The sequence below is a fragment of the Leptinotarsa decemlineata genome, unplaced genomic scaffold, assembly GCF_025532065.1.
Source record: "Leptinotarsa decemlineata unplaced genomic scaffold, Ldec_3_MD MMD2_tig00001393_RagTag_RagTag, whole genome shotgun sequence".
In the NCBI taxonomy this organism is placed as follows: Eukaryota; Metazoa; Arthropoda; class Insecta; order Coleoptera; family Chrysomelidae; genus Leptinotarsa; species Leptinotarsa decemlineata.
The window spans coordinates 8,375,134-8,447,222 of record NW_027412562.1 but is presented as its reverse complement, the minus strand read 5'-3'; positions in this window follow the sequence as shown (position 1 = coordinate 8,447,222).

Genomic DNA, 72,089 nt, shown 5'->3' with positions numbered 1-72,089 from the left:
TACAATACATATCTAAGGACCACAAGACTGCAAAACACATTCTCGATAAACTTGATGTAACAAACAATGAAGGTTGGATGGTGAACAGAAACAGAAACACTATGGATACTTCGAAACTGGTCGTTTGGGGAAGTCGTGAAGAACTTTATGAACTGACGATAGAATGTCACAGGCAAGAAAATGAGTGTAATATACAAGAATCATCCAATGTATATTCAGGTCCTGAACCAGCTGTGGAATAACAAAGTCTTTCGTATGGAATCGGATCGTGAACTGAGTGCCTTAACAAAATAGAGTTCGACTCAGAATAATCACAGTGAAACGAAAAAGTTAGGCATCTCCCAAGTAAATGGTCCAAGAAAAAATGTAGCTGGGGACCCTGAAAAACCGTTATGGACTCGGAATATAACTGAAAAACTGGTATGATTGCAATTGACGGGCTATTACCGGGTCACTGTTCATTTAGAGATGAATATCGGGCTATAGAATGCAGATTTGGGCTGCAGACAATGCAGCACAGGATCAGGGACAGCTCGTTTCACGCAAATGTGAAGTACTGGATCACAAGAGGCAAGCAATTCATGAACTGTTAATTATGTGAAGAATATATCCCTCTTCACCAAATAATGAGAGAACAAGAATGTTAGAATGGTTGCCTTGAATATAAGAGGGAAAAACGCATTGAACACTTGGGTATGCAGAGTTTTTCGGAGGTTTGCAACAAATGGTCGAGTCAGATGACTTCAAGGCAGCAAAAAAGTACACAACCTCATGCTAATCTATTTTTCACATGTTCTCCACTTGATTGTACTAGTCTTAGATATGGTACTGAAATTTTTAAGGATAACATTCTCTTATATCATCAAAGAGTAGTGCTAGGTCTGGAGAAACCAAGAATCCTAATGATATGCAGTCATACATCCCCATTTATTTTAATAAATTACATTAATTATAATGTATTTAAATAAATCCGTAGATCCTTCCGGAAACGGACGACTATGACGGCAAGGATAAACGATGAAAGGAGTGTGCTGGCGCGGGGCGCGAGGGGAAGCAGTGGCTCAAGCGACAATAAATCAAGACTTGGATTTAATTAAATCTTGCATTGAAGTTAAGCGGGTGGCCGCTCGCCGCGCTGCGGTGTGCGACAGAGATAGACAAACGGGTGAGCAGGACGAGTCGTGTTGTCTTTTGTTCGGCTGGCGCTATCTATTTTATATAGGACACTTTTCTGTCACTGTCGCCGGAGAAATATTCCAGTCGATATGATTTGAATTGAACTCTCGAATTCAGGTCTAGAATATCGGCAATATTAGTGAAGTTGTGGAAGATATTTTTATGGCGATTACGAAGAGGAGACCTGGTTATTATTGGAAAATTTTGACAGTTGTAGAAAATGAATTCATGTAAAACAAATTGTTTCTCAGGTAAAGTTTGGCTGGGAACGGCTACAAAATCATTTGACATCAATAACGTGTTTTAGGTCAGCTAAATTGACTCTAGATGATGTCAGTATTTCTTTAAAACAACGGATCATATACAGAATAATGACAGGAGTTGTTTCATTCACACACACATTTCATTGTATTTGAAAATAAAAATCATCCCACATATTGCCAGCCTTTAAACGAAGCCGTCCTACATGTAGAAGGTTTTCAACGGGAATATAGATAGTGAGAGATGATTTCGTTGAGGTTTTAGTTACCACCAGAAGTACCGAGGAAGAAAACCCAGGTAGGATTTGGGTGACGTTTTTCCTCTCTTTTTCTCAATTTCTTTTTTATCTGCTTCCAGCTTCATTTCAGCTTGTTTCCTCTGTTTCCTTTGCTGTAAGCACAATGACTACAAACGAAACTATAGTACATGTTCATATAGAACCATTGATGGTCGAAAGAAATGGAAAGTGATTCAAAAATATATTTCTATTGTGATTGCAAAGAGAGGATTTAGTAACTCATATATAATTTTGTAGTATTTTTCCATTTATAGAGATAATTTATTGTGGAGGAATTATTATACAAAAAAATTGTTTAAATTTTTCTTTTTTATGCACATGAATGTTTAAACACTATCTTTTAATGCAAACTCAGGTTATGGACATCTGTTCTATAAGGCAAATGTTCAATGATGATTTTGAAGAATATGCATGTTGCATGAAAACAAACGTCTGCTATTAAACATGTTCAACCTCTTCAAATCTGCTAATTTGTGTTAAATTCTAGACCTTCTTCTGATTCCAAATATTAATCTGATGCAAGAGTTTTGAACTTTTTGTATGCGAAACCTGCCGTTCTTGGCTAAACATGGATGAATTAATTATTGCTTCACTTTACATGCCTTCTTCGGATAATCAACCTGCTACTTCGAATAAATATTAGGGTATTCGATGGTTCATTGTGTTTTTTTTCTGCTACTGATATTTTGACATTTCTTTCATATCTTTCATTTCGAGTGGTCTGTAAATCTGGTTAACATACAACTGGAACTTATAGGGCCAATTTTATTTCCGAAATTGAATCTCATCGACATAATTTTCAGCACAAGAACAAGGTATGTTATGAATACAATTTTCTCTTTTTATTTTTTGTTGTTGTCTCGTATGAGTAAGTATAGATCCAGTATATTTTTTCGCGAGAAGTTTCAGCATGATAAAATCTGACGGTGACGATTTAATTGATTGAAATAGATGAGAAAAATCGCTAAAGTACAATCGGTATTGTCTGAGAGTGCAAACATGCCGGAACATTATAGAAAGCAACATAGTTTTCTCAAGCAAGTGGTACTGCAATTCATCCACAAAGTCACTCCGATATTTCTACCCGCTATGCCCCTGGAGGGAGCCGCTAACGAGCCATTGAAATAGTGACTTGCGACAACTAAGTTCAAAAGAGGCGGCCGACGCTATTCATTTTATTGAGTTGAATATAGTATTGATAGGCGTCGACCGGGGAATATTAATAAAAATTTTCCGATGATATATTCTGTATGATGCGAAGATAATTGAAATATCGTGAAAACTATTTTTGTTTAAATATTTCATTTTGAGAAGAATAATTTACATTTGAAATAGTTTTTAATTTAGGATTGATACCTTCTACAGATCTATAAAATAACCAGAATATCAAATTTAAAGATAAATACAAATGTAAAAAGGGCAAAAACTGTCAGTGAATTGAATTTATAAAATTTTGCCTATAAAAATAAATATGTATCATCTGGTGACATTTTAAAGACTATCCATTTTCTTTATCCAACCTGTTTGAATGAAAACATTATAATTTGTAGACATAATTATTATTGACACTGACAATATCAATTTGATCGTAAATTTGATAATGAAGTTGGATAAAGTCCTCAAAACGTCACCAGATAAGTTAATAATTTAAACATCTGATTATAGGGTTGGTCGGTCGGTAGCCAAGCGGTTCGGTGTGGGTGCTTTGTTCACTCACTCGAATTGACTGCCGTGTTGGTCGGTGGTTCAAGCCCTAGTCTGAACGATCGATCTTCACTTGCTATCGTCCAACCCGTGTTAGGAATCACACGTTAAAAGTTAAGACCTCGTTAATCCTTAGCTCGCACAAGTTTCGACTTTTGAGGGTTGTCATTCGTAGGGGTGCGACAGCTGGTTAACGAAAAAACAGATTTTGAACAGATATTTATTTTTTTTCTTTAACCGCGCTAAAAATTTTGCATTGTTTGAAGGTATTGTTATTCCTTGCGATGAATCCTTTAACTTGAGCCCAAAACAACTCTATTGGATTCAATTCACAGTGATAAGGCGGCAACCAAAAAACCGACATTCCTTCAGGCTTTGCCATCTTATCAGTGGCATATCTGTCGAATTTTGACTTATGACGTTTAGGTAAGTTGAGGAGCTCTGTTTTTAACATGGTTGATTCGAAAGGAATATATTTCATTTGTAACCACTCAGTAATGTTTTCCTTCCTCCAATACGATGTCGGCAACTTTTCGACTGGTCTACTCTGGTAATTTGCGCTTCCCATTACTACTGCGGATCCCTGTGGAAGTTTAACAAGTATGTTTTAAACCATTCTTTGAATACTGTGGCATCCATTTCTCACTGATAATCCCCTCTACCATGGCCTTCAAACTACCAATAGAAAATAATGTAATATTTTCTTCCAATGGAAAAAGCCAAGTCGGTGCAGTGTGTCTTTGACGGTATAATTCAAAGGAAAATCTATTTATACCGCCTTAAAAAAACAATGTTGTTTCAATCTCCTTCAAATAAATACTTATTTGTTAGAGAATGTCGTGATTACTACTGGACATATTTTCATTTTTGTCGTATTTGATTTGTTGTGAATGATAGTTTTGAAGAATAAATTTTGAATATTCATTTATTCAATTCGTTGAGAGTAAATGATTTAAATGCAGTACGCCTATGGCATTAATATATCTAGATTTACTGCTGTATTTTCTCTCATTTGTGGACAGACTGTAGTGCAACATAAGATGAGAGTCGTAAATCTAAAGAATCAACGTACATTCTTATATCTGCAATGAAATGTATTTGCAACAGTTTTTTCAAAGGCAGGGGAGCAGGTATTACAGGACGTTTTGATAGAAAGTTGTCCTTTTTGTATTGAAAGTAGAAATGTTTTTGCATTTGTTTCAACAGGTGTGTTTGATTTTCTGCGCCGCATACTGTATTTGTTTTTTTCCAATTGTGAAGATGGAGATAGATTTTCCCTCCTAAAAGTTAAAATATAAGTTGCTAATGAACAGAATATTAATTTTTGCTGAAAAATAAATAATGCAGTGACTTTTCAAGATGAACTGGAAAGTTGCTCTTTCTACATTTCTCTTACAAAATTTCAATTTTTCTCAAACAATTGGAAGTGAAAATACCCAAACACTAATTTCTCTTACAAAAAAATGACTTTTGTTTAACAATTTTTTGCAACCATGTGACATGTAAATTTAGTGTCTATAATGTTCTTCACCACATCTGTGGTGTTTTGATGAGTGAAAAAGGAATTTATACTTTTCAACTGTAGATATCACCTTCTTTTTCATCACCACTTTCTTCTGAGAGCAATATAACGAACCAAACCAATAATTTCTCCTTGGTGTTTGAATTTCCACCCCAATTCATAATTTTTTATCGCTCCCCAGACCAATATAAGAATTTATAATTTAATAATACTAATTAAAAGCATATTTGCATTTCTTTAAATTTTATCAGCATCCTTGTTACCTCTTCTTTATGCCGGAATCTTGCATCTCTTTTCGGCGTCTTCTACTTCCGCAGGCCAGAAAAGGACATAACCTCAATTGTAACACAATTAAAACGGTCCGGTATGTTAGGAATTCTTAACGCTCCCATTCTGTCGCCTTAATTAAAAACTACCCCATGTTGAAAGGGATCGACCAGACGAATAGTCTTTTGTATATACCTGGTGAAATCGTGAATATTTGACTGGGTTCCTGGCCATTCTGGCTAGCGGTGGTTAGACACTGTGGTAGTTTTACGATAACGTATGCAAAATACAACAAAGACCGCTAAAAGTTGCTGAAGATATATTGTTTCGGATATTAAAGTTTCGGTGGAATCTGGATACAGTACAAGTATTGATCAAAGAAAAAGAAAATAATTACACATCACTATACATTCAAGATGAATATTTTAAATTTTTTTATTGATAAATGAAAAAACTTACTGTATCAGTATAATGACAGATTTTCACAACTATAAATACAGTCATTGTCACTTGTACAAATCGGTTATGTCATAAATATATTATTTATTGTTCATTCATCTGAAATCATGTTGGTAAATTGATTGCTCTAGTAATATTTCTGAAACAGTATGATATGAAGGTGTTCATTTGTCTAATTTTTCCGAGAAAAACCAAAATATTCTGTCAATGATTGAAATTCAATAAAGAAAATATTAGGTTATTTCAAAAGTTCTGTCCGTTTTGATGTCATGTGATTTTATAAGTCCGTATCTCAATAAATTTTTATTTTACTGTGTCTTGGTGCATATTGATCGATAGAGAATGATATAATCTGTTGATGCTGTTAGTTTTTTTCAAATTTCTATTTTTGCTTTTTTTCAGCTCATTACTATATGATGTCGTTGAGCGACTTTTGACCAATTTTTCCCTCCAAATGGAACCAAAGCGCTGCCGAAACAATCCGAAAAATAAACAATCATTTGGTAATGATAGCATTGATGAACGCACTGTTCGAAGATGAGCCCCGAAGAGGCCGACCTACAGTAAGACAGGACGAGGATTTTAGGACATCCAAAACGGTACGTGGGATGAACGAAGAACTGAGAAGTCAGCTCCAATGCAGTTTTTGATTATTCAAAGCGAATTGGAAAGGTCAAAAAGCTCGAACAGTGGATACCCACGAAGTGGATCCTATATGTTTCGGTCCCCAGTGGGGTAGGCACGAAGTATGTGCTCTGCTGTTTCATCAATTTCCAAACAAAGGCGACACACTCTGTCTTCCGATAATCCGAGTCTCTGCATTTGATGATTCAAATGACAGTGACCTGTGAGAAGACATGTTAGACATCGTAGTTCTACTATAGTCCAGCAACTGTTTGGTATCAAGCTTCGAAGGGTGAATGAACGCCTTGGAGTGAGCCAACTCTGGAAGATTCTGCCAGAAGTCCATAAATCCTCCCGCCATTCAGGTGTTCAATATTTGTTTGGAAAAGCCTAAAGCGATGCCAATGACAGTTCTGGTCTGATGAAGCTACTTGCAGCACCCTCCTTTGCAAGGGAGTTTGGCAAAGCCTAAAGAGATGCCAATGACAGTTCTGGTCTGATTAAACTGCTTTCAGCACCCTCCTTTGCAAGAGAGTCAGCAACCTCATTGCCTTCCAGGCCAGAATGGTCAGAAATCCAGATCAGAGACAATCTGTTGAGTCTTCCTATCGAGGAAAGTCGACGACAGAATACGTTTCGAAATATGTTCTTTGCTTTTGCGCAACCAACCAAAAAAGATCATGGTTACTGTATGGTGGCCAGCGGCTGGTATGATTCACTATAACTTTCTGCAACCGGACCAAACCATCACAATACTGTCCTTTAGTGACAAAATCCATGAAATGTATCAAAAATTGCATCAGTCGCAGTCGGCATTGCCCGTTCGTACGGTCCACAAATCCCCGTTCAAAAATTGAACAAATTTGGACAGACAAGTTCTGCCTCAGCTACCATGGTTCCCAAACCTTTCGCCAAGAGGCAACCGTCTTTCCAAGCTCTTCGACAACTTTCCCACCGGAAGGACTTTTGCCAATCAAGAACAGGTAAAAACGGCTTCCGTCGACTTTATCGAATCCCGAGCAGACAATTTTTATGCTGACGGAATTTGTGTTAATATATGATGAATATGTCAAATTCATTTGTTATTCCACACGGTTGCCGAAAAAAATAGTGTACACAACACGTCCAAAAACAGTTATTTTTGGACTCGTAGACTTCCATAAGTATTAAAGTTTGAAGTAGATTCATAAAAAATGACAACTTTCGAAACAGCTCTATACAGGAATGAAAGTATCCTATAGAGAATATTAACCCATTTATCGATTCCAACTACCTTCTATAGGATTTTTAAATTAGGCCTACAAGACAAAATGAAGCATTTTAATAAATAATTCAAATCTTATTTCTGTATTTTATTGATGAGAGAATTAATGGATTGTTGAGTTAACATTTTTTGGTAATCAAATGAATATCTCAAAAACGGTTTCAGATATTGTGCTGCAGCACTAGAATATTCATCTCTGTATTCCTATTAGATTATATTTTGTTTTCTTTTCTTACGTGTTTTTAAGTTTGATTTAATAGTTCTGTTCTGACTTGTGAATATGAAAGCGAATTGTTGTTGAAATTTTACCATTTCATATTATTATAGGTCTTTAATTTATTTGGTTAGCCCCACACAAGCTTGCGTAAGAGGTCTTTTCGTATTTATTTCTACTTCACATTGTATTGTATACATCATTTACTGTCAAAAATCAAGATCTGTTTGTAGAAATGAATTTTATTATTATTCTATTATTATTATTGGATATATGGTGTATTACTTAAGCTTATACTAAAATTGTGCTATGTATCCAAAAATGTGATTTTATACAGGCTAACCTATTTTAAATTGAAATTTGGGATAATGAAATTGATGCATGAATACTTCATTTCGAAGTGAAATTGACAGATGAAACTTTCAAGATGGCGACTGGGAGCCGTCTGGGGAAAAAATTAAGAAAGAAATAAAGAAAAGTCAAAGTATTTTCCTAGGATTTGGCTAAAGTATGTGGATGATATTTTCGCGGTATTCGATACCAAAAAATCGAATATCGAGGACTCTGTTTCCTTTTTGAATAATAGATGTCCATCAATAAAATTCACGTATGAATAAGAAAATAAGGGACAACTACTACCATTTCTTGACGTTTTGGTAATGAGGAGCAAAGATGGAGGGTTAGAATACGATATATTTAGAAAAGAAACAAGCACGTACAGGTATATTCCTGGCAGTTCACATCACTGTGGACACCACAAACGTGCTGGCTTGAATTTTTTTGTGCATCGTCTTTTGACTTTCCCTCTAACACATGATAGGTTCACAAAAGAAAAACGTACAATACAGGAAATAGCAGCCACTAACGGTTTCCCGAGGCGTATTGTAGATTACATAATTAGGAAAAAGAAGTTTAGGTTAAGAATGAACGAAATCTCGACTTTCAGAAAGGACAAAAACCAAGATAAATACATCTCAGTCCCATACCACCAATATACGAAGAACTTTGGAAAGATTTTCAAGGAACTAGGTATGAAGGTGATTTTTAAAACAAGTCATACACTGCAGAGCCTTTTGGGAAGTCCAAAAGACAAAGTCGAGAATTCGGAAAAGTCTGGAATTTACAAAATTAAATGTAAGGACTGCGATGCAAAATATTATGGACAAACAGAAAGATCTATTAACGTGAGATATAAGGAACACATAGCACCCTAAAATATGGAAGACCTGAAAAATCAGCAGTCGCCCATCATATTTTGCAAAAAAACCATTTCATAGACTTCAGTTCATTAAGATTAGTTAGACAAGTTAACAACAACAGGCAACTAGATGCCTATGAGAGTGTAGAAATGAGTAAACCTAATATTATGAATAACGATAACGGACCAATACCAAATTGAATACTATATAGCTTGTTGAAATAATATTGTTGGATTTACTGATTACTACAAAAAGACACATTGTAAATATATTTAGATAGGCAATATTGTGAAACTGATTTTATATAGCTGAAAATTGTTTCATAAATAGCTGTAACATTTGAAAATACATAAGGACATATTGTAAAATATTAGAAAGGCCAATTGTGAAATTAATTTGTGGTACACTTGTATGGGTGGTATTACTGATTACCTACATGTATGATGTACCTGAATAGAATAAATAGGTTTAGTTTTGAGTAGTTTCTAGTTTCATCTTCCTCTTGAAGATGATCACATGGTGATCGAAACCATGTCGAGGTGTAAAAATAACGATTTGGTATTGGAAACAACTCCAGTAATATTCATTTGAACAATATCTTAACAAACAGGTTGTTGGAATTGCCATATGGCAGATAAAAAGAAATATTTCTAGAAATATCATAATAATGTGTTTGTCTTCAGGAAATTATTAAATGTTCCGCAATTTTTTAGTAGGTGAAGATATTGAATTCATATTCTAGATTTGTGAAGTATTTGTCAGGAGCTTCAAAATGATGTGTCCATCTAATTTTTTTCCCCCAGATGGCGCCCATTCGCCATCTTGAAAGTCTCATCTGTCAATTTCACTTCAAAATAAAGTATCCATGCCTTGATTTCATTATCCCAAATTTCAATTTTTTGAGTTGACTCGTTAAAAAAATAAAAGGGGAAGCATTGAAGAAATGCACTGTATAAATTCGATATAGCATACAAAAACCTACCTTTAGCACGTTTCAGAATGAATCCTACTATTTTTCCAAATGCGTCAAACCGTGGGTCATCTCGCTGTACCCTGTACAAGGGCCAAATGATGATATGTTGGAGGAAAGTACGAGCACATTTGGAAATTTGAATCTATTCTGCCTTTCTCAGCAGATATTTCATCTTATATCGAGTTTTTCGCCTCATTATAATCATTATCGTGAGGTCCGATAGTGCTGATGGTTTCAGTATTAAACGTTCGAAGTACGTGACTTGATCAAGATTTGGCCAATAGGAACTGTCCACAAAGGGTCACATGACTGGGAAAGTGTCTACCCCATTATATCTTTCGTAGATACTTTAATTGAATAGTGAAAATGCATATATTCCATTAAAAATATATGCCGATTTAAAGGTGTGTGGTTCTAGAAGTTGATTTTGGTTATCATATTGGTGATCATTTCCATTGAAAATGAAGTCAACAAACTCGAAAATATTTGACAATGGACAATAAAATCCACCACTCAGATTGACAATCAGTATATTCCAAATTATACTGAGGAAAGGATAGAATTTCTTGAAAGTACTTTCTCTTGAGCTGATTTTGGAAGAAACTTTCTGTGTGTGTACTTCTTCATCAGAGAAGAATAGAACTGAATAGAAAAAGCAATTAGAAAACACAAAACACCATCCTTGACATTCGAAGAAATAAGTAATTATTTCCATATCCTCTTGTATCCTTCCTATGAAATCCATTTTGTTGTTGGATATCCATATTCAAAATAGGTGGGTTGGCTACGTTACAAGTTCTGCAGATTCTATTTTATAATCTACCACTCAGTATAAATTATTAATATCGACCCTCTTCGAGCATCAAACATTCCATAATACTGTCTATATGAATATCGCATAATAAATATTCAACAGTGTTTGCAATGTACACCGCCTCTAAAATTATCCATCAAGTTGTAAGTTGGATGGAAATCCCTTAACACACATCGCAGTTGGCCATAGTGTGTCTTAATCTTGAGCGTTGCCATGAATATATAACCCGTAAAAGCTCGTACAAAGACCGACGCCTGGCCTTAGAATGGAAATATTATCAGACGAAATTTAATGAAACTCCATCGTCTGATGATCTTGTTTGCAGAGGAAGATGCCTTTTACTGTTGCTTCCTAATTTGAAACCATTTGCTTATTAAAACGAGGCAGACGGTTAGTTAGTTTTATTTTGTGTTCCTTTTCGAGCTCCGCCTGCTCTGCAGAGAAGTTTGATTAATATTAAATGAAGAGTTAGACGCAGATATATCAGTGATCTTTGGAAAATCAAGAAATTGAATTATTACATGAATATCGAAATATCAGAAATGTTATAAAACTCACCAGTATGTGTGAAAATAATACTTCACAATTTACACAATGCTAACATTAAATGCATTACCAGCTGTTTCGACATGCTGTCATCTTCTGAGCCAGTTATAAATTGACATAGGTATATGATGACATCTCTTCAAATACTTGAAGTTGCATTAGTAGTTTAGTATACACTTGGGAAATTACTAATAACATTATTGATGATTGAATGATTATAAATATCCATCAAATAATAAATAAATGGATGTAGCCGTTAAAACGTGGTAGGAGATCATAATGAAGAAAAAATATTTGAAACTTTATATGTTTTTTACAACTTTTATTAACTAACGTTAATGTAGTTTCGTCCTATAAGGACATTTTCAAACTTATACATTAAACTAACAATGGTTGATTACATTAGCCCTCATATAGCATCCAAGTAGGTAATAATAGAGGTACTTGACTTGATTGAGTACCTGAATTTTGTTTATTAGTTACGATGTGCATATGCTAATTTGAAAACCGGTGAGTAAACTAAATCGATTTGATCATTTAACAGGTTGCACCTGCAATGTTTATGCTTAAAGCCAAGCCAAGTACCTCTATTATTACCTACAGGGGTGGTATATAAAGGTTAATGTAATCAACCATTGTTAGTGTAATGTATAAGTTTGAAAATGTCCTTATAGGACGAAACTGCAGTTACAAATAAAAGTGGTGGTTTCAATTCTCTTTTCTACAAACATCTATCTGATCATTCAGTACTATGTTGTTTTTTTAGCAAGATGGTTTTTGATTTCTATAGATTCTAATATATTCAATTCATACTTTTTGGTCTGAATCCCTGGTTTGAACTGCGAGATTCGACGAGCACTTGAGAAGTTACAGATTGAATAAACAAGATTCCAACTACGCCACTCATCTCATAGAAAACACTCACAATTTTACACGAAATCCGGAAATTCTAGACATTCAACTAGAAACTTTGAAATTGAATATATTGAAATCTAAAGGAAAAAAAACATCTTGCCAGTAAAAACAACATTCTTCTGAATGATCAGATATATGTTTATGATTCTCCAAACATTAATAATGTTATTAGTAATTTCCCAAATGCCCCTTGATACCTCTCTCTACCTACCAATGCAACTTTTGGTATTTAAGGACATGACATCATATACTTAGGTTAGTTTATGATTGATTTTGTTTCTGTATCAAGATGGAGTAGTAGAAAGCCAAAAACTTTCTTTCCCAAAAATTATTCACTCCTAAAAATATAACTCCTTCAATTCAAATAAGATTCCCCTTGGCTGGGATTAAATCAAAAAGGTGGATAAATGTCATTATGATGTCATCGATTACATAAGCATATCAAGCTCATTCCGTGACATTAAAAATCGTAATTCATGAATGAAGTGTGTGTATTTCTATAATGTTATCCAATTTGGTACTGAAAAGCCTTAGGGCAAGTGTCTTAAGGCGAAACATCGGTGTATACCAGTGAGGATGACAGTGTTCTATGTAAGTGCAATTTGTTACCATTCATTTAAAGTAGAACTCATGTATGTGAATAATATCTGAATTTTATTCCACAACGAATGTTTGAAATACAAACTGAGTAGAGAAAAGTATCTTCTGTATAATTCAGTGTTCATATAGAAGTATTTGTTTCGAATGAATTTTCTTTTTCGTATAATCCAACGTTTATATGAAAGTAGCTGTTTCAGGCGGATTTTCTTTCAGTTTGTGTCTGAAAGTTACTTTTTTGCATGATCTAGACATTTATATACAGAGTTACTTATTTTTCAAATTGATTACTTCCTTCCTTTCTTTGGAAGATTCCCTCATCTTTTTTTTTTGTATCAAGATGAAGTACTAGAAAGCCAAAAACTTTCTTTCCCAAAAATTAATCACTCCTAAAAATATGACCCCTTCAATTCTAATAATATGCTATATAGCTTGTTAAAATAATATTATAATTCATAGATTCACCTGACTATTGAATCAGGACACATTATAAAATTAATTTAACACTAGTAGATAAGGCAATATTGTGAAATTAATTTAAGACACTCAAGACGCAGGTACCCAAAATATGGTATAAATAAAGATAACATTGTAAGTATGTAAAGTTTCATCCTACTTTCAAAGGTGATCACTTGGTGATCGAAACACGTGTCGAGGTGTTAAAATAACGGCTTGGTGTTGGAAAAAAGTCCAGTAATATTCGATTCTACACCAAAGGTTCCAAACAGTGCATCACAAGTAAACAAGTTCTTGGTGGTACTATATCAAGAAAAAAATGTACATGAAATAATTTTTTCCTTAGCGAACTGTACAAAAAATATTATTGAATTTTCACATCACTTTTTCAACTACTGCTCCTACTGTTTATTGTAAAGGGAGGACTATCTTGTTTTGATTTGACTAAGATGACCCAATCGCTTGTCTTGTCGAGAAACACTTTTTCAAAGAAAAATATCTTGTTTCGTCGAGAGACAATTTTTTAAGAGAGAATCTCCTTCAGTGTCTTTTGAGACCTGTCAAAACGAAGCAACACTTCCATCAATGGAGACGGCTTCATGTCAGGCCACGAAAAAGGCAGAATATGCTTGCAAGAATCTGTTGAAAAAATCAATCATAATTTTATAGACTTAGACGAAGATCGGCATACATGAACATAATAAGGGAAATAGTAGTAGATCGGAAAGCAAGGGGCTGTTTTCAGGCAGAGGTTTCGAAACAATACAACCTTATAGGGTTATTACGTTTTAAATGTCCCATGAAATAAAAATTAAATTGGCATCGATGCGTTGTGGTTTGACAAAAAGGGTCATGCATATAGAATAAACGACAGATAAAAAAATAAATTGTTTATTTTTTTGAAAATAGTTATTCACGCAACAAGTCCAAAAAATTATGTTTTTTGGACGGGAAGAAAAAATTTCCAGACGAGCCCAAAGGGGCCCTGAAGACCTGCGAGTCCAAAATAAAATGTTTTTCGACGGGAACCCTGTAGTCTGGTTCACATGTACTCGATTTAGCTCTTTTTGGTGACATTTTTCAGCCCTGTCCAAAAATTACGACCAAGGTGTCATTCGATTCGTATTTTTGCCTAGAAAGTTCAAGGAAAGGTCCAAAAACGCGCCGATAAAAATTACAAAAGTTATAAACAATTAAGTGAAAAAAAAATGGGGCTTTAGTTTTTTCTCAATATCTCGGAAAATTTTCAAAATTTTGGAAATTTAATAAAAGATTTGAAAAGATCATTAAATTTGCGTAAAAAAAGTCCAGACTTCCGAAACTGTATCTCGATTATTTATAATTTTTACAGAGCCCTGAAAAAAAAACAAAAGCTTCCGCGCGCCTTTCGTCACTCTGACATAAAAACAAAAAAAATATTTAAACATATTAAATGTAAATATTAAGGAATGAAAAAATTCATGTGATGTTGGGATACATCAATAAACAATAATCCGCAGTCAATCATTTTTATCCCAATTTCAACGTTAATTATAAATTTGATAATTATTAACTTTTTCTGAATTGAAAGTTATTATAAAAATCCCTATAATTATTAAACAAAAACCCTGGCATTTTTTTCCTCCAGTGGAGTTATCCTTAATAGGCAAAAAAATAGATTACCGTTGCCAAAATAAAAAAAATGTTATTTTCTATTTTTTTTTTTCGACAATTGAAAATTATAATTTTATAAAAAATACATTTCAATTTTTTTTTATTTTTTATTGTTTCAATGTCTCAATCACGATTTTTAGAAAAAAAAATTTTTTCTTAAAAAAATTTCTTTGTTGCTGAAAAATGCGTTTGTTGATTAACAATCGTTTTTTGCAACCAAATATTTAAGTTAGGGAACCGTTTTTTTAATCATAAAGTCTATTGTTCTTTGAGGTTTTGAAAAAACTTTTTTTCAATTATTTTTTTTATTGTTTATATAAAAAATTTTTGTTATGAACAAATTTTTTTTTCAATACTTTGTTCTATAATAAAAGTAACTATATGTTTTTTTTAAATTTTTTTTATATAACTTTTAATATTGTGATACCTTGATACTTGTCTTTTTCATTCGCTCCTTTTCTTTTATAATTATAATAACTTTCAAACTGTACTTTGATTTTTTGGACAATTATTGTGATGTAGCAACAGCTACCTCATTTGAAAATTCTTAAGACACATTTTCAAACTCACTATCACTGCTGCATGCAAACTAATTCATGTCAAATAGCTGTCAATCATTCTTGTACTGCTTTGGTAATGATCAACTGCATATTTCGAACCATACCGAGCAAAATTTCATATTCACAATGACAACAATGATGTAATTTTCCTTGCCTTGCTTGGGAAGTGAGTACTTCCAGGACTAGGCCGGGAATATGCTACTTTCTCAAATAAAAAGCTTCCAGTTTTGCCAACTCATCATGAACGGATATCTGTAAGTGAATTTGCAGATTGATTTATCACCCGGGTCAAACAATCAGAAACCAAAAAATTGGTAACTTTTACGTATTTTGGTAAGAGAACAGGGATAATTGAGTGTTTTTTCAGAAAAAAAATGTCAACAGATTGTTGAACTTTTTGTTGCAATGGTTTTGTATATTTACGTCTTCATTTTCATTAGAAATGGCTATATTTGCAAAAATATTAAAAAATGGTTCATGTTGCTTTTATGTAAAATATTATTTTCAGGCCTTTTTCAGTTGCTACACTCGACAATAAATCAGTTCTCAGTTCTCTTACGTACAGAACATTTTTAAGTAGTATAACGTATATAAGTAGTTATCGTCAAGCATTTGTGAACGGTTTATCAATAGGGTTACGCGGACTAACGGGTAAAGGGCCACGACTAATTGTCGCTCATATAGGTAGCGAGAGTGGCTTTTTAGAAGATAGTGCACTAATTTTTTTATCAAAAAAAACGGAGAATTATCACGAAGACATGGACGCCCAACGCTCTGAAGGATGGTGTGAATCCCTTCTTTCACGAGTCGAGCCAAATTCGGTAATAGTAATGGATAACGCTTCTTATCACAGACGATTAGTAAAACAGCTGCCAACTATGACCATCAGAAAAGCAGACATGCAGAGTTGATTAGGACAAAAAGGAATTCCATTTTCCGAGGACAGGGTTAAGGCCGAGCTCATGAGTGTCATTAAACAGCATCGTGACAGATATCGCCAGTATGTGGTGGATACAATAGCTCGTGCTGAAGATATCACCATTTTGAGACTTCCTCCTTACCATTGCGAGTTAAACCCGATAGAATTGATCTGGTCTCAAACTAAGGGTGACGTAGCTCGTGAAAACGTGATATATAAAATTTCTGATGTCCAACGTTTATTAGAACTCGCAATGGACCGGATACGAAAAGAAGATTGGGCTGATGCTGTAGCCCATGTTATCAAGAAAGAAGAGAAAATGTGGAGATTGGACGGAATGGTAGACACTGTTTTCGACTGGGAATTCCTCTTCGGACGAGTCAATGGATTCCGAAACTTCATAAGCATAACATAGGTAATTCTTTCTTTGCTTTATTTCCTTTTATACAAAAGGAACATAATAATTATTTTATAAATTGTTCTGTTTTTTTGAAGTACTGTATTAGGCATAATGAGAAAATGTAATCAGTTTTACCATTGACACCAGGTAGCGCCACCTACTATAACAATTTTGACGTAATTACCTATGCGTTTGAATAAATAAAAATATTATTTTGGTATACCTCTGCAGAGTTGGTAAGAGGATTATCCGTTGGTCACTTCAAGTGCGACGTTGCTAATGAATCACCTTCAATTGAAAATTGTTGTAGTCTATACAACATTGATATTTATTTGCCATTTTTCTGAAAGTTACTGACATAACTATTACTAAATGTATAATATTCAGCTCAAACGCTAAAACACGATATATAATCTTGTGTGTAATCAAGCACCATAATCCTTAGTGGAAGTTAAGATTGTCCTGTGTTTGCGGACATTCAACGGCTCTCCAGCCTATGCCATGGTGAGAACCATCAGATGGCTGTAATTCGGAAGAAGCGATTAGCAATTGAAATGTGTAAAATAGGTCTAATCTGTGAATCGAACATCCTCCTATCGATGTTAGGGACAGCGTTGCTTAGCGACCGTCCAAAGGCTACTTTCCTTCACCACGCACGAAGATTGGAATAATAAATAAAGTTCGCCGGAATGACTTTATGGATTAGTTGCATTAGCGTTTCTGATTTTTTTAAAGAAAGCCCTGGCAATTTAGAAAAAGACTGTGATCACAATTTCCATTTGGTAGAGAGGTTTTCCTGTTCCCTGTTTTTAGTCAATTTCATGAGAATCATGAAAACAACCATGACTTAACAGGTTCACAGCCATGCAATATCTATTATTGACTTTAGGAATTGTTCATTTTAGCCATTTCTTTCTAATGAATGGATCATTCCTGCTTTCTTGAAGTTGTCACATCTTATTCAAAAAAGGCACGAACATTATATAACAAACATTCTGAAAGTCCAAAATTGTCAAAAAGTCTTACATATGAGAAACATCCCAAACTATTCTGTGTCCAAGATGAGCATAGTGAAATCAGAAGTCTTAAGAGATGCAAATTAGGTGAAATTTTGGAGCTTATGTAAATAAGATTCATGAGAAGTTCATGATGAGGGAGTTAAGTAATCAAAAAAAAATCTGATGAAGTTTTAGACATCATTGCATTGAACTTTTTTGGAATATTTTCCAATATTCAAGGTACCGAATAGGATCGAGGCATATCAAAGTTGTTTTTTTCATGATTGTGATTTCGTATAGTATTTTTGTATTTTACGGAAATGAATTTTTCTCATAATGAAATGATGATTTGATATTCTTTTCAATACAGGGTAAATTCAACATTTTTTTTCTTGATTATTTTGAAATAGATACATTTCAAAGACAACTTCATCAACAAAGTGTTAGGAATCACACGTTAAAAGGTAAGACCTCGTTAGTCCTTAGCTCGCACAAGTTACTCAACTTCTGAGAGTTGTCGTTCGTATGGGGACGACAGCTGATTAACGGAAAAACAGATTTTATACCGATTTTTTTTAAACAGGAATTTTTTCTTTCCAGAAAAAGATTTCGAATGTTGAGGATTTCCATAGTTGAATGGGATTTGATGAATATTCTGGGGAGTTTTATGATCACACTTTTTTCTATTATCATTTTTAAATATTCTTTTATTTCATAGGTCATTATTTCATAAGAAACTAACTAACCTGAGCACAAAACTTCCTTTTCCAAAATCGAACCCAAGTTGACCTTCATATTTTCAATTTCCCCATAAGTGTTTTCAATAATAATTATGGTTCCTTTTTTTAAGTGTTCGAAAAGATTATTTACTTCATCGAAATAGAGTCTCATGAAAAAACTGCGGTTACAAAAAATAATAATTTGTGATATAAATTAAGGAATATAGCCGCTACTATGTAGTCCAGCCGAGGCTGGACAGAAGTGCTCACCTTAATCTAAGGCGGTGGCTAAGGATGAACAGAAATGTCTACCTCAATCTACCGCTTGGAGGCTGGACATAGCAGATCCCTTCAAAGAGTAAAGGCACTTCCTGCGGCGGGTACCAGAGCTCCGCCTTGAATAAGGGCTAGGAACTGGTTGCCCCTGCGGGCAAGACCCCTCACTTGTACACCTCCACGGAAGGAACCCCAAGAAGGATGAATAAGCCGCGCAACGACAGTATTATCGCTGCATCTTCCAAAACCTTCGCGAAAGCCACCGTGAGACACTTCAAAGTTCCCAAAGAGAGTCTGTGTTCGGCGAGTCTTGGCCAACACCTACCGATATAAAGAAGATGTCTGCTAGTGACCTACCCACCTTCCTGGAGAGGACAAGTTGGACGATGACCTAGGAGGACAACTCCTCGGGAAGATGTACAATGGGTTACATGTGATCTAAGTGATATGGGCCTGCACTCACCCTCCCTACTCTACAGTAGGGAGGGTGAGTGCAGGCCTCCCTACTCTACAGTAGGGAGGGTAAGTACAAACAGATGTGGAAGGAAATCATCATAGGTTCGTTCCAACCTTGAGTCACAAACAGATTTCCAACTGTTTGTAAATCGTTGTAAACGCGCATGTCTGGTAAATATTGATTTCTGATTGATTTGAAATTTCTGATTGGAACAGCTGATGGTTCAACTGAAGTTTGGCATGGAATTTCAACATAACCTTTAAAAATAATTTGGGAAAGAAAGTTTTTGGCTTTCTACTACTCCATCTTAATACAAAAAAAGGGGATGAGGGAATCTTCCAAAGAAAGGAAGGAAGTAATCAATTTGAAAATAAGTAACTCTATACATGGATGTGTAGATCATGCAAAGAAGTAACTTTCAGATACAAACTGAAAGAATGTCCTCCTGAAACAGCTATTTTCATATAAACATTGAATTACACAAAAGGAAAAAATTTTTTTTCGAAACAAATAATTCTATATGAACACTGAATTATACAGAAGATACTTTTCTCTACTCAGTTTGTATTTCAAACATTCCACAACGAATGTCACTCCTAAAAATATAACCCCTTCAATTCTTTAAAAATAAATCTAATCAAGTGTATTTCTGGAGAGTAAAAGAAGGTTGCAGTATTTTATATCTCTATTCTATTTACTTATCAACATGGAACTGGGAAGTCACCGCAATAATTAATTTGTATAATTAAAGATGTTCGTATTATAGGTTCATTTAAAGAATTCCCAATTTTTCCTGCGCCAGCAAATACATAATTTATTTTATAACAATTTTCGCAGGTTATGTTGTTTGTAAGTTGCATGAACATAAAACAGAAACAGTAATACGGAATACGCATGCGTCAGATTGATGGTTAGAAGATAATCCTCAAACCATTCTGATAGATTTCGAACAGGTTTGAATCTTGGATGGAACAGAAAACTGATAGTTTACTAATGGTTGGAAACTCACGTTGGAACGCAATCACATTACTGCGCAGAATCCTGACTGTCAGAAACTGTTTCTGACGCTGGTTGGAACGAACCTCATGAGTAACGAGAATAGAAACTTTCTAATGTTTTTATCGCTTTTATTTGTAACTGACGTTACTGCAGTTTCGTCCTATAAAGACATTTTCAAACTCATACATTGAACTAAAAATGAGTATATTAGCCCTTATGTAACACCACTGTAGGTAATAAGAGAGGTATTTAATTTGATTGAGTACTTGAATTTTGTTTACCTGTGACAATGTGGATACCCTAACTTGAAAACCGGTGAGTAAACTAGATCGATTTGATCATTTAAAAGGTTGCACCCGCAATGTTTATGTTTGTGGATTTCCAACGATTCCAAATAATTGAGTAAGGGTCCTTCATGCTCAGCATACCGTTTTAAGAATTTGGACCAGATTGTCCTACATAAACACTATTACAATCCGAACACTTCAGCTTATAACCTCCAGATTTCTCTAACTTGTCCACTTTATTTTTTTCTGATTGATTCGACCGTTACTTGATGAAGATCCATAGTAATTACATAAACTACACCTTACGATTTAATCTACACAAACTTAATTTGAGAAATATATCACGACATGTTTCGCTAACACAGTAGCTTCTTCAACGGTGATTTGAATACTACAAGTTGCTTCTTACGCTAATATTTATATATCACAGGTAACTATAATTGAGACTACCTTTATCAAATTATCCAAACCTTTACAACTTTTATATATCTGAGGTACCTCTTCAATTATGATTACCTGAAGCATATTACCTCACTTCTACATCAATAATAATACTTCATCGGTTTTTTCAAGAAACAAAGTTCGATAATGGTGATCTATTCAAATCCAGTGGGTCATTCATTAGAATGTTTGAATTTTTATGTTTGATAATTTCCATTCTTTCCAGATTATTCATTTTCGAACCTTCATTTTGTATGTGTAAAATTTCTAACTATTCGTTAAAGATATGATTTCCTTCTAAAAGATTATTTGAATATGTTGAATTCGTTTTCTTATTTGCATAGCTCATACGATGTTCCTGGATTCGAATCCTAAATGCCAGTTTGACCAATATATACCTTAGGACACATACCACACTTTAATTTAAATACTCCTGATTTCTCGAATTTGGATGTTTTGTCTTTATTATTTTTAACTAACTTTACCAATGTATTACTTGTTCTATATGCAATTTTTATATTTCGTTTCCTCAAAAATGAAGCCACTTTTTCTGTTGTTTTTACAAAATACGTTGAAGCTCTATAATTTTGATTATCCAACTTATCAATAGGAAAAACGTCTCGTCTTTCCAGTACAGGGTAAAATATTGATCCATATCATAATAACCTGAACATTTTTCTTTCCTTTCCAGACCTGTATATCAGCTTCCCCAACACATAAGCATCCAGTTGGCGGTACTCCGTGGGGCAACATCTGTCGCGAGCCCAGCCAGCCGGTGTCGACACGCCACGCCGTAAAGGCACTCCCCATCCCTTCGAAGATCCACCACCGCCGCCTGCTAGGATCATGACACAGCCGCCGTTCCGACCTTTCTGGGCCACCTCAGACCCAGATATGAACCCGAGCGGCCGCGATATCAACGCTAATCCCGAATGAATGAGGGAAACTCGGGAGAGGAGAGAAACGTCCGTGTTCATTATCTCGATTGTTCCATGAAAGGAAATTGATTCAGGTTGAAGACGATATTCAGACTGGGTCAAATATGTTTCGAGGGGTTTCCTTATCTCAGTCGGCAGGGTTTCGGAAGAGGTGTTGATATACAGGTGTCAACGGAAATAGACTGTCGTATCAAACAGTTGTGTTTGGAGAAGCGAGAATTGCTGATGAACTGGTCGGATTATCCTGTTACGAATCATTCAAGAATAACTTTCAATATCTTTTTCTAGATTGAGTATTCATTCTAATACATCTCACTCGAAAATATGATGAAAAGTAGATATCACAAACCGTCAGTCCAACATTCCTGCATCCTGCGCTATCATAAAAGGTCGGAGGTGTAGCTCCGACAAAAGCAATATGTTTTATCGAAAGCCTTGCTGAAATCCATGTAAATCACAATTACTTGGATCTGATCATACATACTCTCCATCACATAATCTGTAAACTCTATTACATTAGTATTAATAGATCTACAGGGGAAAAACCATGTTGTTGTTCTATTATCTCATTTTGTGAAAATAATTCCATGCATTTTTCCGAGAATACATAGTTTTCTAATTGATTTATAATTTTTAATATTACGCTTCAATATTATGCTCCTGAAAGAACGGTCTCTGCAAGTGACCGTCGATGGATATTTCGAATTGAAGTCCAATTCAGTGCCACAAAAATCTAGGCATCGGTTTTCTCTAAAAAAATGAATGTCTCCGAACCGTATATAATAATGTCAGGTCAGACAATTCCACTTTCTGCTTTGATAAGTTTGTTGGGGGTTAAAATAGACACCAACATGTCTTGGCACAATCGTGTCACTGGAATTGCCAAAGGCTGCTTCTTTTGGTATTTATGGCCCTCTTTTCTTGTTGAAAGAATTAGTATTGCTATTCAACGTGATAATTTTGCTTTGGTCCTTGGAACTATTCCTCCTTCACATAATTGTGATGAGATCATGCATTTATTTATTTATTTATATATACACGGTCAAGCCCAATTCAGATATAAGTAGTACAGTGCTATGTAGTACTTGATAGAATACAGTGGATCAAAAGTAAGTTATAACAATAATACAATTCCGAAGTAAGATAGCAAATAAATTATTAGGAAAAAATTGAAATATATAACAAAATGAACTAATATAATTCTTACAGGCAAGTAACACTAGACACAATACAACAACACAAGCAGAGAGTGTTAGATGGTTAAGTGAAGAATATGGTTTTTAAAGCGGGATACTGATATATTAAAGATTTGAAGGTTGTTCAAAGAGTTAGCCAATCTAAGAGTTCTGGGAATAAAGCCGTTAAATGAATTTATGGATGTAGCCGTTACTATGTGGTAGGAGATCATGATGAAAAGAGAAATGAAAATTTCTATGCTTTTTACCACTTTTATTTGTAACTTACGTTACTGCAGTTTCGTCCTATATGGACATTTTCAAACTTAAAGTTTATTGTTTAAGTTTGAAAATGTCTATATAGGACAAAACTGCAGTAACGTTAGTTACAAATAAAAGTGGTAAAAAACATAAAAATTTTCATTTCTCTTTTCAAAAAGGCGTTATATGAATAATTGTATCTGTGAAAAGAAACGTAAAACGTTTGCGAGTCTCAAGAGAAGGTATGTTTAAAATGCATTCCAATGCAGTACAGTCATAGTATACACGCATCTTGAAGGCAATATATCGCAGGAAATTGTGCTATACATTGCATTGCTCTTATTTCAGTACGGTACTTAAATACCTTCAAAACAAGTCGAGACATGTGTATATTCATCAGTCTCCTATCAAGGTTAATTCGCAAGTGATTGATCCACCTTCTTCTTTTTTAGTACGGTCAATGGACTTAGGTCATTCTTGCCACCCAAATATTAGCTGGAGTCCTTGTGGATTTGGTTTCCTTTCAGTGGAAGAGTTTCATAGAGCAAGAGCAGAATTGATTCCACTACAAAACCCACCATCACTTGGAAGGATCGATTGCAGCTTGAGAATTGGTTCATATGAAGATTCTGTGAAACCTGTTCTTTCTCACAAATCATAGGCAGTTATCCTGAAAATCTTGCGAAGAAAATTGGATTAGATAATTTAAGAAACACTTGCTACATGAATATCATTTTACAAGTGTTGTTCATGATGATGAAATTCAAGAAGAATGTTTTAACTATAAACGAAAACGAGAATGTTTCCTACTCATACACCAAACCCAAACATCTGTTCATGAAGTCTATCTCGTCTTGTGTTTGTAGATCTTTTTCTGGAAAAATCCTCAGTAATTCACTTTGTAGTACATTCAAGAGGTAGCAAAAACATATGTGACTTTCTAAAACTTCAACTAGCGTTTCTTAATATGACTGATACCCAGTCCGTGCAAAATTTAATGTGGAATCGTCTAAAAATAGAGCTTCTAACGGGTGATGATCAACTGTATTGCCCAATATTCGCCAAACCCACTGACTATCATAAGACAACAAGTATAGCTGAGGTACCAGTCAATCTAATAATAACATGACTCAACCTCTGACGGAAGCACCAAACTCTTACGAAATAGATGAACACTTCGATCTAGCAGACCACTATAATAATCTTCATGCAGTCATTGTTTACTGTGGTTCTGGCATTGAATCTGGCCATTATAACGCATTGGTCAAAGACGAAACGGACGGATTTAAATTAGACGTTCGTCGTGTCACTAAATATCCTGGCAATATTTCGAATGCATCGGAGCCTCTGGAGACACCCTAAATTTTATTCTATGGAAGTGAGAACATTGGCAGATCAAGATCTTTAGATGATATGGTGCTGCAGATCAAACTAGCCTGAAGAATGGTCGATTCTTAAACAAAAAATTAATCATGAAACCACTGTAGTGACCCAAACTGTTTTGCTATCTTTTCAGACAAGCAACTAGACTAAACTGTGTGTGCTTTTGTAATAATTTATGACCAGATCATAATGAAAAACAAACTTCGCACTGCATATGCATTCTACAAATTTCCCGTAGCCAATTAAATAACTCAAAGTTTCGCGATATTGTTAACGGAATGTTAATTATGACGCGAACGACAAACAGTATCAAATTCCAACACTTAGTAACGTGATATGATCGGATCGTCCCCGAAAGTACGCCGCAACCCCACCAAAACACCCTAAATATTGGAGATGAGTTCATATTTGTTGCATACCTTTATGCATTTGCTGACAAATATGCATCACTGGCATTGTTTCTAATTAACCCTCTCGTTCATCGGTATTCCAAACCGAAATTTTGTTGATTGGAACATCATGGTATCGACAATATTTAGCATGCACATACCGAATGACAAATAAATGATTATACAAGGGGACATTTGATTATTGCAAATTTGGTATTTCGGTTGAAAATTTAGGGACATTATTTCAACAATAGAACAATCACATTATAGTTTTGACCTGAAATGGACCAAAGCCGAATTTGGATAAAACTCATCCAATTTTATAGCCTTGAAATCCTTCTTCCAAAAACATTACGTAAGGGTTAATATTTTCTCTTAAAATTTGTTTTATTCGTATCAGCAGGCCTGAAGCTGAAGTATTCCTTGATCTTGCAAAGACCTTCGACAGTGTGGATCATATTCAGCTGCAGCATATACATGAAAGACCGCCGGCAATGCGTAAAAATAGGCGGTTATGTTAGCAGTGTGGAGTTCCACAAGGGACCGATATTATTCATTATTCAGGTACATCTATAACTTACTAACTTCACAAACTTCTGGGGAAATAGTGAGTTTTGCTGACGATACTGTCACTTTTTATTCCGTTGAAACATGAAATGACCACAAACTATAAATTGAACAAGATCTAAATAACAGATACTGTCAAAAAAGTTAGGGCAATTTGAAATAAATAATGACAGCGTACGCAGCGCCCTCTAGATGTTACATGAAAATTAATACGAAATTATGATTTCCCACGTTAAAAAAACTCCGGGTACCAAATTTCGTGCAAATAACTTATTTTTTGTAAGAGTATCTCCGTAACGAAGCATTTTCGAACAGAAGTTCATACTTCTTGAAATTGTCTCATGAATACTTCACTTGAATATTTTAACGTACTTATGTTATACCCTGTATATTGCATATATATCTCACGATAGCAGAGAGGACTCCAACAAACTCAAAATTCCAATTGATAGAAAAACGATAGATCAAAAATGCCAAGCATTTTTAGCACTACAATTTTTCAATGACCTCCAAGAGAATTGGTCGAATCATACTCTTTCTCGATTCAAAATAGAAGAAAAACGCATTAATACCGTTTATTGTATGATTTTCACTATGAAGGGTTTTACAAAAACCGCGATACGTATTTTACTATACAATAGCACTTCTGAATTACAACTATTTTATACTCTAACATATCACCTCCTTGTTTACATACTTTCTAATACATGAATCTACCTAAAAAGATCAGGTATAAATTCATAAAGTATATAAATATATGAATAAATTGAGTTTCTGAAACTACCGTATTTATACTCAACTTTTCTAACCTAAGAATACACAGATTCGATTCTTCATTCATTAGATGTTAAAAAAATTTGCATGAACCACATCAGCCCTGTTTCAGAAATCTTCCACCTATTTAGCCGTCAAAATGCACAATTCATTTCTCATCAATTGACTTCATTTATCTGAATATCAGTTCAAACGCCATTTGAAAAAAAAAAAAAATTTCTTCATCAGCCAGGATACTTTATGAAATATACCCGTTATTTATAAGCTATTTACATTACATCACTATTCAATTCTACTAGTTAGGTTAAGAATAGCCTCAGGCTAAACTTCGCCTATTTTATGTACAGAAAGGAAACTATACTCGAATAAAGCTTATACGTCAGAATAACATACAGGCTACAATTCACAAAGATTTTGGGTAATTTTGGTCATAATATAACGATAAGTCGGAAAAATGTTTGCTCCCTGAGAGCTACCTTGGTGTACGTTGCCTATACCGTTGGAGTTTCATCCAGATAATGACCGTAAGATTGTTCATCTTGAATAGTACTAGGAGATCAACAAGGCCATGAAACTGAAGACTTCCACAAGTCAAAATTGAACCCAGGTTTGTGTTCAATGAACCCTACAAAATACAAATAGAACACAACAGTCAGAAGCTACAAATGCAATACGCATATATACAGATGGCTCAAAAATCGAAAAAGTCCCAGGATGTGGAGTATACTCCAGATCACTAAGCCTAAGGATTAAGTGGGGGATGGGAAAAAATACCAGCGTGGTCCAAACAGAACTGGCTGGTATCTCAATCGCCACAAAAGATATAACCAGGAAAAAGGATTTCTGGCAAGAACATAACAATCTGCACTGATAGCAAACAATTCCTAATAGCCTTGAACAGACAACATGTTACCTCAGGGCTAGTACTAGAGTGCCACGAAGATTTAGCCAAAGCCTTGGTAGATAAAAACATTATCCTGAGGTGGATTGAAGGGCACGACAGGAGTGAAGGTAATCGCTTTGCCGACTCTTTAGCCAAGGAAGCGGCTGGACTAAGAATTTTAGGACCCAGTGGCACCTATGGTTTGGTAACTTCAACAATTGCGGAACTAGTCAAACGGCACATCCATGCTCAATCCCTAAAGAAATGGGATGAAATCAAAGGATGTAATCTTGCCAGGATGACCTTGGCCTACCCTGAGAAGCTGGCGCCGAAGAAATATCTGGCGATGATCCGGAAAAATTTACGCTTAACAGTACGATTTCTGACTGGCCACTGTCAACTAAGGCAACATCTCCATACTATGGGACTGGTGGACACATCTCTATGCAAGATGTGTGAATAAGAAGATGAAACTGTCAGGTATATCCTATGCGAATGTCCGGAGTTATCGTCAATAAGAGAGTGTGTGTTCGACGAGTCTTGGCCTACACCTGTCGATATAAAGATGTATCCCAGAGACCTGTCCCCCTTCCTGGAAAAGACAGGATGGACGATGACTTAGGAAGACGACTCCTTTGGAGTTGGAAACTCAAACCGATGCACGTGCATTTCCGACGTACATCTCTAGGGTTACAGACAGAATCGCAAAACTCTTATGGATGCATAAAATAAAAACCCACCAGGAAAATACAACAAAGCCTCAGATATATCGGTAACACCGAAAGATCCATGAGTAAAAGGCTGAATGAACATAGGAGACTGTAGATTAGGTCAAATAGACGAATCGGCAGTAGCGGAACACGTGCTTAATAAGGATATCACACGATGCTGCTTGAAGATGTAAAACTACTTGTCCTCGATCATGGATATCACAGTCGGCTTGTACGAAAAGCCATAAACATACGAAAAATTACAACAGGAAAGAGAAGGCGGTAACGCTTAATCGGATTTGGTAATCCATACTGAAAGATGTTAAAGTGGCAACAGCGCGAAGCAATGTTACATCATTAACAGGTAATAATACTTCGACCAATAGCAACGCATCAACAAGAGAGGCGGACTACCTGAGTCAACTTAAATACAAGTTACGAACTCGAAATCACCAGTCATCGGTGAATTATCAAGATGAATTGACCTCTGAAGAAGCCATCCACTCATGCTGGCGAAACGTTAGGATGTAGTTCCAAACTATGATGGCCTTCAAGCCCGAATGAATTCAGTAACACTGAAAAATATAAATTACTAGCTGTTGCCCGTTCTTATTTTAACGTATAGTGTTTCCAATACCAATTGGACCAGCACAGGAATTCCCGCCTCGACATAGGCGTCGACATATTATTTTTCAGTGGTAGTTTTTCAGTTACTTATTCTTACAATCATAGCAATTGATCACCTCATGAAAAAGTTATCTCAACTGAATTTTTCCACCATGAGTATTTATGCAAAACTTCGAAATTTAAAATACAATGAAACCCCAAATAACTACACCGAATTCTCGTCAAAAATATATTTAAAAAATAATAGATGCCAACAAAATTGCTAGAAAAATCAAAATTCTTCTTCGCTATATTCGGATGAGATGGAATCATCATCGGGTTGAATAAAGATCGGATTTATGGAACTTTCCACATAATATTCGTTCTCTTCTTTTATAACGTGGGCCACACACTTCTTCCACATATCACTATTACCTAATTCATTCACCACTCGCCTTATATTGTCAAGCACAACAGCATTCAAAGTCGGTAACTGATTACATTTCCGCAAGCTTTCTTTCATTGTGGCCCAAACCATTTCAATTGGATTGAACACACAATAGTATGGAGGCAAACGTAAGAGAATATGACGACGTGTTTCACACATCGAATCAATAAATCTTATCAATAATATACTCTTTTTTGAAATTACATTGTTTTGTGGTCGCCATCAATACCTTTTTTCGTTGGAATCTTTTCGGGTATTTCCATGTCATAATTTCATATGAAATCAACAATATCTACTTTTTTTGTGTTATTGTTTGGCATTGTAGTCAATAACCGAGAATGATACGAAGCGTTATCCATAACAATAACCGAGTTTGGAGGAATATTTGGCAGAAGCTGCTCACTGAAGCAGGTTTCGAATAAAGCCGCAGTCATATCTTCGTGGTAATAAGCTGACGAATCTTTTATATTTTTGGCCGACAGAAGCAAAGCATTAGGTACGAAACCACTTTCATTCCCGGCTTGCAAAATTATAACAAGTTTTTCCCTTGTAGAAGGTGTATTCAAAGCACAATACTTGGTTTTGTCTACCCAGCCATATTTGACAACATCATGGGTGTCAAACCAAATTTCGTCGAGGTAGATTATATGTCTGCTGGATTTTCGGTAGCTTTTCATTCACCTCAAATATTCTTGTCGGAGTTAAACAATGCGTGTCGATTCCATTATGACCATCCGATTGTTCAATTTTTTATATTTGAAACCACAAGACAATAAGACACCTCTTAGAGTTTATGAAAATTTGTAATTGTAATCGGGATAGTTGAGTAATTTATACCAAATCATTTCCAAGGTTGGTACTTCATTTTTTTGGTATATACCATAAATTGTTCGCCGAATCACATCTTTTCTAGCACCATCAACGTTTGCGAATTTGTTATTCCTTTGTTTTCGTTTTAATGACTCGAAAAACTGTATCGTTAATTTATCCGCTTTTTAATCTATTGTTGACAAATTAATTTGCAGGTAGTGCTTCCACTAGTTAATTACCGAGAGATCAATTAGGATAATCATCATTTAACAAACAAAGTTCACATCGGACCAAAAATCTTCAAGGTATATAAACAGCTAACTCTTGTCTTTAGTTTCAGTATCAATTTGCTTCTCCTGAAGATGCTAACCTTGTTAGCGAAACGCGCGCCGAGTGCAAAAATATCAGATTGGTGTTAGGGTAATTGATTTCTAGAAAAAGTTTTGAAAAATCGATTTGCAAAACCACTCACTACCTCACCTAACCCCACAAACACACGGCACTGATAAAGAAATATTGTGAAACGGACACAAATTAAGTATTCAGCCAGTCCAGCTAACCAAGCCTTTATTATTCAACTACATTTGATAGCACGTTTACTAATTATCTGGGCGACTAGGGGCCACAGACAAGAAATGTTTATGACTGTACTCTTATTTTTATTGCCGTTCCAATTGGGAAGGATAGACTATACAGTCGAAGCTACTGAACCTAGAATCTTGAAATATGCAGAAAGGTTCTTTGTATAGCGCAAACAAGCATCAAGAAAGGGAAACAAGGAATTTCCAACCTAAGGGGCACAAATAGGAGTTCAAAGATTGTATTGAATTTTGTCAGTTTTAAAGTTGTAAACTTGAAGTTTTGGGCTAATAAAAAATATAGTAACTATTTGTTTAAAATGGTTTGTCACGAAAATTAATATGACAAACCAAATTTTATGCAGGTGAAGCCGCGGGCACAAAATCTGTCAAAACATCCAACATTTGCAATTTGCAATAATATTCACTTAAATACATCAAAAACAAATCATAGTTTATGAGGTCCAATCAGAACAAGAACCTCAAGTCCATGAAGAAAAGGAAAAAATCGAAGCTTTTTCATTTAGAAACCTAAAACACCTTTCTGATGAAATTTGGAGAAGGTTATACAAAAAATTGGTTCCCTTGAATCCACCAGTAGATACTAGTAGAACTCCCGACACATCTGTTTCTTGGTAAATAGTCCAGAAATAATTTGCTGACAATAAAGTTTCACGAGACTGATATTTCAATGTTTTTTTTCACTTTCTGCAATTCTTTCAAGAGTATCAAAACTCTTCAGAAACTTGTCATTTCAAGTTTGATGGCCTGTGAACCCATCTTCTACCAAAAATTAAATGTTCAGAGCTCAATACTTCACTGAGTCGATTCGCTTCTAGTTTTTTCAGTTTTTATTTTGTCCAAAAAAATACTACTACTTCTGATTCGATTCTAATGAACTATGATAATGCACCACGTTCTTTCAACTAACGCAAACAATCCCTCTCCAAATAATCGCTAACTAGACCCACCAATTCGCAACTTTCCATTGTAGCATAACTTGAAACTACAAATCTTACAAGCAGGCAGTCGCTGAGAGCAGGATAAGATATATTAGAACTCCTTCGACCATGTATCATCCTCTCTTGAGGTCTGGGAATGATATATATGTCAGGGAACAATTTACCAATTGGAGTTGTAAGACGCATAGCGCGATCGGTACAACCATGGGAGCATTAATTAAGACAGCTTCTTGAGTTATTGTTGGAGTGCGTATGTGTATAACGATTCGATATATCGAAAGTATCATTTATAAGGCATCTGACTTGTGATTGATGATCCAAGTGCTTGGGGAATGAACTGTGGGATCATATGAAATATCATGGATATTTCATTATTCGTGAAACTACCCCAGGAATTTTTCGTTTGAAAAAAAAATGTTTGACTCTTCAACTTTCCTTAAAATAATAGTGAAGAGAGAATGAAGAAACCTAATAATAAATATTGGAAAATATTCGAAATCACAGTCCAAAAAATAAACCATCTGTGATGCAACACCAGAAAACGCTGTTTTGACCCTCTATAATAATTATTATCATATATATATATATATATATATATATATATATATATATATATATATATATATATATATATATATATAATGCCATCTGACATGATGGCGAAACGTCGACTATCGAATAGTACACAACGATGAACACCCGGAAGAACAACACATCATATATATATATATATATATATATATATATATATATATATATATATATATATATATATATATATACAGTGTGTCCAAGATAAGGATCCTAAGCATGGGAATCTCAGTACCTGTTGAAGATACAGCTTAGGTTAAATTAGGAAAAAGTTGTGTTCTTTAAAGCTTATTTACATGCCGTTTAGAAACTTGAAGAATTTTCATGGCCTGCTGAGATATTTGGGAAAAACGAGAATTTGACAATATCAATTTTATTTTTTCTGACTTTATTTGAGAAGATATCAAAAAACGAATAACACTTTTTCATTGGCACTTTCAAGGTACTACACGATGGTATTTTTAGATTTTATATCTGACGTTTCGTTTTCAAGAAACCATCATCAACTTTTTTCTTTTATATGACCCGAAACAAAAGTACACCCTGTATCTGATTCCATTTATTATTACGAATTCAACGATGTATCACATGCCATTGTTTTCTTTTTAGTTTAAAGGAAAATTACATTTTTTCTATTAAGTAGGCGTTGCAAACAAATGCTTTGACGTAAATACCTGTCACCGAGCCTGTCAAATATTATTTAATTACACGATAAAATAGTAATTGTCGTTGTTGTTAGCCTGTTTGTCGAGTTGTTGTTTTAGAGTTATTGTTACTGTTGTCGTTATTATTGTTTATTGTTGAATAGATAATATTGTGTTATTATCGTCGAATATGCTGGGTGAGCATTATAGCCATGAAGAAAAGTTTGACATGCTAACATGCTACATTTTGTGCCACAAAAATACTGTAAATACAGCAGCAATGTATCTTAATACATATCCAGAAAGAAAGGAGCCATGTAAGTCCATTTTCTTAGAGCTGGCTCGAAATTTAAAAGAATATGGTTTATTTAAAAAGCCTGTTTTATCTCGAAAAAAGGAATCTTCAGAAGAAGCCCAAAATAATGTTTTACAAGCAGTTGTTGAGAACCCTGAAATATCAACTAGGCAAATCGAAAATAATGTAGGAGTAGCCAAATCCACAGCTCAATTTATTTTGCGTAAAAATAGATATCACCCCTATAAATTTAGGATTTGCCAAGGACTTAAACCAGGGGATTTCGAACGGCGCCAAAATTTTTGCGAATGGTATACACGCGCGTGTGAAGAAGATTATAATTTCCCTTCAAAAATAATATGTTCCGACGAAAGTATGGTCACTAATAATGGTATCTTCAATCGCCGCAATACGCATTACTGGGCTCAGCAAAATCCGCGTGTTAAGAAAATATCAAGACATCAAGAACGTTTTGGGTTTAATATGTGGTGTGCAATTTTAGGAACTAAAATACTAGGTCCGTTTTTTTACTATAATTCTTTGACCGCCGAACGATACCATCATTTATTGCAAAACTATGTAGAAGACTGTTTAGATAATTTACCTCTGGCACAGGTCAATAACTGTTGGTTTCAACAAGATGGTGCTCCTGCACATAATTCTAGACAAGTTCGAGAGTATCTTTCGCAGCGATTTCATGGAAGGTGGATTGGAACCTTTAGTGAAGTGTCTTGGCCAGCGCGATCCCCTGACTTAACTCCTCTGGACTTCTTCATATGGGGTTTTGTTAAAAACCGGGTTTACCAACATTCTTTTGAATTTGAACAGCACATCACAATCCATCAGTTACACATCAGAATGTGTAACTGTCGCATTTAACAGAGATGTTACAGAGATGTTACGTGATGTTTTAAGTTCTACAGTTAGAAGATCATACTTATGTTAGAAAAATAACGAAAACCTTTTTGAACACCTCCTTTGAATTAAATAAAAAATGCGTTAATTTCTTTGTTGTTTTCATTACTTTAAAAAAATCATTATTAACCTACTTAAAAACACATTTTGAAAATAGAAAAAAGCAATTTTCCCTTAAACTAAAAAGAAAACAATGGCATGTGTTACATCGTTAAATTCGTAATAAAAAATGGAATCAGATACAGGGTGTACATTTTTTCGGGCTATTTAAAAAAATAAAGTTGATGATGGTTTTTTGAAAACGAAACGTCGGATATAAAAACTAAAAATACCATCGTGTAGTACCTTGAAAGTGCCAATGAAAAAGTGTTATTCGTTTTTTGATATCTTTCCAAATAAAGTCAGAAAAATTAAAATCGATATTGTCAAATTCTCGTTTTTCCCAAATATCTCAGCAGGCCATGAAAATTCTTCAAGTTTCTAAACGGCATGTACATAAGCTTTAAAGAACACAACTTTTTTTTAATTTAACCTAAGCTGTATCTCCAACAGGTACTGAGATTCCCATGCTTAGGATCCTTATCTTGGACACACTGTATATATATATATATATATATATATATATATATATATATATATATATATATATATATATATATATATATATATATATATATATATATATATATAAATGGGTGTTTGTTGATTGGTTGGGAGGTTTGTTGGTTGGTTGGGTGGTTGGTTGGTTGGTCGGTAAGTGATAAACTTCTACATCGCTCAACCGATCGTGATGAAACTTGACATGTATAAGTAATTTTTCATAGAGAAGGTTTTTAGGCTATCAATTTTTCTGTAACTCTCTACTAGTTAACACCGTAGAACAAAATTTTTTAAAACACTATTCTATAACGCTGCGTACGCCTGAGTTCGTTGATTCTGATTCTGTCAAAACATTGGAACAGCAGCAATACAGCAACAGAGTACTAGTAACAATGTAAGTTTATTCATGACATTTTATAATATACACATTGGAAATAATAAACAAACTTCTATATCAACTGATAATGATCTTAAGAAGTGAAACTTGTGCCAAGCTAAATCACAAAAACATACATCTTTATAAATACAAGCTATGTGAAAAAAAGAAAATAACAAATGAATACATAAATTTGAAATATGTGCCTAATAACAGTATATAAATGAAATGAAATTATTCAAAAATGTAGTTGATGAAATGTAATATCATGATTCATTGAAATTCATTATATCATGGCAAAAAATTCGTGAAGTTCCTATTATCTATCCATTCTTTTATTTTTATATGAAAAAAAGATTTGGAATGTTTTATATAATGAGGCAGCTTATCAAATATATAAGGAATTATATACATGTATTATTTTGAGTTATCCTCTTTTTCACTCTTTATTTTAAGAATATGTTAATTTACTTCTCATATCATACTCATGATTATTATATTGAACGTTTAATTTATTTTTATACATATAAATCAAAAGATGATGTAATTGAGATACATCCATTATTTTACAAATTTTAAAAGGGTGTTCACTTGAAAAATCTTATTATTTATTATAGATTATTTAAAAAAATATTTTAGAAAAACTTTAAGTCTAGTCAAGTATGTTCTACTCACACCTCCCCAGCCTACTATTCCATATTATCATATGGTGCTATGCCGAAGCAAAAATGTATTTCTGGAATTGACTCCTCCCGAAATTTGAGAAAGAGTAGTGGTTTGACAGAAGTCACGAATAGTTGTAAACTAGGCAACCAAAACGGTCCTTTGTTTGTTGTTCAGTCTAATAGCACCAATGAGATTATTATTTTTACAGCCACATACACTTCCATAAAAAATAACAAAATCTGGTTTTTAAAATCAAATCAAATCAAAATATACTTTATTGTCGAAAAAGTCTAGTTTTGTTGACAAAGTAAAAGATACAAAGTACAAAAATAAAATATAGGCCAAAGTACACACAGGCATATAATATATAAATAAAATAAATATGAACGCATATAAATTGATATTTCAACATTTTGTATATATCCACAAATACAATTTTATTTGATATGGTAAATGTTAAAAAAATAAAGAAATACCGATAAAAAATGTTAATTAGAACATTTTGTCAATTATTCAACTTATAAATTATCGCTCTAAGCGAGTATCCTATACAATAACAGCAATAAAATCATGAAAGAATAGATTAAATAGATAAAGTAGAATAAAATTCTTGCAAACTATAATAGGGTCTGCTTACGAGAAGATTTTTTGTATATTTTCTAAAGCCTCCAATACTATCGTGGATCTCTTTAGAATGAGACAGAAAGTGGTTATAGGTACATTTTAACGCCGTTATATAAAATTGAGTCCTTTATCAAGGAAGAGGAAGAAAAGCGTAATTTTGAGTTATTTTGTGATTTTTGGCGAGTATTACGACAAGAAGAATTATTTTCAAATTTTGAACTATGTTTGTGTATAACACACCGTTTCCATAACGAAAAGAGCCACAACTGTCAATATATTTTTCTCTGCAAATAATTGCCTACAAGAATTGCGTAGTCCTAGTTTGAACACATATCTCATGGTTCTCTTTTGCAGTTTAAGTACAGTATCTAGCAGACTGGAGTTACATACCCCCCAGAAAGCTATGGCATAGAAGTTGAGATTCAATTAATGCATAATTAGGAATGATAACTATAATGACCGAAATTTACTTCTGATTCTTCTTTCACTTTCATCACCTCCGATTTTACACCAAAACTTTCCCGAGCTGCTCTTTCTTTCAGCGCGGACTCTTTGGATAATCCCATTGTTACCAGAGATTGTAATGTAACTGTTGTTAACGACGCATCTTCTTCAAATAATCTTTCCATAATTTTTTCGTTGTTGATGCCAACCACAAACACGTCACGCATAACTACTTTCAATTCGGAACCAAAACCACAAGTTGAAGCCAAGTTTTTTACTCTAGCTTCCCATTCGGAAACACTTTCGTTCAAATTCCGCTGCGCTGAATAAAATTTTAGACGTTCTGCAAAATAGGACTTGACCGTGGAAAAATGATTTTTGAGCAATTTAAGTAGCTCACTATAACTTTTTTTTTCGGCAAGTCAGGAACACACAAATTTCTCAATAAAATGTAACACGATTCTGATAAAGTATTGAGAGGAATAGCTTTTTTACGTCCTTCATCGTCCACTGCATTTGCTATGAAAAACTGTGCCAACCTTTCACTGAACACTGAGAAATCCGATGATTTTGGATCGAAGGTGTTTAATGTTCCCAGCAATCCAGAACTGGATGCCATTTTATTGGAAATACAGTCACTTATTTCGATAACTTGATCGAAAAAAAAAATATTTGAACCACACGGCTCGTAGGTTTTGAAGAAATATCCTCGTCGCCACTTGTTTTATCCTGAAGGTTTTCAGGATCAGGCCAAGGTGTGGAAATTATAACACCGCTACGTTATTTAAACTGTTTAATGTCGCACTCCAATTGTCAACTGCCAATGTGTCCTGCTTATCGCAGGTCGACCGAAAAGATACAAAAAAGAATACTGTTCTTATATGTAAAGATAAATGAGCAAACCAATATATGACAACTTTTTTCTTAAAATTGTCTCAGGAATACGTCACTTGAATATTTTAACGTACTTATGTTACACCCTGTATAATGTCTGATTGACAACAGCATTATTAAGTGTGTTAACAAAGAACCGTTTTCAATAGATTCTATCCACTAACTTCAATGAATAAATCTCATTTCGATGCCAAAAACTTACGAGTACTCGAAGTAACCGATGGAAATAATAAATCTGGCAATCCCATTTCTCCTCTTTGTTGCTCAAAATCACAATATATACCCAAATGGGTCCCCAGGAGAGAATCCACCAAACAAAATCCAAATTTGTAGCTATAAAATAAAATTAAAATCAGAAAAGAGCGGCCGAAAACACAACAATTCAACTATAAAACACATGTATATGTAAATCCGGTATCATATATTGTAAAACGGATGGTTGACGTCATTATGGGCTTTGGGGCCTACAACATAAAGGCGTTTGTGCAGAAATCCCCATCAGAACATAATGGGCCAGTTATTTAGTTACCCTTGCGAGGTAAAGGAAAATAAAGTAAGCTGGAAGAATGGGGATTGTAATTTAGAGGGATGTAGGAATTAAGGGTAGTTTATAGGTAAACCAGGCGAGTCTTTAGCGGATCCTTCACCCTCGAATTTTTGCAGAGAACGTGGATGGAATGGGGTAGAAAGGATATTAATATTAGATAACAGTTCGGGCATAGTTGATTTATGCGAAATATTGTTGGGAATGTAAAATTTAATCGAATGCTTGGTTGGAAATTCATTCATTTTGAGATACCGCTGGATAATCAGATGCCCTCATTTTCACTTTCTGGATATAGAAAAATCTCACATTGAGTAGAACTTTCATAAATAAATCGTAATATATAAAAGTACAGTTTGAGAACATTTTGAATGGGATTCATTAATAATCATGTTATATTGATGATTTCGAATACACTAAATGACAAAGAAAGGTGAATACCCATTTATATTGAAAATATTTTAATAATTATCTACTCACATACTTGACAGATAATAGCAAAAAAAACGGGTAAGTTTTTTGAAAAATTGGATGATCGTGAAACCAGTGAAGTTCAGTATTGTGTTGCAAATCCTCGATATCTTATACAGTCGTGGATACGTCTGGGCATTGTCCTGATAAGGTGGTCTATATCTTGTTGGGGTATCTCATTCATTCCACCCTACTCATAAATCATGTCTATGTGCTGTCAGAGTCTGTGAGAGCTGTTGTAGATTCAGCAGTCTGCGACCAAGAATATCCCACACTTGTTAGGTCGGTGAAAGATCGGGCGATCTAGGTGGCCATGGTAAGCGGTTAATGTCATGCTGATCCATGATGTCTAGAGTTACTCTAGCCACATGCTGTGTAGCATTGTCTTGTTGAAATATAGGGTGCTCGATAGTCTCAAGATATGGAAGTACATAAGGCTCCACTACTTCGTGAATGTAACGAAGAGCCTGTCATATTTCCTCTAATGAAGGTGTGTCCTGCTACCATATGCAGTGGCACCCCATACCAATAAACAAACAGTATGATGAATATGCCTCTTCATATCAAACTGGGGATCTCGTCTTTCACAACATCTTCTTACTCTTGTTCGTACGTCGTGCATACCCAAACAAAAGCGAGATTCATCTCTGAAGACTAAACGGCTCCACTTTTGATCCCAATTTCTCTGCACCAGTGCAATCGGTTGCGTCGATGCTCGAGAGTCAGTGGCAACACCCGATGGAGATGATAAGAAAGAAGTCCGAAACTTCTCATTTGCCGATTCCAACAGCCCTTCCGTGTTCTTCAAACCACTGATTTGCAATTACTCTAGTAAAAATGAACCGATCCCAAAAAGCCCAAAGTCTGAATCGGCGATCCTCACGCGCTGTTATTCCCCTACGACGACCAGTGCCACCAACTCTGTGTTCTTGGCCTTCTTGAGTCCATGCCTGATAACATCTTAGAATAGTACGCAAAAATCGACTGGTTCGTCTTGATATGTTTCTTACTGAAAAACCTGCCTCATGTAAGCCAACAATTCGTCCTCTTTCAAAATTACTAAGTTGAGGAATACGACGAAGCACAAATAAGAATAAAATTTGGAGGAATGGTATATGTTCACATGAAAAAACATTTAAAAAACTGGTCAGAATAGCTTCCGATACGGCTGAAATTCTACTGGTTTTTTACTGGCCTCAACATAAATGCACATGCAGAACATTATTGAAATACTTTCAAAATAAATGAGTGGTTACCTTTGTTTGTCACTTAGTATATATGATTGAATATAAAGGACCAAAATACTAACAGAAATACATAATTCAAAATAACTCTTTTTTGTAAAATTATGATGAATATTTTCTTTCTCTGAAACTCCCTGAAATGTACTCCACGGGGCTGATTTATTATTATTCCGTGCCATGCTGCTTCGAAACAGTTCACAATTCATTTTGATTTTTCATCTCAGCCTTGAAGTTCAGTAGAAAAGTGACAGAATTTAATAAGAATGCTATGCTACAAAAACCCTGTTATCAGTTTTATCTAAGAAGGTGGCGGAACAGGACATCATAATTTCAGGGCTCATTTCCACTTCTATAATTCCAAAAATGGGATTGCCACGTCAATTGAATAACATTTATCGAAAATCAGTCCCTCTGTTGTTCTCTGAATCCAATACTTCAGAGAACAACAGCCTTGAAGAAACGGTTCAGCGAAATGTGGCGTGACATAAGCAGATATACGACATTTGGAGCTGGCTAGGAATCACCAATAGTTTCAGACGTTTCTCTGTAAGGGATGAAATTTCAATTATTTTTTGGTTGATGAGGAATTATGGAAGATAAAAAAGTCCTAAAAAAGTATCGTATAGTACTTGGGTGAACCGAAATGCACAAACAATTTGCTTGAACGGTTACCAAAAATAAAAAGTTAACGAAGCTTTGCAAATTGATATGCAAAGATAGGAGTTCGTTGAATGTAAATGTATCTCATTTATTTCAAAGATGTAAACAAATAATTACATTTATGCATATGAATGAATCGGATAGAAACAGCTTCATTTATTACCTGAACATATCAAGTAGGTATATCGGTTTACTATCAATTCTAATTGTTGCCGAAATTCAAATTTGAATAACAACAGTGTTATTGATTGACTTTGATAACAGTCCTCATTCTAATTCGTAACCATGAATACGGTAAACTATTCGTGTTCACCCCAGTGACATTTCTCTAGATTGACTACTTTTTCGTTCAAACCTCAAAAATTATATGCTCCAGATATGATTCAGGCCTCAGATTGTGGAGCCGTTTACCGAACTTTCAAAATCTATATATGAAACTGTATCCGAAACGGGTTCCTTTCAATTCTTGAAATTGAACCACGCGGCTCACTACTGAACATATCCCTTCTCGAAAATCTCATGCACTTCCTCAAAAATGGGCGTTCTCATGGTCAAGAATCACCTATGAGGAATGTCCCCAAATAATTTTGGCAACACCCCATTTCTGTTTTTCAGTTTAACAGAAATCCCACCTAGAAATGGATCTGGTTGAATCGGTCGTATTAGAAAAAAAAATCAGCACTCTGTAACAAATTATCATGGGTGTATTGGGAAAATAAATAAGTTAAGACATTCGAGAAGACCAATGTTTCACTTATTAATATCTCGTCTCAAGAAAATGAGGCAAAAGATGTAATTTTTGTTGCTTACTCCTCAGGAAACCTTCTTTAAAAATCATCAGGGATTACCGTTCGTAGTATAAAAATTACATGAAAATATAGTAGGTTTTTATGAACGCTAAAATACAAACTAGAATAGAAAGCCATTCTGAATCAACTACTTTCACATGAATATTGAATTACACGAAAAAACATTCTTTCGAAACAATTATTTTCATATGAACATTGAAATTAGCGAAAATTCCTCTTTTCCATTCAGTTTGTATTCGTAGCATTCAACTTTGGATTGAATGAGATATCATCCACAGCAACGCTACATAATTCGGTGCTGATGAGGTAGTGAAACAAGTGTCTTTATCCGAAACCGTAGGGGATGATAGTGTTACAGGTACCTAAGTGAAATTTTATATCGAAACTATTTCATATAATATTGTGTAGCGCTCCAATAAATGATATCTCATTCCATTACATATTGAATGTTAGGAGTATAAACTGAATATAGAGAAGTTATTTTTCCTCATTCCAAATTCCATAGGAAAGTTGTTGTTTCTGAAGTATATTTTCCTCCCTGTAATTCAATGTTCGTATGGAAGTAGTTGTTGCAGGAGTGCTTCTTCTTTCAGTGTGTACTCGTATGTGGAAGTAACTTGTTTGCATGATCTACACACCTTTGTGAAGAGTTCATTTTCAACTAAAATGCTTTCTTCCTCCCTATGGAAGGTTCTCACATTTTTTTGTATGGAGAAGCTCATTTTCCATCAATTTTGTACATTGTTTCATTTATTGTAGTTTACTATAAATAAATATTTTCATTTAGGAAAGAAAAATGTTGGCTTTTTTCTTCTTCATCGTTATACCAGAACTCTTTCAAAAAAAAAGGAAGCAATACTTTCATACAATTAACAAAGATGTGCGGATCGTGCAAGAAAGTAACTTTCAGACACAAACTGGAAAAAAAGCCTTCTTGAAACAGCTACTTTCGTATAAACATAAAATTACACAAAAAAAGGCAAAATACAAGCACTACAGGATAATCCTTAAGGCGCTCTCAGAGCGGTGCTTGTGCAGAAGTAGCGATTCACATTGAATTTGAATTGCTGGAAATTAAATCCATTTGGGAAAGAATTCTCAGGAAGTTTATTCCACATGAACGCAGTTCTCCAGATGAAAGAGTTCTGAAACAATGAAGTTTGAGGTGTACTGCGTTGAACCTCAAAACGATGAGCAGCCACAGTGCGTCGCGTATTTCTGATATGTACTGCTCTTGGTAGAATCAATTGTGCCAAGCAACTTGAACACTTCCTGTGGAAGTATCTATAAAAGAGAGACAAATCTCCAACCTTTCTTCGATATTCCAAGCTATCAAAGTTGCACGTGATGTTAGCGTGTCTAATCAGGCGGATGGACCTTTTCTGAATGGAATCCAACTAATTCAGGTATGATTGGAGGTAAAGCTCAATACATGAGAACGATACTCCAAAGAAGGTCTGATTTGAGGTTTATAAAGCATCAAAAGTTGCTGAGGTGTGTACAGTTTTCTGATTCAGAAAAGTGTTTTATGCTTTTGAGAAGCAGCCTTTGTAATTCCAGCGACATGATTGTGCCAAGATATATTGGTGTCCATTTTAACCCCCAACAAACTTATCGAGGCAGGAAGTGAAATTGTCTGACCTAACACTATTATATCCCGTTCAGATGCCTGGGTTTTTGTGTCATTGAATTCAATCTGGTTACTTTCACCCCAATTCAAAATCTCTTCTAGATCCTCATCAAGATATGCAACCTCCTGCTGCCGGTGAAGATGTGCCTCCATAGCCAATGTCCTGGAATCCAAATGAAATAACGAGACAAGTGTGCTGTCGTCAGCAAAGCAATATATTGGAACCCTGGTTTTTTTTTCAATGAATCGTTGATATAAAACAAAAAAAGAGTTGGGGAGAATACAAGGTTTTATCAGGAAGCTGAAGAGCCATACACAAAAATGATCTGACAAACCATAGCATCGAAGTTTGGCCAGCAAGCCCTCATGCCACACACGGTGAAAGCTCTTAGAAATATCAAGCGTAACTGCTTTTGATTTACCATGTTTCTCGATTGCGTTATTCCAAATATGGGTGACATACGATAGAAGGTCGCCTGTTGATCCTTTTTTCCTAAAGCCATGTTAAAGCCTTCCAAATATTTGAGGTTATGGTGGTTTACGTCTTTCTCCATGATTTTTCTTACCTTTTTTGGGAAAAGGCTGAAAAATCTTTCAAATAAGTATAGACCATTCGCTGCGCTATCAGTGATATCAAAAATCATGAAGTCGTAAACTACATTATCCGTAAATTATTGGAAGGTTTCAACATCTTGAGCGATCATCAACATGACTTTCGGTATCAAAAATCAACAGGCGACTTTTATATGAATACTGAATTATACATCTCATAATGTTATCCAGATTTGGTGTTGAAAAGGCAATAAGTCAAGTGTCTTATACCGAAACATCAGATGCTCACCAGTGAGGATGACATCTTTCATTTAGGTACTATATTGTGAAGCAATTCTGTGAATGGTATCTGATTCAATCCAATAATGGATGTTTGGAATATAAACTGAATTGGGAAAAATGTTTGTTGTATAATTCTGTGTTCATATGAACGTATTTGTTTGGAAAATATTTTTTGTGTGATTCAATGTTTATATGGAATTAGCTGTTTTTAGAAAGCTTGTTTTCTGTTTGTACCTGAAGGTTAATTCTTTGCATGATTTACATATCTTTGTATAGAGTTAATTTTTTGAAATTGATTGCTTCCTTCCTTTCTTTGGAAAATTTTCACATGTTTTTGTATAAACATGGGGGAGTAGGAAGCTAAAAACTTTCTTTCCTAAAAATTATTCGCTCCTAAAAGTATAACCCTTTCAATTCAAACATTTTTATTATATTATCATTATTACAATATCATAATTATAAATTTCGTAGGAATTGTTAAAAACATATGAATTCCTCAGCTATTTCATTTGCTGCATTTTCTTTACCCTTCTATTTGAAATCAATTTTCGAAACTTGTTCCCTACTTAACTTGGTGTCTACGCTTATGACTTCCGCCTCATCTACCTTTCTGTTAGGCCCTTCGACAACACTTCCGATGCAAATTTTTTCAAATACCGAGGGCTGCAGAGGTCCTTATATTTACTCAGAGAGTTCTTCATTAAAGTTATTATGAAGCTGAAAAGGCGGTGCGGTTATAATTAATACAGAAGCGGAAGGCGTAAATTTGCAAAAATGCCACTTTAAAAATTCTTCGTTGGGCACGCACAGTTGTTGGAAGCAAAATGAGAAATGGGAGAAATTATTTTTATCGACAAGAAATTATGAAGGAAGGTGGATCATCAACTGAAAATTGGGTTCATTTTGGAGAAATATTGAGAACAACTTATATTGATAATCATTCTGTTGCTGAACTCTTACCAAAATTCAAGTGAGTTCAAAATGACAGTTTCCCAAACATGGTTAAATCATTATGATAAGAATAGTACTAATCAATCTTCAGGAACACAAGGTCCATCAACAGGTCAAAATACAAAATGAAAACCACAAAAGAATTACACGAACAATCACGAATGCTCAGTCACTAAGACAGAAATTGAACAAACCAACAAAAAAAAAACAGTTTTTGTACAACTGTCATTGAAAGTGACATTTTTGATGGTTTTCAAGAGTCTTAAAAGATGATGTCCACAGAGTAGCGTGTTAAAAATATTTTTAACACTAGTGTATTTTACGCGTATTTTTTACGCTATTTTTTTCGAACAATACAGAACAATATAGATACAATTAAATTCTGTTATAAATGTATTATATCATTAATTACAATATTATTATTATTTATGAACATAATTATGAAAAGTACAATTAGAACAACTGCTGATATCAATACCTTGCGATGTTGAAGACTCTTGCAATATATTCAAACTAACTGAGTTGAGAATTTCATGGACATTAACATTTGATTCTTGAAGTGAAGAGGACGATGATGTAACGCTGGAGCTAGCTGTTGGGATTACTCTTTCAGCAATAGCCTTTTTATAAGAAATATCGATTTAACACTCAGCTACTGTTGTAGACTTCTATCCTTCGTGCTTCTCAATATCCATTATATTTGCTCCTGATTCTGCTAGCAAAGAAGCAGAAGACCTTTCGAAACAGTGATCTGTATATTCCTTTGGGTCCGGGAGGTTCAAAAACTCAGCAATGATAGAGGTATTTTCCCAAACGTGTTTATACCAACTGGGTTGGCACTGCATTTATAATTTGAGTTGATGCAGCGATAACAGCGATGATTGATAACAGAAGGGCGTATTTATTAAAATAGTCAATGTTTTTTCCAACAATGCAAAAAGAACGTCCTATTTTCGTTTTTGTATTCGGAATTTGAACAATCAATGATTTATCCAATCATTAAGTGTTTTCTATCAATAAATGACACAGCTCTCCACGCCGGCAGGCTCGATATATTCCGAAAATAGTAGCAACTTTTATCATCAAATATTTTTCATCTGGCGCCTCATTTATAAACCTCTGGACTTGTTCAAACGTAAAAGTGTTTAATTTTTTTGGGCTTATAACTTTTATTTTTCCGCTTTAAGAATCCTATTACCTTGAAATATTTGCTTGTATTAACACCATTTTTAACACCACCATTTAACACTCGACTTCATCATTGAAAACTTGCTCCACAAAGTTGAAGAGTTCCAAATTTTTTATTTCTCTTGTAGATAGGCTAAGAAGACGGCTTCGCTGAAATTTCCTTCGACGTTTTTAAGTCTACACCAGCTAAAAAAATTATAATATGAGATGTCGTACTGCTAAGCCGATTTTTTTGGTAACAATTCAATTGAAGCTCTTTTTGCAGCCTCTTCAATATCGCCAGGAACACAAGACATTAAACACCAACAAGAACTTTGAATGGTACTTTAAATAAAACGCGTAAGCTGTTTACAATACTGTTTGTTGGTAATCAGGTGATTCGATGTCACCTGACACGGTCACTTCACAGCAAATGCGATAACATGAAAATAGTTAACTGACAAGAGATGATCATTTGGTGATTAAAACACGTATCGAGGTGTTGAAATGATGGTTTGGTGTTGAGTAATGTGGCAGAACAAATCATTTTGAAAAGATTTGAGGACAAAATCAGCAAACTAGGAATCTTACCAGACGAACAGTTCCGTTTCAGACCTGAACATTGAACAGAGCGATAAGACCTGAGGGTAGACGACTATGCATCTGGAGGTTTCAACCTAGGCAAAGGATACCATGCCAAGGCGTTCGACATAGTTTGACACGAAAGACTTCTAGTTGGAATGAGCAATTTTTGTTACTCGAAACAAATGGTTAAACTAATCGAATCTTTTCTAGCAGACTGACGATGCCATTGCAGAGTAAGACACGAACTCTCTATTATGCGACTTCTGGAAGCAGGAGTCCCACAAGGTGCAGTTCTTTTCCCACAACTTTTCTCGGTATATACAGGCAGAAAACAACTCCAACAAGTTGGCACTCTACGCGCTCTATTGGCAAGTTCCACTACCCACGCGCAAGTCACCAGATATTTGCAACAGCAAGCGGACAGCCTAGAGGAATGGGCTCACCCGCCGAAACGAATTAGGCGATTCTGTTCACCCGGAGGCTGATACACCTGGAAGGAAACGCCATCTTCAACGGACAAAATATTTCGTGGACAAACACAGTAAATTTACGACAAATAAAATCATCAGATCACGAGAGTGAAAGCACCTAAAGACTGACCTTTGACCGCAGGAGGTCAGATGTCAATCTTGCTGAGGTACCCATCAGCAGGATGAGGTCCACTCATGGATGAGAGGGGGTGGATGGACGAGAGTCTAGCTTTCACACATAGTAACTGTGTGGGGAAGATTATATCTCAGAACACTCAACCCAGGGGGCATTCGTGGCATTGTAGTTAATTCGTATGGAACAACGGAAACAAGAAATCGAGCACCGACTCGGGAACTGCGACCGTTATCACATCGCCTTTGATATTGTCTACCGTAGTACTAGACGAAACATCAGGCATAAAAACCAGCAGATCACGGCAATGAAACGGAAAATAGCTTTGACACAGTTATCTCCGGCCGTGAAATTTTACATACTGGTAAATTATATTCCCTCTGAGTGAAAATCAGGCAATCGATAAAAACTAACGATTTATTACCGAAAAAAATATAATTTTTCATTCTGAAAGTGAATCATCAAATCATCAAAACCTTGGGAATCACGTTGAGATTATTAGTTATACTTTAAAATCATAAGATTTACCGACAGTTCCCTTAACCCATTAGTGCATATTGTTCGTTTTATCGAACATGCCTATTCACGTCGGCGAAGAGAATGTCTGCACATATTTTCAATTATTTCCCGCGAAAAAGTTGTTAACACATACAGGATTAACAGTTGGTTCAGTCATATGAGTTGTGAGAAGTGTAAACGTGTTAGGTTTGCTTGTTTATATAGTGATGGATACAGAATTGTACTCAACTCGCTGGGGCGGGTAAGTTATTATACAATATCCATATTATTTATGACAAATACATGACGAGTAATATAAATCCCTTTATATGAACTTACATACCATCAATTAGTATCATAGATAACTCCCGTCTGTCTTTATTTTTCTTGAAATCAGTCTTTACATTCCATGTTCGTTTTATCGAACATTATGCATCATGTTTACTTATTGTACGTCTGTTTTGTCACAGATTGTCGCTTGCCGAACTGATTGAAATGTTGGAACATAGCGACACAGAGACTGGCGATATATACATTACACCACCTCAAGACAGCGAATATACTGATATTGATCTATCAGATGATGATCAGGAAGGACATATTTCTCACCTGAGACCAGCTATGCTGCAGGTGGAAAGTGAGTTTGTTCCACCTAGACCCGCCAATCGTAGAGATTGTAATGATTCAGATGATGATATACCTTTGGCAAAGTTATTTCCAAATGTTGCAGTAGTTAGATCATCGGAGGATAACGCATCTTCTACTTCAAAGAAGAAAAAAGCAGCTTGGACCAATGAAGTACACATTTTCAACAAAGAACAAGAATGTAACGAAAAAAAGTCACCAGAAGAAGTATATAGCAAAGTTTCCCCATTGCTCAATCAGAAAGCAACAGAAAGACATGTCTAAGAAAAAACGAGGTGAATTTTCCTTTTCACGTAGTGAGAAAATAATTGTCATTTAATGGAAGGACAATAAAGTTGACACAGCGGCCTCGAATTTCAAAATATTCGATAATTGAAATGAAGGCATGGGAGGAGTGGATAATTTGAATGGGTTAGTAGCGAATTATTGAACAAGAATGAGGCAGCGAAAATGGTGAAATGTCGTCTGCTCTGCTGAAATTCAGGAGATATTTGACTCAGAGTTTCTTGAAGACTCACGGCCAAGCATCAAGATGGCAAATCACTCCAGCACCAAATGCCGATGTCAGGTTTGATAAAATTAACCATCTGCCACAGTATATCGAAAAGCAAAGAAAATGTGCTAACTGTGGAAAAAACACAAAATTCATATGCGTGGAATTCAAACGAGCTCTTCATCTGAAAGAGTGTTTCATGAAGTATCATACTCCATGAATATGAATATTATTTTTGTTGCATTCATTTACCTATATTGATCTGTGAGTATGACGTTCGATAAATCGAACACTCTGTATTTTTTCAAATAGAGGAATTATTGGAAAAAATATTCTACAAAAGTTGTTTGATTTCCTCCCAACATACGATTTCCACTGAAAAAACTAGCGTTTTCAAAAATTTATAACCTTATGCACTAATGGCTTAAAAACGAAAAAAATCGAGCAAGTTCTCTCCCTCATCGAAGCGAGTCCAATACTTCTTCCTACGTTGCAAATAGTTGAAAGTCAAATAGTCCTCGAGGCAGGACAGAAGCGATCCTGCGAAAAGGGATGTAAGGAAGCGGAAGTAGTTACCCAAAGTAGGTCCAACACTGCCCTTTACGGTCAACTTTAGACTATTCATCCCTCGTTCCGATCAAATACCTTAAGGGTCAGCTTTAAATTATAAGACGGGAAGATGACAGGGTATCAACTTCGTGTAATGAGTGAGACAGAATGAAGCGAGGGAGACCGGCTGTAATCAATAATTGTGTCGGGAAGGAGGCCTCAGAAGCGTTATTCTATAATGTATAACGAGATAAATGAGTAGCAGGAGTTTGTTGAATACAATATTTTCATAACATTCAAATGTTTTCGACAAACGCTAGAAATATTAGAAACCTTTTCCGGTGTGAGGTCCAAGTATTTTCTTCTGACTGATTTTATACCGGAGGTTGCAATATTAATACACAAGTTCAACAAAAAGATTTTTATTTCTTCTTAATCTGGATATTTCTACGAATTTCTACATTTTAAAGTCCGCAGAAAGAATTATCATTTAGTTGATGACAAGGAAGAAGAATGCTTTAAATACATCTGTGAGACATTCCGTGAGCTGACTATGGAAAAGGTAACTGGTGGATTATTTAATAGGCTACCAATTCGGATGAAAGATACAAACTTTGTAAAAGTTATGACTAATTCTGTTTATGAAGCTTGTCGAGGTTCTATGTTGGTGATAATACACTTTCTAGGTGACGACAAACCATCAAAAAAATATCATGAGCATAAATTTACATAGTCACCTCAATGAATTTCCTGAGAATTTGAGAAATTATAGAATTTTAAATAGATGAAAGAAGAGTGGCAGGGACTGTCTCGAAAAAAATTATACAAGAAAAAATTATAGAATGTGTTTCCTTGAAGTTTAGCGTAATTTTGACATGTACTTTTTTTGTACCTTAATTGAACACTGAAACAAAATGAATTAATTTTTGAAAACATTTGATATTTCAGAATATACTTGTTATTTCTTTCTCACACTCTTTCTTTTTAAGTAAAACATGACAATGGAGTTGGAAAAAATAAAGCCAATATTCCAAAACAATATATGGTTTTTGCGAATTGTTGACATAAAAGTATGACTTATCGATCATTCAACTCGTTTCATGAATTTTGGCAAGAGGGAGGTTTTCTGGTTGGTTTTGAACATGACAAAACATAGGTACAAAAAATTACAAAACTGATTACTATTGGTTTTACAAAAGATATTGTCCACAAAAAATCATGAAAGTCAAACTAATAAAGAGTCTTTATTCGAAGTTTCGCATCAGTTTTATTGTTTTATTTCTTTTCTTATAATTTTTCTACCTCGATTGAACACTAAACCAGAATATTAACACTATCAATACTTTTCAATAAAAATATCGACATTTGAAAATGTGTTTAGGACTCGTTGACTATTTCAAACGCTTCATGAATTTTGGCATGTGAGAGATTTACTAATTGGTTTTGGAAGTGATGAAACAGAGGTACAAAAAATCAAAAATTTCATTAACGTAAATTGAAATATATAAGAATTCAAATAATACATATATGATACGTTCGATTATGAATCTGGAGACATGTTGCTAGCAAAATGTGGGATGACATGTCTCCACTTCATACTTCTTCATACATCTTGAACTATCTACTCAATTCACAATTTGGATGTTTAACGTGTTAGGAATCACACGTTAAAAGGTAAGACCTCGTTAGTCCTTAGCTCGCACAAGTTTCTCAACTTCTGAGAGTTGTCGTTCGTATGGGGGCGATAGCTGATTAACGGAAAAACAGATTTTAAACCGATGTATCGACAACAACCGACCTTTTTATTGTCCTGAAAAATAATCTCTGGAAATCACACGAATTGTGAGGCAGAATAATGAACTAGGTTTTATTGAAATGGGTAATTCAACTTTCAAAAGTAGTTAATCTCCGGTTTTGAATTATCGAAAATATAAATTATCATATAAAATTATCATATTAATAAGAAGTACAGTTCATATATCTCAGAAGCTCTTTCAGAAGAATCATACTGTTGTTTATTATAAACAGTAATGCACTTTCAAATTGAGCTTCCGTTAGAAGTTTGAGATGAAGGAGTGGAGTTATTAAAAACTGTTTAGTTCAAAAGTTTTGTATATCAATACATTGTGCTTTCATGATATATCTTTCTGTAACCCAGTACAGGGTATCCAGTGACGTATCAAAATCAAGTTTCATTGAATGAAATTATATAATGCCTATTACTTGTCATTAGTGTTTATGGTGATGACAGTTATTGAAAATTTGAATCTTTTCAACCATTAAGTAAAGACGTATTATAAAGACGTATCGACATAAGGCAGAAAACTCAACCTATAATAATTGTCGAAAATTCAGAAAACATTTTTGAATTCTATTCAGATTTATTTTCCATCAGTATTTCTAGCAATTTCCATTTCTGTTTCATAGGTCATGTCGAATCATTGCAATAATTCTGAATGAACGGTGGGAATTGTCAATTTATAGATCTATCAATTACCATCTTTATCATTAAAATGAAACAAAGATCAATTTCATAAACTTTTAAAAAAACGATTCATCCCAGTTTACAAAACAAAAGTTCATATAATTTGAGTAAAATTCTAATTCAAAATTCTTATTTTAAATTATTGGTGAATAGACCTATTTTTTACCCCAAAATGAATTTGAATTCATTACAGCCCTTCATTCAAAAATGATTACCTTATATTCTAGTCACAGACACCAGAATCAATTAATGTATACTGTTCAAAGATTATTTGGTGATACAATAAGTAAAGAATTCCCATGCACAACCTTAGGGTTTTAATGGGTTCTCTCGATGTTTATTACCTATATCTAGAACATTTCATTTGATTGATTGTTTTCTTTATTTTGTATTCTATCTGAAATTGCATATGATGTTTTAGAAACTCTTTCTATTGCTGGTAAATAATCATATTATTTATTCATTTCATACACTATTCTACAGGATGAAGCCAATTACAGAATACGGAGAAACATATATGTACTCACATAATATAATTTGTGAATTAAAAACAAAACTGTCAGTTAGTTAAGAAATGTCTTTTAGTTTGTATAATCTGGCAGTTGAATATATCGAGGACACGACTAATTGAATAAGAGGTATCGTACATTGTATGAATTGGTGATTTTTTCATTATATTTGTTCGCGGAGTGTTGAGATAAAAGGTGACACTATTCGTAGATGACCGCCTAGAAACCCAAAAATTCAACATAAGTAACAATTGAGAGCAGGTAATGAAATTGTTTATGATTTTGAATGAAAAAAAAAATGAATAATATTTACGCCTACAAAAATTGTGTGTTTCAAGCAATTCATAATAGGGTATTCCTACAGTAGGATACGTGACTTCACGTTGAAAAGACATATATTTTAGGAAGCCTCTGTAGGGCTTCTAGTTGATTTATATGAACCTGATAGTAGTGACTCCACACAACAGATGCATATTCCAGCCTATATCAAACAAAAGTGAAATCAAGTAATTTCAATGTTGAAGCTTTTTCGAAGTCTTTTGTATTTCTAACTAAGAATCCATACATGCGATAAGCAGCTGTCAGAGTAGTGTCAATATTAAATGATATAGATATAGAAATAAAATACTTTGTCTAATTTCCACTTACTTAATGTATTGATATTGATACGGCCAAAGTTTCGGTTTTTACACCATTCTCAAGTATTCTAACAAGTGTTAGAATACTTGAGAATGGTGTAAAAACCGAAACCTTGGTCGTATTGATATCAATACATTAAGTAAGTGAAAATTAGACAAAGTATTTTATTTCTATATCTATGTCATTTAATTGAATATGAACTTCCACAAAATGAATAAGTCATCAATATCACAAATTAGTATCAATATGTTTATTGAAAGAGAGGAATGAATCAAAAATAACACCTAGATCAGTGAGTGTATCAGGACGCTCCAGAAATTGATTGTTTATGACGTAGTTGTATAATGTCTTGATTGATTTGGCCGTTACTTGATGAAGACCCATAGTAATTTCATAAACTACAACTCACGATTTGATCTCCACAAACTTTATTTGAAAAATTTATCAAGACATGTTTTGCTAACACAGCAGCTTCTTTAATAGTGTTAAAGAAGCTACTGAATCGTGAGTTGTAGTTTATGAAAATGTGTAATGTCCTATTCGTTTTCAGTGAGTATGTCATTACCTTACACTTGGATATGTTGAGAGATAGATTATTCTTCTGACACCATGTAGCAACACGATTCAAATTCAGGACGAGAAGTTTGCAATCATTAGAACATGTTATATTGTAATAGAGTTTCAAGTCATCTGCGTATGAAAGGAAATTGACATCAACTCAGCTCCGATATCATGGATGAACATATCGAATAGTAGTGGTCCTAGTCGAAAGCTTGTTGAGCAGGATACTATGGTCAAGTCTGTCGAACGCTTTAGAAAAATCAGTGTAGACTGAGACTGACAATCAATACCTTCCGCAATGCATTGAGTGACTGTTACAAGATTAGTGATGGTTGAACGTCCTTTCGTGAAACCGTGTTGATTGGGGCTAATACTATTGCTAACATGACAGTAGATTATCTTCTCAAGAAGCATCTCGAACACTTTACAAAAGTTGCATATTTTCCATATCGACGGTACAGTTGATGTTTTCAGGCATATATTGATTAGAGTTGTTGGTGGTTCACCAGAGCTCAGGCAAAATCTTTAATGATGAATGCTGGAATATGATCAGGTCCCGGTTAGGCTTTGAATTTTTCAGGGTATGATAAACATTATCAATGCTTAACTTTTTTATTACTAGGCTGAGAATATCACTACTGTTGTTCGCATGGTCACTTGATGTTGACACTATATAAGAACCACGGAAGAAACTTGCAAAACCATCAAGAATATCTAAGGGATTATCGACGGATTTCGAAACAATTACTTTGTAGTTTCTAAAAGAAATGTCACATCTATTTCTAAATTGTAAAGTCGAAACTCAAACACAATATACAAAATTTCATGCACGAATTGTTCCAAAAAATATATAATACAGACTTGTAGGCCTATTATCAGTCGCATAACTTCACACAATACCGACTGCAGACGAAACGTTGATTATTGTGCATTGAGTGAACAGGTCAATATGGAAAATCACAGAATGGACACATTAGAATAATACAACCAGTAGGCTCTCTTACGACGTCATCCGCTTGAGTTGCCGGGGACCTTCAATAATCCAGTCATTTAAGCTTAAATTAGGTAAGAATCTCGGAATTCGAGATACCCAGCTGTAAGTCTGTAAATACTTGTATATTGACACACTGAAAGCTGTCTCAAAACCTACATATGGTAGGGTGTAAGCAACTATAAAATTTCGAGGTCAAAGGTCACAAAAATCGGTTTTTTGCGCTTTTTTGGAAATATCTCATTTCCTATGGTTTTTTTGCTATTTGTATTCATTATCAATATTGTAGAATACAAAATTCTCTACAAGTTTTGTTTCAAAAAAATTTTTATACGGTGAACCGTTTTCGAGATAGAGGGCGGAGAGCGCGCGGTCACAGCATCACTTCAGGTCAACCGGTGCCTCCGGTCGAAAACGCGCCATATATAGTTGATGAACTATCGATAAATCAATGATTATAAATATTTGTCAATTTTTATTAACTATTATATTATATTTTATCATTTTCTTCATGCATTAAATCTATATCTATTCAATAATACTGATAATCGTTTACTAAAACGTTCATTATTGATGGCGGATTTCTTCTTCATCATGTTGTATGGAGCAGAGAAGATACTTTTTCTATTATTTCTGATAAATACATGAATTATTTACCAAGGCATTACAGTTCCAAAATAATTGTTGTATTTGACGGATATTCAGACTACAGTAAGAACGTAAAAGCTATGGAGCAGCAGAGAAGACCTGCTGCACTTTCAAAAACGTATGAAGTTTGTTTCGATGAAACAATGGTTGAACCAGTTACTCAAGAAAAATTCTTATCAAATTAAAATAACAAAGATAAGTTCATTAATATGTTAATTGAAAAATTACAAGCTGCAAATATTACTACTAAACAAGCCAGAGATGATGCGGATGTTCTTATTGTTGAAACTGCAATTGAAGAATCAAAGTCTAAAAAAACTGCAGTTATAATAGGACAAGATATTGATTCACTTGTCATTTTAATTGGGCGTACACTGTCTTACGAACAAGAAATTTCCTTTAAATAAGTTGGGAAAGGTAATGTAAAAACGGAGATATACTCGACTAAAAGTTTTGATAATTATCCTCATTCTAAAAATTATATTTTATTTCTGCACGCATTAAGTGGCTGTGACACAACTTCTGCGCTTTTCAAAAAGGGAAAAAAATCATTTTTAAAAGTTTTTGAGAAACTGACAAATTTGGATGAACTAGCTGCAGCATTTGAGGAAGAAAATTGTTCGTCCCAGAGATTATTAGAGAGTGGAACTCAAACCTTATTGGCAGTCTATAATGCTCCGAAATCTGTGAAAAGTCTCGATCATCTTCGTTATATGCATTACGTCAAGTCTACAAAACTTAATAAACCTGTGCAGCTTTCAAATATTCCACCAACAAGTGCAGCTGCTCATCAACATTTCAACCGTGTATATTATCAAGTTCAAACTTGGTTAGGACATGATTTGGAACCCCAGGTATGGGGTTGGGCAATGCGAAACGATTTTCTGGAGCCTATCATGACAATTTTACCACCTGCTCCAGAAGATTTGCTGAATACAATTTTCTGCAACTGCAAGAGTGGTTGTGGTTCGCGATGCGGATGCAGGAAAGCGGGCTTGCAATGCTCTTTAGCTTGTCGCCAATGTAATGGGCAAGCTTGTCTCAATGCTCTACCATATCAGAGCGACATTAACGAAGATGGAACCTTTGACCCCGAAATCATGGAAGAACTTGAGACAAATGTTGGAGACGATAATGAAGACCAGTTTGAAATTTACCAGCAGCCAGAAGACGACGATGAAGAGGAAGAAGATGATTAAAATTATAAATTGTAGTTTTTGTACCCTTCATTCCATTAGGTACTTTACTTTCAATAAAAATAAATGTATTCAATGATATTTTTTATTAAAAAGATTAATTCATAATTTATTTGTTTTTTTTCATCATGTAAGAAGTTATAAATATTAATTAGGTTAAAATTCAAATATAATTCCTATATTTTCATTAACAATTCTGCAATTACATGGGCAGGTAAGTGTTGTTAAATAAATTAATACTGAATAAAACGTGGATAAGTTAGGAAAAAAATGATAAAATATAATATAATAGTTAATAAAAATCAACAAATATTCATAATCATTGATTTATCGATAGTTCGTCAACTATATATGGCGCGTTTTCGACCGGAGGCACCGGTTGACCTGAAGTGATGCTGTAACCGCGTGCTCTCCGCCCTCTATCTCGAAAACGGTTCGCAGTATAAAAATTTTTTTAAACAAAATTTGTAGAGAATTTTGTATTCTGTAATATTGATGATGAATACAAATAGCAAAAAACCCATAGGAAATGAGATATTTCCAAAAAAGCGCAAAAAACCGATTTTTGTGAACTTTGACCTTGAAATTTATTAGTTGCTTACACCCTACCATATGTAGGTTTTGAGACAACTTTTAGGGTGTCAATATACAAGTATTTACAGACTTATAGCTGGGTATCTCGAATTCCGAGGTGAACTTACTATAATGACTGGACTATCAACCTCTATCTTAGGATGGGATCCTCATCCAACGCGTTCAGTGCTGTAGTATCGAAGGATTCGACAGTCTAAGGGCATCGAATTAGTTTTAATAAACGGTCGGAAACTGATATTGTGTTAAGCTTATTTGCTGTTATTATTATTGTTTTTAGTTTTTGTAGTTGGTTATAAGTAAGTTACCACAAAATCTTCTATAATATTCTTAAATTTCGTTTTTATATGAGCGCACGCCTATGGTAAAAGAACGAAATTGGCTCCGCACTTCGTTTCGAGGTCACCGAGAACTTTGTGAATTTATGAATGAAAGTAGTGGGGGTGGACCAACTGGTTGATTTTTACAATTGAATGGATTTCGAAAAAACCAGAAATTTCAGATACATTGTATCAACAAGAAAGCATATCTCAACAACTGAAAATTTATACATACCTATTTCAATACGAGAAAGATAAGATAAAATCATCTGGTATTCTGAATTTTCGCACATGACACCCTGTTTAAATGTGACAGTGTCAAATTGGAAATGGAAAATGTTCCTCCTGATGAAAATCAAGTAGTTTTCATAATAGAGCCCTAAAACAACCCATTTTAAACTTATCATTTCAACCTTTTTCTTAAAAAAATTATTTAAATACCTAAAAAAGAGGAATGAAATAATGCATTCAACATTTAAAGGGATTCGTTTCTATTTCACCAATAGGCAACATCGGTTATAGGTAATGAAGGACAATGAATCTGTTACCTGTATGAGAGAAACAAAGATGAGACATTCCAGAGACGGGCTGTTTTTACTTATGTTCCGAATTCCGAGACATTCTGTGACATATGACATTTTGTGCACCTAATCTATCTTCCTCTATATGAATGAATAACAAAACAACTGTTGTTTATGTGGCTTGTGGAGGTGGTATCGAACTATAATTTATATTTTGTCTTGATTTGACACTATTGACATGATTCTTCTTCTTCTAGCATAGTACTAACCTGAACTCCGATCTAGCATTCTAGGCGCTCTTGCCAATATGTGAATTAGAAACAAATACCTTTAAAAATTAAAATCTAACATTCGAAACATCAATTTGAATACTTTTCGAAGTGAATTTGAAAAACTCATGAATTACACTCAACTTTATTTTGTTCAAACTTGCATTTGCTGTAATAACCCAAATTGAGGAACATTCCCCATTTTCTGATGCAAACTCAGTTCTGACTTCTCCACAAAAAAACTATTTCAAATGACATTTATGCTATTACACTTTTCACCTTTGAAACTTTCACTGTCAGTCATTCATCAATATACACATTTACCATCAATTATTATTATGTCTTTCAAATCAGAATTATGATTGATAATTCTTCGTATTGAATACAAGAAGTAGATCTCCACACGCGGTGAGGAAAATATCACGCTCCAAACAAATATCAGTCACCGGCATTTTTCCTGCAACACGAGAGTTTTCCGGGGGGGCTGTGGGAGAATCCCCGCCAACGTCGGTGACGCCCGCCGATCCCGTATCAGCTATAGCGTCGCCAGCCGGAATCAACTTACAAATCCACTGGGGATGGCCAGCTGGCGATGATGTAAGAGGAGCTTCAGACAGCCGAAAAGGCCAAATTGTAAATTCACTTCCCTTGTCCGGAGGTAAAAAGCACTCCGTCCTCTGAATTTTAAAACTCTCCGCACTTTTCTAACTATTTCCATTTTATGTACGGGAGGGTTGCATAAACAGGAGAATGAATATTTATCTGTCCAGCAGTGAAATACTTTGCATTTTGTAAGCTGTAGACTGTCAGGAAAATTTGTGAAATATCTTTTTCACGCATGAACAACAAAAAATCTTTTTGTTTCACATCAAAATAACATTTATTTCCTTGAGACAGTTCGGGTCCCGTGGCAAATGTCATATTTCAACACTATATAAACGAAAACACTATAATTAAAAATATAACACTTGTTGGAAACCAATCATGATGATGCCATTATTTCTTGATCAAAATTTGCCCTTCATGAAATTTTATATTAATAAACTAGAAAATTTTTGAGTCCACTTTAAAAATTATCATGTTGAGAATCGCACTTCGAAAGGCAAGACCTTGTTAATCCTTGGCTCGCCCAAGTTTGGATATCTGACGTTCGTAGGGGACCGACAGCTGGTTATGACATAAACACATTCAAATAGATTCTTTCTGAAAGAATGAAGGTCAGTTGTTATTTTGCGAATGCTTTAGCGAAATCCTTCTTATTTCTAGTAAAGTATTTGTTTATTGTAACCGTTATGTCGATGTGCAGTAAGATGAAATTGTATTAAATCTATACCGGGTGGCGAAAATTTAATTGCAAACTATTGCTATCTCAGTTTGAAAAAAATCTGTTTAAAATCTGTTTTTCCGTTAATTAGCTGTTGCCCCCATACGAACGACAACTCTCAGAAGTTGAGGAACTTGTGCGAGCTAAGGACTAACGAGGTCTTACCTTTTAACGTGTGATTCCTGACACAGTGTTACAGTACAATATACGATGTTCTCGAATTAGACACAAAAATGTATCATCGCATCGTGAGCCGTTCTCGAAATGAAAAAAAATCAAACAGTTCATTCAGATTTCTCTGCTCTAGAATCTTCATTATAGAAATTATAGAAAAAGGAAATTTCGAAATTCTCTCTATCGGTGAATTAAACCACATCTCTGTTCAGATGGTGGTCTTCGTCACAAAAGTTCACTATGGAGATTATCTGTCTTAGAAAAAAATGCAAACATCCTCGAACTTTTGTCAAACTCTCAAATATTTTCTTGAATTTCCGGATATTGGTAGTAACATTCTATGAACATTGACTGACTGAATAGCTGGTAATCCGTGATGTGTTTCAAATTTTAAAAATATTCGGGTGCTCAGGCGATACATTTCATGATCCACTTCAAAAGATTGATTTCGATTGAAGATCATCTAATTTTCCATTAAGTTCTCATATTTTCAAAATATATTCGAGATACTGAACTCTGTCCATCTAACAAACATAGCAACCCAAAACAACTATAGATGCGTGATCAAACCATGATCACCAGACACATTTGCATCTATTGGGTGAAATGAGTAAGCCTTCTCATGCAGGAAATCAGATTTAACTGCAATCGGCTGGCGGAATTCATTATTTCAGGTATATCGCTACAGTGTCTGAGCGGTGAATTACGTTTAAACGCTTGCGTGTACATATACGATATTTTAAAGTTCAAAATTTTCAAAATGTCAGGTACTGATATAGCTAAAGAAACTGCTGATTTGTGTCCCTGCACTCCAACCTAAAAAAACTGCACCTTGATATTGATGAAAAAAATTTAAAAATGACCATTTTACTAAAATTAAATTTCCTGTATTGTCCGTTGATGAAATCATAACAAAAGTAGGAAACATTGCTGGAGTATCTCTTTCAAGTGTCTATGGTGTTATGGGAGATTCTTTTACGGCTCCAAAACCATATTCCTCACGGAAGAAAATTATTGATCAGGTAGACAATTTTGATTCAAACGCTATTAGAAGAAAAATACATAATTTTCTTATTCGAAACAAAATGCCAACAAATCGCATTTTTAAATGCGATACACAAACACTACAGTGCCTTCGCGAAAATAGCGATACACATTGGATTTGAATCGCTGAAGATTGAATCCATTTGGAAAAACGTTCTCAGGAAGTTTATTCCACATAAAAGCAGTTCTTCAGATGAAAGAGTTTTAAAACAGTGAAGTTCGAGGAATACTGAGTTGAACCTTGAAACGACGAGCAGCAACAGTCCGTCGCGGTATATAGTATACCGCTCTTGGTGGAATCAAATGAACAAAGTCACTTCAACACTTTCCGTGAAAGTATCTTTAGAAGAGAGACAAATATCCAACCTTTCTTTGATGTTCCAGACTATAAAAGGTTCAAGTGATGTTCACCACTCCAATCAGGCGGATGGCTCTTTTCTGGATGTAATTCAGCAGCTTTGGGGGCGGAGCTCCTTACAAGAGAACAATACTCCAAAGGTTTGATATGAGCTTTATACTGTGTACAGTTTTCTGGTGTGGAAAAGTGTTCCTAGCTTTTGAGAAGCAGCCTTTGCAATTCCAGCAACATGATTGTGCCAAGACATATTGGTTTCAATTTTAACCCCCAACAAACTTATCAAAGCAGAAGGCGGAATCGTCTGACCTAACATGATCATATTCAATTTGGAAACATTTATCTTTCTAGAGAAAACCAAAGCCTGGGTTTTTGTTACATTGAATTGAACCTGATTACTTTTACCCCAATTTGAAATTACTTCTAGATCCTCATCAAGATATTGAACCTCGTGCTGCCGGTGAAGATGTTCATTCGCAGCCGATGTCCTGGAATCCAAATGAAATGGTGACACAAGTGTGTTTTCGTCAGCAAAGCAATACATTGGATTCTTGTTTTCTTTCCAATAAGTCGTTGATATACAATAAAAAGAGGGTTGGAGACAATATGGATCTATGGGGAACACCACCGTTGATGGTGAAAGTATTCGAGAGGTATCCATCGACGGCCACTTCCAGGAAACGTTCTTTCAGGAAACTAGAGGGCCATACACAGAAATGATTTGACAAGCCATAGCATCGAAGTTTGGCCAGCAAACCCTCATGCCACACACGGTCAAAGGCCTCAGAAATATCAAGCGCCAAAGCTCTTGATGTTTCTCGATTGCGTTATTCCAAAAATGGGTAACATACGGTAGAAGGTCGCCTGTTGATCTTTGTTTCCGAAAGCCGTATTGATGATCGCTCAAGATGTTGAAGCCTTCCAAATATTTGAGGATATGATGGTCTTACGGCTTTCTCTTTGATTTTTGATATCATTGATAAGAAAGCGACTGGTCTATAGTTATTTTGGAAGAATTTCCTAGCCCTACATTTCTTAAAGTTGTATGCGCAGATCCTGATCTACCAAATTTTGAAAGGTCGACATTTAACCAATCATTAAAAAAATCATGTTTTTAATTTGGGAAAAGGGGAAGAGATGAATCCCTTTTCAGGAAAAGGAAAAGGGTTAATAGTATGTCACACAAGAAGCTTCCCGACGTCTTGTAGGCCTTCGAATCGAAGAAAACGGGCCACTAACACGAGAAAATGGATATCATATCTTTCGAGAATTGGTTTAGGAAGTGATTCTCTATTGCAGCCACAGCTACTACAGCCACAAAAAAAGTGTAATTCAAGACTGGATGCGTTTGAAAAGTATATCGTTCGAGGAAGCAGAACTTTTGAGGATAGTGAATGACCATAAAAACAAATTTAGTAAATACTTTGTTGACGAAATTGCTAATACAAATAATAGAATAATATTGCGTCTTCCCTCTTACCACTGAAAGCTCAACCCAATAGAGCTCATTTGGGCGAACATAAGAAACTATGTGGCCAAAAAATACCACTTTTGAATTTCATTATTTGAAAATTATTTTTATTGGAGCTGTTTTGTCTATCACTGCTGAAGAATGAAATAATTGCGTAAGGTTATGAGAAAAATGAAGTAGAAATGAAAATGTTAAGATTAGACCATCTAGTTAATGATTCAGTTGTCAGAAATCCATTGATAATTATTCATTATGATGATTCTTCTTGTAGCACTTCTTCAACATATGAGTAGTCGGTGTGAAATGACAAAAGGATCTATTATTTCATTATTATTTCTTCAATTCATACACTCAAACGTCATTTTGAAATCAAAAATTGTTTCATTAAGTGTTGAAATCACAAAATTGTTTTTGTTTTCTTCATCAGTTGAACTTTGGATAATTTTCCTACACCCAGTCATTCTTTAGCGCGACTCTGTATTAGCAGCCTTGTCGGGGAGATCACGTGCACTATGCATGATGATGTTTTGGAGCACTACAAAAAAATTATTTTTGTACTTTTTGTCTCCGTTATGTTTCGGTAATCCAAGAATAGAACATAAAATTCACTTTGTGAATATTTTCTGAATGAGAGAATAGAAAAAAGTGTAGGCATCAACAAATTCACGGACATATTTCTTTTTCGACGAGTTCTGAAGAGAATTTTTTGTGATTTACAATGTCAATTTGAAACAATGAGTTTTTATAAATCTTCCTTTTTCTCGTGAAATGATTGGAACTTTTTTCAAGTTCACTTCTTTCCATCAGTTCAACTCAGCACAAAGCGACATGAGCTAACAATCCATGTGTGCGACTGAACGACTAATTGTCATAAAGTTTATGATATAAACGGTCAGGTAGGAACGGAGTTTGAATCTTTACAATCTAGTCTTTATTAAAAAACTTGAAATTGATGTCTACATCAATTTATTTACCATATCTTCAATACACTTAAACTAATCTTTATATTTACTAAAAATTTGTCCGTTAATAATAATAATAATAAATGTCTCTATTTATACATTCCACGTACACTGAAGCACAATTATAATTAGATGAGAAAGAAAAACAAGCATGGATGATGTGAAATATCAAGGGAAAGTTCACCAGTTATTGGTCCTCTACCACTCAACCCTTGTTGTAGTAAGGTTTACATCATTTTTATTTTGCCTACCTAACCTGAGCCTACTCAACCTAAGTCTGTCTAATCCTAACCTAAACCTAAACTTATTGGTTCACCCATTATTTAATGTTCAACTGTTTGACTACATTTGAAAACAGAAAAAAAATTGGAAAATGCAAGGAAGGAAAAATATGAGATGAGTAAAATTATAGGGTATTGTTCAATAAATATGTTGTGAGTTCTTTTTGAATGTTATCATATTATATTGTAGGAATTCAAGAGATATCTCCCTCGAAGAGGGAGGTACTGTGTGCAGGACATGTTCGGCAGGTTTTTATTCCTGATATTAAGATTGTGGATATTATTTTCTCTTGAAGATAAGTTAAGCTTTAGACAATAGAGTTTTGTGAAACAGACACAAGGCATCGAACTTGAATATTTCTTTCATTGAAAGCCATTTCAACGTATTCAGTTTGTGAGAGACACGATCATATTTTCTTATGTCCTATATGAATCTAATACAGGAGTTCTGCACGCGTTGTACTCTACTAGCAGTGTCTTGTTTCAGTATATTAACCGCTTCTCATCTCAAATTCAAACTGAGAAGCAATAACTATTATTTCACTTTCCTCCAGACAAGCAATGAAGTCATCTCAAAAGTGTTCTGAATTTGTTCCTGTAAAACGTAGCCTCAAAGGAACAATAACCAAGTGTCTTAATTAGCATCTAATGAACGTCTATTGCTTCCAACCCTAAGTTCGTTGAATCCTCAAATTACTACCAACTCATGACTATAGATTCATATTATTTTTGTTATATTGTTTTCGTCCCTCAATTCCATCTGGGGGTATTATTCAGGAGTATTATATTTTCAGTTTGATTTATGAAATATTTTGAATCTATCGAAAAGTGAATATTTTCAACAGAGATGGGAGATTTTGTGAAAAAAGCTTTTTGGGTGTCTATTTCTTCATCATTATAGTAAAGAAATATGAGAAACTTCCAAGCAAACTAGTCAACTTCGATAAAAACTCATGAAAAATATGTGTGTACTACAATTCCAGAATAGTAGACACTCAATTCTTAGGAATCACTGACGTTTTTACTTCAATCTGTCTGTTGCAGTAGAGTCACAACCTTGACAACAATATTTTCGTTTCAATACAATAATATTTCTGAGGATTTGGTGGAATTGTATGAAATTGTACCATAGATCATGCATAGAACTTTCTTTCAGAAACAAAATGAAAGAAAATTAAACATTAAATCAGTTACTATAAACATCCGTGATAGAATTGAAACAGGATTCATTCAGAGCTTGGGTTGAAAAGTGATTTCGACAGATATGACTGATCAAAAATCATTCCATCATTTGAAATCCATAACAAATGACTAGAATTATAATTAATGAACAGTGGGAAAAGAACGATACCAACTACTGAATATCGCTTCCAATAGACCAGAGGTCTCCAAACTTTGAAGCCTTCGGGCCATGATGTTTTTTTCAGTTTGTTCCAAGGGCCAATTTCTGCCCTCAACTATATTTCTAGACTAGTTAAGTTTTCTTTGTCATCATTTCTGTCGTTAAGTTTTACCTTGTAAGTAAATAAAACCGAGTAATTATCATTCTGTGTTTTCTTCTTCAACTTATCACAGCAATAGTAACAACAATTAGGTAATCATTGGCCGTCGCGGGCCAGATTGATGACAGTAAATCATTGGCCGTCGCGGGCCAGATTGATGACAGTAAATCATTGGCTGTCGCGGGCCAGGTTGATGACAGTAAATCATTGGCTGTCGCGGGCCGGATTGATGACACTGGCGGACCGGATTTGGCCCGCGGGCCGTAGTTTGGAGACCCCTGCAATAGACTATTCAATTGAGTGCTTCAAATACAATAAAAAACACGGAAACATTAAAAACAGTGTTTCCGTGTTAGGAATTACACCTCGTTAGTCCTTAGCTCGTACAAGTTTCTCAACTTCTGAGAGTTGTCGTCCGTATTAGAGCGACAGCTAATTAACGGAAAAGCAGATTTTAAACAGTGTTTCTCAAACAAAAGTTTCTTTCACAACATCTTTGAAACATCTTTGGAAGTGTGTTTTCGAAAAATTATTGAATCATTTCATCAACTAAAAGTTCCTTCTACTTGCATATGACCAAAACTTTATTTATTCAGCCGAATACTAAACCATCAAAACATATAGAGTAGAATATTTTACCCGAATAGCTAAGACCTAATCACGATCTCTGAAAAGTTGTAGTCACAAAGAAATATTTTTCACCAAACTTCTTCATGGCCTGGAAGGATTATCATATTGTGCAGTTGCTAAGATCTTTTGAAAGATCTCAATTAGACTCATTTCGTTCTATATAAAAATCTGAGCTTTCTGTAGCTCCATGAATTCAAATGCTATATTTCCCGCATAAACTGAGGATAAGGTTGGCCACCGCAACCCGAAAGGGTTTACTGTGGCTCACACCTATTCACACTCGACCAAATAAACCCAGCTTTTCAACGAAGCCGATAAGTTTGTATGGTGAGGCGTCTTTCAGATCAGATGGTGAGAGTACGGTTCTGCTGAAAACCTGATTCGGTTCTCAGCGGGGCAGGCACAAAGTATGTGCTCTGCTGTTTCATCATTTTACAAATAGAGGCGACACACACTGTCTTCCGACAGTCCAAGTCTCTGCATATGATGACTCAAATGACAGTGACCTGTAAGAAAGCCAGTTAGACATCGTAGTTCATCCCTACTGTAGTCCAACAATTGTTTGGTATCAAGCTTCAAAGGGTGAATAAACGCCATGAAGTGAGCCAATCCTGGAAGATTCTGCCAGAAGTCCATAAATCTTCTTGCCATCCAGGTGTCTAAACCTTGTTTAACTGCCTAATGGCTGTCGATAAGATAGAGTATTGTGATTAAAATGAACAAAAAGTTTATCGACGTCTTTGTCCGACAAACTGATGATGTCTATTGTAAAAAACGCGTATCTGCCCTAAAAATCCTCATACCCAAGTCTAATTTCACTTCTCCAGAAATGTGTATAGTATCTTCGTGAGAAAAGATATCTGTCTGTTTGAAAATCTGTTTTTCCATTAACCAGCTGTCGCCCCCCTACGAACGACAACTCTCAAAAGTAACGAGGTCTTACGATTCAACGTGTGATTCCTGACACGGGTTGGACGGTAGGAAGTGAAAATCGATCGTCCGGCTTTGCGGTATGTACCACCGGTTTGCACAGCGATCGTTCGACTGAATGGAGCAAACCACCCACGTCCTACCATCCTACCTATTAATGCTCACTCGTAATGTGTCACCATCTTTGATACTATGTAGGAAATATTTGTTGATTCTTGGTGTCATATGACCTGAAAAACTAAAAGTTGACTATAATTTTCCAGAGAACATAATGGAGTCATCCTCACTCCTAGTTTAACAATAATGTATTGACTCTTTTTTGAAATCCAATTAATGTATTAGAACGAATACACTTATTTTTTTAAATGTATTGAAAAAGTCGCAAAATCGTGGTAGTTATATAATTTAAAACTTTAAAAATGCTCGTAATAGCAGAATAACTATTGAATCATTTGGAAATGTGAGAAAAATATTAGGCTTGGTAGGTTATGACAATTATCATGGTGCGCGTAAAGACAATTGAAGTTATGACATTTGTGATTATGCGCACATGAATACTTTTTGAATCACGAGCGGAAAGATCGAATATTTCTCAACAAAGCCATACTGTTAGTTGATTGTGGAATATTGCGAATCAATCTACTGCAGATGAAGCAGAAACAGCACGCGAGGAGTGTTGAGTACAGTCTTGTCAGATTTACTGTTTTCGCGATGTATCTGTTTTGGCTCTCGAGTTAGTGTTCTACTGTTTGAAAGTTAAAATCTAACAATGTCTAAGTTTACTTTCCACAATGATTATTGAGTGACTGAATAGTGGGAATACCCACGAATATATTATTTATCTATAAAATATATCTTTCTCTGTTTTTTTTAATTAATCTACTCATTTTCTGACACAAAATCTATTACTGAACAAGAAAATAACCTGGCAACACTGACCGTGATAGTATGGCAGGACTTCGCATACACAATATGAAAAATTGATAAACCCCAGCTGATAAGTTAGCACTGCAATCATTGATTTTGAGGTGCTAGGAAGTGATTTTTTTGATATACTTAGGAGAAAAAAACGATTCAAGTGTTTTTTATATCGAGTTCAATAAAAACATACTGAACTCAGCCTCCAATTAAAAAAAGTCCAGAGTATCCTTTCTAAATCTACTTTCAAATTCTACTTATAAGAGATGCATCTCTGGTAACATTGCTACATTCTAAACCGTAACAAATATGAAGACGATAAAATAGTAAAATACAAAACCATCGAGGGAAACAGTAGAATGGTCAAAGAAAATTTACAGGGGCTTCCGCCCTTCTCGAGTTATACAGGGAAAACTAAAAATGCTGTTTGGGTTTTTACGAAGAGAATAGTTATATTAGAAAACATAAAAAAATGAAAGACAAAAGTTTTATTGTATTCGGAATGAACTATATCGATGTAACATTAAAATTTTGATAAAAAGATTCATGTCAATGCGGCCACCATCAATTTTTTTCAAACACTCGGGCTCAGATACTCGGGATTCGTGAAGTCGACGAAAGCCGTTTTTGCCTGGTCCTGATTAGCGAAGGTTCTCCTGGTGTTAAAGTTATCGAAGGATAGAAGTCGTTTGGCGAGAGTTCTGGTGAGTATGGTATGTGAGGTAGAACTCCAACGCTCAATTCATTTAAATTTCGGGCGGCGATTTGTGGAACGTGAGGAAGGGCGTTGTTATGGACCTTTTCATCGACCAGAGCCAGCTGCTGCTAACTGAATTTTTGTTATATTCCGTCGATTTCTTCACAATAGGACTCTGCTGTGATGGTTTGACCCGGTTACAGAAAGTTATAGAGTCATTACAGCCGCTGATCACCATACAGTAACCATGGTCTATTTTTGTGAGTCTCTGCCTTTGCAAAGTTCCTGGGTGGCTCATTGGTTTACAAACACTGTCCTGAACTTCTTCTGGTGTCATAGAGGATCCACTTTTCATCACACGTGACGACTCGATCAAAAAAAAGATCGTTTTGGTTTATTTAAAGCAAAGAAGAACAGACCTGGAATCGTGACAATTTCTGTGGAATGTTCAAATCGTGTGGCGCCCACAAGTAAGTCAACCACTTCGGGGCTCATCTTCAAGGCAAAAATCTCCGGAACGAAATTTCGCAAACCAACGTCAATGCACTATCATTACCAAGCTTTTAAGCTGTTTGAGCAGTGGTTTGGTTGAATTTGAATTCGTAGAGAAAAATTGGCCAGGAACCCCTCAACGATATCATACAGTCATAAGCTGAGAAGAGTCAAAACATTTAAATTTGCAGTTAATATTCCGAATAATTTCATATTAAACCTTCAGAATTGACTGATAACCCTGCGATAAATGAGAATGGAGAAATACCTCTTGAGATAAATCAAAATAATTATGCTCCGTAGAGTTATTTCAGACGAATAATTATTCTCGTTTATTTGACATGTTTGACTTAATTTTGTAGCAGTTCAACACCAGACAAGACCTTCACAATTGCGTAGAAAATAAATGACAATCGGTAGCTTATTGCGCTTAATGAGAAATTGTTCGAAATCTTTATACTATATTGCAGTCTCTCCCTGAAATATAACCTCTATTAAGCGCACTACTAAGAGCCTTCTGATCTCTACATCCGTGTCAAAAAGGACCAAATTCGTACGTTCCTTATATAAACATATTCCGGAGTAGACGTAGAGCTTGAGAGAAGCCGGTAAAAGCTCAGAAAGCTGGCTGAAAGCGTGCTGTTAATTAATAATTACTGACAAGTTGCTCTTCCTTTGCTTTAGTCCGTTCTACTATGGCAGAGAGCAGGTTGGCAATTAGTTGGTGATTTAATTAACAGTTTGCCGCACCGTTACTTGCGTCTAATTTAATACAGGGCTTTATAAGAAACTTTTAGATGGATACGATGGTTGATAAATAGGTCAACAACGTGTCGAATTCTCCATCGGTTATATACCAATTGGTGTAAGTCTCAATAGGTGCAGTATTTAGGAATTATGAGACTAAAAGGTAAAGTTATGTTAATGCCAGAAATTTAAAACAGAAAATCGCTCCTAATCAAATATGATGGAATTATTTGTTGGAGCGGACATTACCTAAAGCAGATAGGAGAGTTTCGACGTGTGAATAGAAAGAATAATTACCTTGACAAAACTTTGCTTAACGAAGGAAATGAAGAAAATATGTGGCAATATAAAAACATTACGAGTCACGTCGAGTATTTTTAGAAGGCTGGTCTACCGGATTGAAGTCGCTTTCTGAAACAAATTAAGCGAATGATTATCACCCACATAGAAAGTGTTGATGGTTTCGTTGAGGGATGTTTATTGATTGACTTGGGAAACCGTTTTCCATCTCGTCGGTAATAGATACTTCACATTTCCTTTCGAAAATATCAGCAAAGGTTTCGGCTTCCTCTTGGTCGGTGTAGACTTCCCTCCATTTATTGGAAAGCATAGTTTATGGCTGCCCTTCCTCAGCATTTTCTGAATCTCCTATGTTGACTGATCTCCTGATCTCCTGATCTACTAAACAAATTGCCTCGTATTGATTTCAAAAGGCTTACAGTTTTAGCCATTGTTTTGCTGGATCTATGCAATTTCGCCAGGAACTACGGTGAATAAGATCGTATTGTATTTCTCGGAGCCTTTGCCAAGTATTTTCATCTTCAAAGTGGCGATATTCTGTATCACGACGACGTCTAAGTTTTCTGGAGTGTGATCTGCTCTGCGATTGTTGGTCACTTCGTATTTGGCGATTACTTTTTTGTCCTCAAACTTGATCCCTTCCTCTTGGTTTTCCCTTCCTACACTTCCATTAGCGCGAATTTGAGTTAAAGTCAACAAAATTGGGTGATGGTCTGTGGATGACTTGGCAACGTCATTTATCTTTCTGGTTTCCCATGAAGGCAGGTAAATTTCCAGAGCTGTTTTGATAACAGATTCTTTCCAAAGTTGTTTCGGTAGGTAACAGATTCTTTATCAGAACCAAAGTTTACTTATTGATGAGCTGTTCCAGTATTCGTATGATGATATGCTGGTATTGTGTATGGTATAGTGGGGAGAATAGGTGTTTATACCTGAAAGTCAATTGTAAGGTGGAATACAGATCTTTCAGCAAGTACATTTTTTTTATATCGATGTTGTTGCTTTTGAATCACATCTTTGTGCTGGTCGAATTGTAAACTTGCTTCAGTTGCTGGCCAAAAATGTTTAGAACCGTATGTTGGGACTGACAAAGAGTCTTCATTACTCTTCGGTTGTTCACTAATTCACTTCCATTCATTCCTAATTTGCATATGTTATAAGTGTAATCCCCCTTCCCCGTCAACGCCGATAGAATCGCTTCCAAACGAAATTCTAGAGCATGCGAATTCTATGCTCGTATGTGTGACAGAAAGAGATAAGTAATAAATGAAGGATATAGGCAGATAGACTGTGGTATAGGTTATGGTGTGTCATAAGTCAATTATTCAAAAAGTTAGTACCTAACAAATTTTCATCATTCTTTCAATGAAATGGAAAAGAAAAATAAAATGCGAATGACTCAAGATCACTGGAGTTACGTGGAAACAGCTATCAAGAAACGTGCCTTATCTACAGGAGCCCGAGACTTTGCAAACTCATTATATTTCAAATCTTGTAATAATTGTCTTAATAAAAATTCATTCTTTGTACTGCTCTCGAAGAGAATAAACGCTTTTTTGAGTCTTATGTGAAATCGATTTTCTTTTTAAAAACTAAGTTCTCGATTTCCAATACATAATTGGCGCAGTCGGTAGGATTCTCGCGGTCGTGAAAAAGAACATTTGCATTATGCCAGAAATCGTTTTCGTGACTTCGAAGTTTCAACTTCTTCAGCGAGGATCGAAGGGATTCAAGGAGCTCTCTGCAGAAGAAAGAATCGGGAAAGGAACCAGGAGACTTCAATCACCAAACTGTAAGTGCCAAATTCCTTTTCGACTTTCCTAAACCCTCTTTTTAAGGACTTTGGGAGAGATAGGGTAGTGACGTTGATTCCAACTGAATATTGGATATTGACATTACATTTACTTGCAAAAATAACAAATAATAACTATATTGAACTTGAAAGTTAAATTAGTGCCGATCGATAGATACTGAATTCTATTGATCAAAAACAACAATTTATGAACGATATTGAAAATATTTTACAACTATTAAATAATCTGTCAGTCGAAGACAATAATCAAAATATTCCAAACATGCCACCAGAGGAACCTCGAATGGTCGACTGGAACCTTTTTAAATCTCGTTTGGAAAACATCAAACCCTACGATGGAGATACTAATACTCTTAATAAATTCATAACTCGTTGTCAAAGCCTGTTAAACGATTATGCCATGTATGGAGATGCTGCTTTTCAAAAACATATACTTGAATGCATTCAAGAAAAATTAGTAGGAAAAGCAGAAGCAATGGTAGGAAACAGGATAGAATTAAATACT